At 42.7% G+C, this 72089-nt stretch overlaps 1 protein-coding gene across 1 annotated transcript; it reads right to left on the reverse strand.

The window, feature by feature from the left end:
• Positions 1-26236: 26236 nt before the first annotated feature.
• Positions 26237-54047, reverse strand: LOC132880605 (E3 ubiquitin-protein ligase TRIM16-like). The gene is made up of 6 exons (XM_060913796.1): positions 53369-54047; positions 33942-34037; positions 33566-33799; positions 31600-31771; positions 28810-28863; positions 26237-28702 (listed from the first exon to the last, which is right to left on the reverse strand). Exons 1-6 carry the CDS (start codon positions 53960-53962, stop codon positions 28173-28175), a joined length of 1680 nt encoding a protein of 559 aa, XP_060769779.1. The 5' UTR covers positions 53963-54047; the 3' UTR covers positions 26237-28172.
• Between the last annotated feature and the right edge of the window lie 18042 nt (positions 54048-72089).

Consider the following 72089-nt stretch of genomic DNA (forward strand, 5'->3'; position numbering starts at 1 on the left):
GAACTTTGTTGGAAATACACGTGCAAGTAATTACACAGAAATTGTTCAGAAACAATTGGAGCGCTACAAAGCACTTGGTTGCAACATGAGTATTAAACTACATTTTCTGCATTGCCATCTTGCCAGCTTTCTGGAAAATCTTGGTGCTGTTAGCGACGAGCAAGGTGAACGATTTCACCAAGATTTGAAGGTTATGGAAGAACGTTATCAGGGTAGATGGGATGTACATATGATGGCTGACTATTGTTGGAGCATCAAACGCAATAGTCCTCAAGTTGAACACTCCAGAAAGAGCTGTAAATTTTTACCTTAACTACTTGCACACAATTACAATTACAGTAACCATATCCTTTGTAAAAACATAAGTGTTAAATAAGCAGTGCAGTCATGCCTGTTTCTTTCATATTTCATTGTATGTCAATATTTGTAAATTTTTATGAAACAAGCACATATCTGTTAAGTACAGTATTTTTCATATTTTTTAAGAAAACGGGGCTCCTATAGTTCAAAACCTGACATGATAGAGAAAAACTGAGATCAGTTTTGGATTCCGCACCCAAAAATTAGTTAAAAACAGCTGTCAGACCTAACTCAACAAAAATTGTGTTCCCCAGTGTTACAATTGTTTCACTTGAACAGCTTTTTCCTCGTGACATCTTTAAACTGATCTTCATCCTTAAAGAGTGTTGCAGCTGTCAGGAAAGAAAACCATATTTTATTGATTTCGCATTGTTTATTGCGAAAATAAATCACAAAAGTGGATCTTTTTTTCAACATAATCTCCATTTCACTCAGTATGAGTGCTCCAGGCTTCACGAGTGCCAGAACCCTTCATGACCTGCTGTTTGTGGACACTAATCCACTTTGTGTTGGGTCACATCCCATCACCTCATCACAGATTAGTTTCCTGGAGCAGCATGCCTCATCCTCTTTTATTCCTTATATCATGATTTATCAAGAACATTATTCCTGGTCGATGAAGAATTCTTTCTCATGAACAGATTGTTGAGATGGAAATGAAGTTGGTAGGTGAATATGTTTGAGATCAGAGATCCTGAGTTGCCTTGATCAGTCATTAGATGTGTCTTTGAGAAGTAGGAGAACACTGGAGAACCAGGAGGAAACCCACACTGACACAGGTCATTTTACGTTTGGGTCATTTTAACATTGTTAACAGACTGAAATGAATCACCTGAAAGGCAGAAGAAAGAAATCTGCTAGTAGTGTTAACACAAGACTTGATCTAATCCCAGTCAGTGCAGGGATCAAACCCCATCCACCAAAAATATCATTAAAATCAAAGGGAAAGGCAGAGACGAGGTGAGATCATCAACAGGAGATCTATCCAGAATAAACACGGCTCACAACTGAGGAGATTTACGAACACACTGGAAGGGTTCACAGTAACTTCTTCTTTCTTGTGTTGAAAGGCAATCAGTGTCCTTATTGTTGCATTGCTGCCACCTTCTGGATCAATTCCTTGCACCATTATACAGTGTCTTGCAAAAGTATTCACCCCCTTGGTGTTTGTCCTGTTTTGTTGCATTACAATCTGGAATTAAAATAGATGTTTTGCAGGGTTAGCACCATTTGATTTACAAAACATGCTGACCACTTAAAAGGTGAAAATTGTTGTTTTATTGTGACACAAACAATAATTAAGATAAAAAAGACAGAAATCTGGAGTGTGCATAAGAATTCACCCCCAAAGTCAATACTTTGTAGAGACACCTTTTGCTGCAATTACAGCTGCAAGTCTCTTGGGGTATGTTTCTATTAGCTTAGCACATCTAGCTCCTGGGATTTTTGCCCATTCCTCAAGGCAAAACTGCTCACACTCCTTCAAGCTAGATGGGTTGCGTTGGTGTACAGCAATCTTCAAGTTATGCCACAGATTCTCAGTTGGATTGAGGTTTAGGCTTTGATGAGGCCATTCCAAGATATTTAAATGTTTCCCTTTAAACCACTCCAGTGTAGCTTTAGCAGTATGTTTACTGTAGGATCGTTGTCCTGCTGGAATGTGAACTTTTGTCTCAGTCTCAAACCTCTGGCTGACTTAAACAGGTTTTCCTCCAGAATTGCCCTGTATTTAGTGCCATCCATCTTTCCTTCAGTCCTGACCAGCTTTCCTGTCCCTGCAGACAAAAAAGATCCCCACAGCATGATGCTGCCACCACCATGCTTCACTGTAAGAATGGTGTTCTCAGGGTGATGGGTTTGCGCGACACATGGCGTTTCTCATGATGGCCAAAAAGATCAATTTTGGTCTCATCTGACCAGAGAATCTTCTTCCATGTGTTTGGGGAATCTACCACATGCTGTTGGGCAAACTCCAAACATGTTTTTTATTATTATTATTTTTTTTCTGTAAGTAATGGCTTTTTTTCCTGGCCACTCTTCCATGAAGCCCCGCCCACTCTATGAAGTGTACGGCTTAAAGTGGTCCTATGGACAGATATTCCCATCTCCCCTGTGGATCTTTGCAGCTCTTTCAGTGTTATCGTTGGTGTCTTTGTTGCATCTCTGATAAATGCCCTCCTTTCCCGGTCTGTGAGTTTTGTTGGGCGGGGCCTTCTCTTGTCAGGTTTGTAGTGGTGCCATATTCTTTCCATTTTGCTATAATGGATTTAATGGTGCGCCGTGAGATATTCAATATTTGGGATATTTTTTATAACCCAACCCTGATCTATACTGTACTTCTCCATAACTTTGTCTCTGACCTGTTTGGAGGCTCCTTGGTTTTCATGTTGTTTGTTTTGTCATGTTACAGAGTCAGGGTCCTTCCAGAACAGGTTGATTTATACAGACATCATGTGACAGATCATGTGACACTTTGATTGCACACAGGTGGCTCTTAATCAACTAATTATGTGACTTATGAAGTGAATTGGTTGGACCAGCTCTTATTTAGGGGTTTCACATGAAAGGGGTGAATACATATGCACACTCCAGATTTCTGTTTTTTTTTCATCTTAATTATTGCATATGTTACAATAAAACAACAATTTTCACCTTTAAAGTGGTAGGCATGTTGTGTAAATCAAATGGTGCTAACCCTCCAAACATCCATTTTAATTACAGCTTGTAATGCGACAAAACAGGACAAACACCAAGGGGGATGAATACTTTTGCAAGACACTGTCCAGCAGCTTGCGGACATCCTGACCTCAGTATTAAAAGCTTCTGTCTGAAAATGAGTTTAGCACAGAAACTTCATCACTGGGGGAAACTTTATTCTCCTGTGCTCTTATCTTTTATTCTGCAAAGCTTTGATTGTAATATTTGAATAAAAATCCCAAACTCACAGATAAACCTGGATTTATAAGGTTCTATCAAAAAAGTAAATTTTATTCAATGAAACACAACATGCATTTAATACAATTCAATACAACCTCTCTTTCTCTCGCTCTCTTTTCTCTCCAAGTCTTTATAATGGATCAGCACCAGAACATTAGTGCATCGATGTTAGCTGGACTTCCTGCATGTTTGCACCACCTTCATAACTGAAGCTTGATTGTGCCTTTTCTGAATCATTTAATGAAACAATTTCAGCTGTATGTAATTCGACTAAAAAGGAGCAAAAAACAAACAAACATGCCGAGCCATTTGGGAGCTGAACAAGTTGATTCTGACTGTAAATAGCTGTTCAGTCCACATTATGTAGAACATTTTGGAATCATTGTTAAATTCACTGCTTATTCATGCAGTGTGACATCTTCACGATACATGACAAGATCTGTTTTTTGTCTTGTTAACTTCAAGAGAGAGAAAAAAGCAGGCTGGTGAGGGAACAACTCACTTATAGCTGCTATAACGATAGTGACGACAGGCTCTAACTCGTTTCATGGACGTTCCACAACATTAAATGTAAATATAAATGGATAAAGAGTATGATGTGTCATTTTGTACACTGAAAAATACAACGGCAATTCCAAAAAAGTTGGGACGCTGTGTAAACTGGAAATAAAAAGAGAATGCGATAATTTGCAAATCATGGAAACCCGATATTTCATTGAAAATAGTACAAAGACAACATTTCAAATGTTGAAACTGAGAAATTTTATTATTTTTTGAAAAATATACACTCATTTTGAATTTGATGTCAGCAAAATGGTTCAAGAAAGTTCAAGAAAGGACAAGGGTGTGTTCACTACTGTGTTGCATCACCTCTACTTTTAACAATTCTCTGTTAACATTTGGGAACTGAGGGAGACCAATTGCTGTAGTTTTGAAAGAGAAATGTTGTCCCATTCTTGCCTGATATACACTTTCAGCTGCTCAAAAGCTTGCGGTCTCCTTTGTCATATTTTGTGCTTCATAATGCACCAAATGTTTTCAATGGGAGACAGGTCTGGACTGCAGCAGGCCAGTTTAGCACCCAGACTTTTTTACTACAGAGCCATGCAGTTTTAATATGCGCAGAAAGTGGTTTGGCGTTGTCTCGCTGAAAGAAGGAAGGCCTTCCCTGAAAAAGATTTTGTCTGGACGGCAGCATATTGCTCTGAAACATGTTTATAGCGGAGCTTTCGCACGGGCCGAAAATCTGGAAACCCATTGAGTTGATTTTTCATGGACACACAGGGATCCCAGCCATGTTCGTCCATCCCCGCCCCTCGCTATACTGATTGGCTGTTTGATTTTGGCTGTAACTAGAAGCGCGAGCACCTACATAACTTATTTTTGTCTCCAGATAATTTCATATTTATCAGGTTTTTCCATCGAGAACAACTCAAACAGCGCAACACAATAATCATTTTTAGTTGACTCAGTTGATATATATACAGTGGCATGCAAAAGTTTGGGCACCCTTGCTGAAAATGTCTGTTACTGTGAATAGTTAAGTGAGCAGAAGATGAACTGATCACCAAAAGGCATAAAGGTAAAGACGAGACATTTCTTTTCAGTGTTTTATGCAGGATTTGTGTATTATTTTTGTTTTGTACAATTGGAGAGTGAAAAAAGAAAAGGAATGCCATGCGAAAGTTTGGGCACCCCAATACATTTGAGTTCTCAGGTTACTTTTACCAAGGTTCCAGACCTTAATTAACTTATTGAGCTGTGGCTTGTTCAAATTCTTTGTTAGGAAAGGTCAGATGATGCATATTTCAAAGCTGTATAAATTCTCTGACTCCTCAAACTTGTCTCTAAAATCAACAGCCATGGGCTCCTCTAAGCAACTTCCTCACATTCTGAATAATAAAATAATTGATGCTCACAAAGCAGGAGAAGGCTACAAGAACATAGCAAAGTGTTTTCAGGTAGCTGTTTCCTCAGATTGTAATGTTATTAAGAAATGGCAGTTAACAGAAACAGTCAGCTACAGCATACTCAGGTGTACAGTGGTGTGATGGTTAGCACAGTCACCTCACAGCAAGAAGGTTCTGGGTTCGAACCCAGCGGCTGGCAAGGGCCTTTCTGTGTGGAGTTTGCATGTTCTCCCTGTGGGTTTCCTCTGGGTCCTCTGGTTTTTTCCCCACAGTTCAAAGACATGTGGTTAGGTTAATATGGGATGGCCTTGGCTGGGTGCCCTTGAGCGGGGCACCTAACTCCCGATTGCTCCCCGGGTGCTGTTAGCATGGCTGCCCACTGCTCTGGGTATGTGTGTGTTCATTGCTTCAGATGGGTTAAATGCAGAGAGGAAATTTCACAAGTGTGTGATGAATAAAGTTGTGCTTCCTTTGTTTACCAATTACTGTTAGTATCGAGTATCTGTATCCTACATCATATGAGTTTGCTTGTCTATCGTGAAGAGTAATGGAAATTATGTAACTACGTTGGATCTAAAATCCCTGAAAAAATTGTGGAAATCGATCAATCGAGTCCAAAGTTATGACTAATTATGTGATCCAAATTTATCATAAATTTGATATAATGATGTTGCACTTGCTATTTATTGATATTTTAAATGTAAAAAATGTTTAAATGAATTGAAAATATTAGTAAAATTCATGTTTTTTCTTTTATCACTTATTTATTTTTTCATGTTCATTGAGTAAATGTCACACAGTATTATATAAAAAAATTAAAAATGAAATCATGTGTCGAGCGTCATTTTGCATGATTATATATTTTCTGACAAAAACTACTCTTTCTAAAAGACTAAAGTGTAAGATATATCATCAAAATGTAGTTTATAAGCAAGCATATGATGTCTCTGTTGTGTGTGAATCAGTAGTTATCCGATTGTTTACAAATACTATGTCTTGTCACCAGGGGCCTCATGTACAAAGACCTGCGTGGATTTCCCACTAAATATGTGTGCACGTCAAAATCGGGAAATTTGCGTACGACCCAAAAAATCCGGATGTATCAATCAGTGTGTACGAAGGTTTCCACGCACTCTCCTGTTGTACATCCCAATCAACGTGGAATTCGGCGCACATGCACGAGCCCCATTCCCCGCCCCGTCTCCTCCCTCAATTATTCCACACTGAATATGTTAATTAGTATAAATAGACTTGCAGTAAGGCCCGCGTTAGGTAAAAGACATGGCGAAATCTTGAAAAAGAAATTTCACAGATTGCGAGGTGGAGGCGCTGATTTCAGAGGTAGAGGCAAGACACAAGATTTTGTTCGGAAGCCTCTCCTCCGGAATCAGCACCAAAACCAAACGTCTGAATTGGGAGCAAATAACTAATGTCATCAATCAAGTCGGGGCCAACAATCGATCCACAGCCGACATAAAAAAAAAAATGGTCGGACATCAAAGTAGATGTGAAAAGGAGGATGGCTGCGCAGCACAGGAGCGCAATGAAGACGGGTGGCGGGCCGGGGGTCGAGGCCCTCTCCCCTTTCGACCAGAGGGTGACCGCGGTCCTCGGTGACCATGCATTAGTCGGCGTGGTTCCGCCCGAAGAGGGGTACTCCGACTTGGCCCAGCAGAATCTCACAGGTGCTGTAATCATTTTCATACAGGGCGTCCCGAAAAATGTAGCCTATACTCTAAATCGCCATAAAGTATGTATGAACTGAAATCCCTGCCTTTAGCACAGTGTAATAGAATTCACATACATCACTTAATTGTTCTGTCACCTCCAATTAAAGTGATGTTCAAAGTGTATGCTATGAGACATGCAACGGTCACTGATTGTATGCCACTGAATGTGAATGTAGCCTATACCAAGATAACGGTATGATTCGCATCGTCCGCAGTGCCTGCGCCACAATGAGTGTCTATTTGAGTTACATGGGTTTTGAAAACAAAAAAACACCTTTAGAGCTCTAATGTGTACATTTTTTCGGGGACACCCTGTATTTGAGGAAATGTCTTCCTCTCTTAGTAGGCCCAATATTCCTAGCCACATGTAACCAGAAATAAAACATGTGCACATATTTTCCACAATAGGATTTTAATGACAAATGTATTCTAGCAGGGTGCCAGGGAACAACAGGAGGCCCCCAGTCCATCCCACCCGAGCAGGAAGAGGACCCCCAGCCGAGCGGATCCAGCGTCACTGTCACCTGCCCCCCTTCTCCACCGCCTGCCCCTGTCGCCGGGTCCACAGGCCGGGTGCTGACTTGCGTGGTCCTTGAGTCGCAGGGGGAAATTTTAAAGGGGATAGAGGCGATTAACGACAACCTCGAGGGAATCCGCGAGGAATTGAAGGAACTGAATAACACATTAAAAGAATATCTTAAAAAATGAATGGTGTCCCGTGTGTCCTTACCTTTTCACATTGTGGCTATTAAGCGCTGCCGGGTTTGTATGCCATGTCGCTGTGGCACCTCGTTGTGAGGCCCAGGGTCTGGGTCCTCCAGCAGGTCTCGCTCCATTATTGGCACACCGTGCCGCTGCTCCACATTGTGTAACACGCCACACACCGCAGTTGTGTCTGATTTGTACGCAGTTGGAAATTGTTTCATATATTGATCTTGGTAATTATGTGATAAGGCTACCCCATGCAACATCAACTAATAATATTTCAGTCTGACACCTCGCGGCAAATGCGCGAGGAAGATCTATTAAGCTAGCTGCAATGCATGGTCCTGCATGTGCATTCTTTAATTTAATTAATTAACCAATAGTCAATGGGAATAATATCGAAATGATATTGCTGGGGTTTCTCATTTCCCGTAATTACAATATGGAAGGGATGGTTGATGGATCTGTTGGCATTTACCCAACAGTCTCGCATTATGTGTCTCGACAATGTCATATGACTGACATACATTTCAATTCATGCATCCTGATGTTCCAATGCATTTTTGGATGCCTCTTATCGCCATGTCATGACTCTTGACCGAGTAGGCCTAAATGTAGTTGTGTTGCTCTGCCTCTAAGTGTCGCCAAGTACCAAGATGCACCAGAAATGTGCGTACGCCAGCCATGAGGTTTGCATAGAGTACCGCACTTTTCCATGCCAAGTCAATCTTTGTACATACGAATGTTTGCGCAGAAAGTGACGTACATAGCTTTTTTGTGCGTACGCAAGCTTTGTACATGAGGCCCCTGATCCTGAACCCATGTAATTTTGCCTAAAAAATCTGGAGTGTCTGTAGGCCTGGTACTAAATCATAGAATGGATGCCATGTTTGATAATTCTTGGTATGTTGCTATTTGTTGTTGGATACTTTTTTTCAAACATAAGCACTCAACATAAATTGGATTAATACATACAGTGATAAAACTTGAATACTTGCATGTAGTGTCCGTAGGCCCCTTGTAGTGTCCGTAGGCCCCAAGCATTCTTGTTCCTATTATTCAGTGATTTACCCATATTTCTCCCATAAAATTCACCAATTTTGTTACAAATAAGTAAAACAATTTTATATATGAGCAAATGATTATACAATGAAAGGACAGTAATGGTATGAGTGTCAATTTAATGAAAATTATTTAACATGAGAGCAAACAAAGAGGGGCGGCATGGTGGTGTAGTGGTTAGCGCTGTTGCCTCACAGCAAGAAGGTCTGGGTTTGAGCCCCGTGGCTGGCGAGGGCCTTTCTGTTTGGAGCTTGCATGTTCTCCCTGTGTCCGCGTGGGTTTCCTCCGGGTGCTCCGGTTTCCCCCACAGTCCAAAGACATGCAGGTTAGGTTAACTGGTGACTCTAAATTGACCGTAGGTGTGAGTGTGAATGGTTGTGTCTATGTGTCAGCCCTGTGATGATCTGGCGACTTGTCCAGGGTGTACCCCGCCTTTCACCCGTAGTCAGCTGGGATAGGCTCCAGCTTGCCTGCGACCCTGTAGAACAGGATAAAGCGGCTACAGATAATGAGATGAGATGAGCAAACAAAGAATAACTTTTAACATTTTGAGTCATATGATTAGCACTGTAGTGCTGCCTGTTTTTAGTCTACAATGCTAGTTGTCAAATCTCACATCAATTTAGATAAATAAATTTTTTTTATTATGAAATTAGTCAAAATCACATAATAATTCTTGTTTGTAGTGTCCGTAGGCCCCTTGTAGTGTCCGTAGGCCCAAAGCATTCTTGTTCCTATTATTCAGTGATTTACCCATATTTCTCATCTCATCTCATTATCTCTAGCCGCTTTATCCTTCTACAGGGTCGCAGGCAAGCTGGAGCCTATCCCAGCTGACTACGGGCGAAAGGCGGGGTACACCCTGGACAAGTCGCCAGGTCATCACAGGGCTGACACATAGACACAGACAACCAGGCACACTCTCATTCACACCTACGGTCAATTTAGAGTCACCAGTTAACCTAACCTGCATGTCTTTGGACTGTGGGGGAAACCGGAGCACCCGGAGGAAACCCACGCGGACACGGGGAGAACATGCAAACTCCACACAGAAAGGCCCTCGCCGGCCACGGGGCTCGAACCAAGGACCTTCTTGCTGTGAGGCGACAGCGCTAACCACTACACCACCGTGCCACCTACCCATATTTCTCCCATTAAATTTACAAATTTTGTTAAAAATAAGTAAACAAATCTTATATATGTGCAAATACAATGAAGGAACAGTAATGGTATGAGCATCAAATTAATGAAAATTATCGAACATGAAACCAAATAAAGAATAAATTTTAGCATTTTGAGTCATATGATTAGCACTGTAGTGCTGCCTGTTTTTAGTCTGCAATGCTAGTTGTCAAATCTCACATCAGTCAATATAAATTTTTTTTTTTTTTGTTCTAAAATCAGTAAAAATAACATAGGCTACTTGTAGTGTCCATAGGTCCAAAGCTTCACTGATCTTGTTCCCATTATTTAACATCAGTAGTAAACATACATTCTGTATTTACAATGGCAGTTGCCTTATCTTACATCCACCTACAAAATAAGTTATTTTTTTTAATCACTAAATAATTCCTGTATGAATGATGTATTTTGTGCACATATAGGGTATTATTATGTACAGAACTACAGCACTTCCTACAAGTCATGCCTTTACCTTTCAGCTTGATCCAGAAATGTGTCATTTAAAAAATGAATTTTAATTTAAATACTGAGTAATTTACTTACCGTAATACTAAATCATAGGCTGGGATTGGGCAAAAACACATTTTAAAATAATATTAATCAGGAAAGTAAGGAAATCAGCAAGCAAAACAATATCTCATCTCATTATCTCAAGCCGCTTTATCCTTCTACAGGGTCGCAGGCAAGCTGGAGCCTATCCCAGCTGACTACGGGCGAAAGGCGGGGTATACCCTGGACAAGTCGCCAGGTCATCACAGGGCTGACACATAGGCCGAATCCCATTTCACCCCTTGGACGTACCCCTTAGCCCTTCCCCTCCATTTTGCGCGTTCACGTGAAGGGGTAGGGGTGTCCCAATCCCAGTTAACGCGGAGGGGTAGGGGAAGGCGTAGGGCTTCTGTACCCCTCCAAACGGAGATTTTCCTGGAGCAGACTCCGAACGAAGGGGTTTGAGTGATTTCCCACAATGCCATGCGGATTTCAGCGAGATTTCATGCGGATTTCAGAAAGATGGCGGTTCCCGCGGCGAAAGATTGTCATAAATGTATTTTCTCCATTATTTACGTGTTTTAAGTTGTTATCCAGAGGAAACACGCCGCTTGATTCGCTTTCGAGCTGAGAATGAGCAGCGATTTCTGAAATCCAAGCTGCTGCTAAAAAGCTTTGGGAGTGAGTATTGTTTTCGGTTGCTTTACTGCGTACGTTTTGTTCTGTTATTCTCACTTTTATTGTTTACATGAGTGTTCTGACACCTCATTCTGTCGGATGTGGTGCACGAAGCGCCAAAGATCTCCCATTCAGTGGAGTTAGTTAACAAATCACACCCTGCCAGCAGAGATTTCTGTTCTGGCTCTGACTGTAGCGGCTGGTCGCAGCCAATGACGCGTCGCGTTTTGCTAACGTAAACGCTGACGGAGGTACGCGATGACGTATGCGATCGTTGAAGGGCTATCCCAATACGTAAGGGTTGAATTTCAAGCCCTATCCCTTGTAGCTCAGTTTCAAGGGGAAGGGCCAAGGGGAAGGCGGAGGGGAAGGCGGAGGGGTAGGGGTAGAAATTAGAATTGGGATTGGGCCATAGACAACCATTCACACTCACACCTACGGTCAATTTAGAGTCACCAGTTAACCTAACCTGCATGTCTTTGGACTGTGGGGGAAACCGGAGCACCCGGAGGAAACCCACGCGGACACGGGGAGAACATGCAAACTCCACACAGAAGGGCCCTCGCCGGCCCCGGGGCTCGAACCCAGGACCTTCTTGCTGTGAGGCGACAGCGCTAACCACTACACCACCGTGCCGCCGCAAAACAATATATTCATCATAATACATATACATTACAAAATAATTCTATGTTTATGTAATGAAGAGGAATTTTTCACTTTTATTAGCTTTGGTCAACAAAGGGTCATGGGGAAGTCATGGCCTAATGGTTAGAGAAACAGCTTTGGGACCAAAAGGTTGCTGGTTCGATTCCCCAGACTAGCAGGATTGACTTAAGTGCCCTTGAGCAAGGCACCTAACTCCCAACTGCTCCAGCAAGAGTGGTGGCGTACCTTGTGTCTGATTAGCCAAAGAAAAACTGATGATGTGATCATCAGTTCGGGCATTGAACCCGACCGACTGACTGTATATAAATAGGAAGATATTGTAATATACAGGTCTCGACCCAGGCTATCCTTGACTTGCAAGTGATGTCAAAGCAAAATAGAAACCCGGATGTCGGCCATGTTGGTGGCAGGGGCGCAGATATGTTTTTTGAACTGGGGGGGACAAAGCTGCCAGCAAACCAACCCCAACATGTGTTGTGCGAGGAATATACTCTGATGCCCTTAAAACTGCCTTCTGAGCACTGTATCTACAGGCTACCACCGAAAGAAGGAGGCTACCAGAAAGGCATCTCTACTCCGTACGATTTTACTTTCACTACGACATTACTTTGAACAGACTGTCAAAAAATTGCAAGGTGATATGATAAAGTAAGGCACAGTTTACTTACAGTCGTTGTTTTTTGAAAAAACTATGCAATCGTTTTCTGCCTTTTCGGTTTGGCACCCTTCATCATGCCATGTTGGGGTCCTGAACTAGGAGCTGTCCCCGATATGCCTGTCAAACTTGTTGTGGGTAACCATAGCAACCAAGCTCGAGCTCACAACCTGTGCAGTCTGCGCAGCTCAACCAACCGAATATCAGTCTTTGTTTTATTTTATGTGAGTTGTTGCAACTATGTATGTACTGCTGTGCACCTCAATAAACCGAATGGTAATTAGTAGGGCTGCACGATTATGGAAAAAAATGATAATCACGATTATCTTGATCAAAATTGTAATCACGATTATTAATCACGATTATTCTTGATGTTAGGGAAATCACTTACATTTTATTTCACTATATTCAAACAAACAATATGAACAGCTTTCAGTGCAGAATGAAATTTAAAAGAGAAATTTTGATTTCCAAATGACAAATAAATGAAATTTATCCAAGAAATTACCAAAGGATGAAGGAACTGAAAACTCAATTGCAACAATTACATAGCATTATACTGAGGCCTACAAGTTTTTAGCTAGAAAGACCAGCCTATCAACATGCTCTGGCTTTAAACATGAGCGAAGGCAGGTCACAACATTGCCTCCAGTGCTAAATAGTCTGTTGTTCCGACATAGTTAGCTTTTCTCTCTCACCTCAATCTGTTACCTGCTATCACCCCTTGAAGAAGATACCGCTGCACTGAAGCTCTGCGCACTTGGCTTGCTTGCTTATTTAGGCAGAGTAATGAAACCTTACATGTGTCGGTTCACCCCCTAATGGTTTGGTGGAGTACTGGTCAAAAAGTGCTTGATCAGATATGCAGCAGAGCTCGCATTTTAAATGGAAATAAATTGCGATTTTCATTTAATTTAATCGTGGCAGCCAAAATCACGATTTTCGATTAAATTCGATTAATTGTGCAGCCCTAGTAATTAGTCTTTTGATTTTTCCATGAGGTTTGCCTTATGCAAAGAAAGACAGCATAAACGTTTTTTTCCCCTCCCTTTAAGTGGGGGGGACCGAACGAGGTGAATTTAAATCTGGGTGGGACGAATCCTCCCCGTCCCCCCCTCTATCTGCGCCCGTGGTTGGTGGATATAAAGACAAATGCAGGGTCAGGCGACATTCCAAACAAAACATAGTCACACGTGCGCAACTCTCTTTGTTTTTCCACAGCTTTGAGCATTCTTTTAGCTCTGCCAGATCTTTGTGCTGGATATGGTTATGGTCACAACAGTACTTGTGACCGTGGCATGTTACAATTTTTTAGAATTCTGTCCGTGATTCGGAAAGAGGGCGATGAAACTCTGAGGTTTTGTACGGAGAGGAGACGAGCACGACTGAACAACATCAGCAGCACTGATCTAAGAGAGGCTAAAACCAAAACAGCTCGTGTTTGCAGTAATCACTTTATCTCAGTATAGATGAAAGTCTTCCGGATTTACCCAAAAATCCGGATATTTGACAAAACTCTTGAAAATCTCCAGTTTTCCGAATGGAGAAATTTATTTTTCGGATTTTTCGCATTCCTAGACGCGGCATAATACTTCGCATCGTCCTTGCATGGGCGCAGTCCTTAAATAGTCCAAACATAGTTCATTGATTAAAGACAGGTGTTCTTTGTTAACAGCGTGCGTGCCGTAAATCGTTAGGCGTGCACGCCGAAGGCGCACCTTCAGGTGCATGAGCTAAGGCGCGCAGGACTGACACCATTCTGCACAAGCGCAACACAATCGCACTACAAAGCATGGTCAAGCTGCCAGTGTAGCTGCAGTCTTTTTAGTTGTAAATTACGAGTATTTCCTCGTGTTAATAATTTGCCATGTCAAAACAAGCAAAACTTTCTTCCTTCTTTCAACGTGAAGAGAGGTAAGCAATTTATTATATATTTTTTTCCATCAAAGTTGCATTTTGTGGTTTCGAAGCTAAGTTTTAGTGCCGTTTCTAGAACACAACATCAAGAAAACGTGGAAGAAACAGCAATAATGGAAGAGCCGGTTTCTAAGCTGCCTAAAACTAGCAATGGTAATTTATTTTTTGTTACATAATGTACTCAGGCTGGAAGGCCTAAAAATCTTAAGGATATTCTGGCGCCTTCTAAACTCAAGTGTGGTGACACAGAAGGCAATAATCAAAGGCTTGAACAAGGTTGCTTTAGGTGTAGCAAAAAATGCAATTTATGTAATAACTTTTTCGCAGAGTCAATTTTTTTTGTCAGCTCTGTAACCGGAAGGAAATACAAAATTCATCAACATCTTTCTTGTACTTCCCGCAATACAATATATTTAGCAACTTGTCATAAATGTAATCTCCAATATGTTGGCTCTTGTACTACAGAGTTTAAAGTACATTTTCATAACCATAAATCTAGTATGAAAAACAAAAAAAAAAACATGCGAAGTAGCCAAACATTTTAATCAGTCTCCTCATAATCTGAATGATTTTGAATTCATTTGTATAGAAACAATAGTTAATGCTGCTCAAGATAGTTTAGACAACATCCTTCTAAATAGGGAAGTGTACTGGATGTCGCAATTGTTTACTTTAGCCCCTTATGGGTTAAATAAGCGATAATAATATAAATCTAAAAATCGCATTATTTTTAATAATATTTAATTATTACATTTTGTAATTAATAGTTTATTTTTGTCTTTTATTCTGAAGTGTAGAATTCACAATTTTGTATATAAGACCACGCCCATAGCACTATGTAGTTTTTTATGAAACTGTAGAAGGCCGAAACGTTTGTCGAGAATAAATTTTTAATAATGTTCAAAAGTTGGGTGTCAGAGTGAAATTTTTCTATTCTACATTATCTATATCTACACTGCTGGGATCCGTGGTATCCTCTGGATCCTTTTGGACAGACTGGTTGTTGGCTGACAAAGACTTTTTATTCTACTTATATATATATATATATATATATATATATATATATATATATATATATATATATATATATATATAAAATGTGTGTGTGTGCTATACTACTAATCTACTGGTTTCTGTGTTTGACTATTTCACTGACAGCACTTCCTCGAAGACTTCTTTATTCTTAAACAACAGAACCTGGATCAGGATTCCTCTGACAACAGATCTGAAGATGCACATGATGGTGATGACATTACAGTAAGTAATTTTAACAGGGCAATGATCTCACATCTGATTTTCGTGTCTTCGAACTTTAACTACTTTGCTTTCCTAGCTTTTTTTTTTTTTTATTAACCTAAGCCTTATATTTACCCTGTATACAACAATGCCACATCTTTATTTTTTTGTCAAGTCTTTATTTTGTGCAAATTTCCTAGTGCTTGTGTTTGTCAACTATTCATTGGACTTGCTGTATTTTCCCATTACAGAGCCTGCACGCAGACCCTGGTGATTATACCCCCAGATATCCTTCTTCCCCACTCTTGTTTGAGGATGAATCCAATGAACTACCACCACATTTGAGCCAAACAACAGAGTCATCAATCTTCAGTTTTGAGGACAGTGTTGATTCTGGTGTGTTTGAACCACTATGGCAGTCTTTTACTGACTCTGAATCCATTGGCAGTGGAGAAGAATTTCCCATGGAAGACAGCACTGATGAGTCAGTAAATGAAGAATCACATTTGGGAGTAGGCGGTAATGAAAGGTTTCCTCTAGTAAATGATGAGCCACTTTACACAGGCTCACAATTAACCAAAGCTCAGAGGTTTTTTTACTTATACTTTCATATGCTTTGAGACACTCGCTTACTGGTATGGCCCTGTCTGATCTTTTAGATTTGATTAATATCCACTGTCCCAAAAATGTTCTAACTTCAAAGCATCTGTTCTTAAAAGAGCTTAAACCAATACAAGGTCACCTAGAATGTCACATATACTGTCCCAACTGTGAATATTACATCGGCGACCAAGTCACTGAAGGGCAGTGTTCTGTATGTAAGTCTACATGGGATAGAAACAGCTCACTGAAGAATGGAAATTTCTTCCTATACTTACCCATCCAAACACAACTGGAACATCATCTTCAAAGAGAAGATCATCTTCAAAGGTCGCCTATGTTTGGTATGAATGATTTATATAAATGTTACGTTCTTTTAACAACACAAGAGGGCACAAGAAGACACTTTTTTCAGACATTTTTATGTGTGCATGTTGTCTTTAGTCAGGAAATGGCACATGTAATTCAGAAAATTATGATGACATATGCATGGGTGCAAGTTTTCTGGCATGTGCCGGAAGCTCCATTTTTTCGGTTCTGAAAAAGTAATTTTTCCAAATTGTCTAAATCCGTTAAGATTTTTTTTTTTGGGGGGGGGGTATAGGGGTGGCCCTCTCACTCTCATAGGGCCAATGATTTTCCGCAATCGCGGAAAACGGACGGAAATTACGGAATTCTTATAGTGAAACATTGCTCGCGTGTCAAAGTGTAACTGCCGCAGAACGCTTCTGCGTACCTGCCGCTAACGCCCAAGCAGACATGCCTTTCCGGTCAAGGCAGCTTTGTCGGTGATTGTGATTGGCTTGTGGCACACTTAGCCAGCCAATGAGCTACTTGTTTACAGATTCGCTCCCCGCGTCGCAACCAGAATGGCGACCGCGAAAAAAAACCCGAATGCTCTGGTGGCCAAGGATGCCATATGGTCAGTGGTGTAGTGGAGATTTTTAAAGTGGGGGTACGCGATTCGTGACGTCATCGATTTGATATCATGTCAGAAGCGGTAGCCTTTGTTTGGTCGCCTATGTTTGGTATGAATGATTTATATAAATGTTACGTTCTTTTAACAACACGAGGGCACAAGAAGACACTTTTTTCAGACATTTTTATGTGTGCAATTTTCATTCGTGTTTGTCAGTACAGCCCGACTGTTATGGCGAAAAGCCGCGGTTTATTTTGTCTCCAATAAATATGCCGAAATGGCTAAAGAGGAACAAATTCGCCTTCTCCTTCCGAATGCATCGTCGTAGACAGCACCACTCTGCTGCTGGAACTCAACATAAACCTTGCATAGGTTTAACATGGACTATCAGGCGTGAAGCCAAAATATTGGAAATTATGATACACAAACACCTTTGTTCATGTTCGATTCATGTTCATTTGAGCCGAGCTGCATTCGGAATTCGATATTTTTACTAGCCTACTTACTGCCGTGGCAACAGCTACAGCATGTGTCCAGAAGTTCAAAAAAAGTCACGTCACTCACTCACATCGCATACAAACCAGCAATGGGCTGAAATTTATTATAAAAGGCACCAATCGAATAAATCAAGCATTTAGTCTGGTGCGACTGAGGCACCTGCGGATACAAAATACATGACATGCAGCCATTGGGTTAAGCCCTACCATGCACTCCTTCTTAAAGACTTGAGTATTTCTTTAAATTTGTCATTTCACATTTTTGGATGTACAATAAAACACTAAACAGGAAGGCCACAAAGATTATGAATTTCAAATCCTATATATAATACAGTATGTGGTGAAATTATCCGCGTAAGGATGACCAGGCAGGCGATTATATCAGTTCTGTTGCCCTCTCGGTGCTGCTACCATGAACGCCCGGAAATCACACACACACACACCCTACTGTTATTATTAGGCTATTCAAAATCATAGGCCTATACTGAGCAAAAATCACATTAGAACTTCAAAGATCATAAAGCATTAAACCGACAGATGGCGGAGTCAACCGTTTACATAATTCTAATATCTTGGCTGCATTTAGAATGCATTCTACTTTGTGTTGCTACGTTTTACGTAACGTTCGATTGGGGGGGGGGGGCATTGATGATGAGCACAAAGGCACGTGTCACTTACTGTAGAGCGTATAAACTCAGGCCATTGAATGACAGTTTTTTTTTTTTTTTTTTTAATCTCACCTCGGGAGAAGTGGGTGGACGGCGTACCCCCACGTACCACGCCCACTACACCCCTGCATATGGTTGCCAGTGGCGAGTGTGGACGGTGAGCGCTCTTTTTCCATGTATAAACATCATCTAAATGACAGAAGATTCAGTCTCACGGAGACCAACACTAAACAACTTATGATGCTCTATCATAATGGCGATATTGAGCAGCGTTTCTAGGTACTCAGAGCGCTCAATGATTGATCTGCAAGGAATATTCAGGACTGTCATTACAATCAAAGTTAAACTATTCTAGTCTGTTTGAGAGTGTGTTCTGTTAGGAAACATTGTTTCATGAGTTTGTGGTGTACTAAAAAAGATGGATATAGAGTAATATTTTTAAACAGTCAGTTATGAGTATTGTCATTACAGGCTCAGTAAGTATTACTGAATATTAATTTATCCCTATTAATTTATCAGTACTCTCAATATTATATTGAGATATTATATATGCTATTATATTGCATATATTATATATGAGATGGGTTTTTAGTTAACAGTGATCCTAGTTTCTTGATTTATGTTATCAGTATGTCAAGTAAAATATTTTGAGTTGTCTCAATCTGTGATCCCACTTTAATTTTTTTTTATTAATGCAATTTATCAGCTTACTGCCAGTGTAATTGTTTTATTATATATTTTTATTCATGAATGACTTCATCATGCAAAGGACCATTTGTGTCTAGAGATGCAATACTTTGAAACCCAAGTAAAATTATGCCAGCCAGAATTACTAAATTGGAGCCAAACAGAACAATTTTGAACTGAAATTGTGAAACAGAATTGAAATGGAATTTTTCATTGTCCGAAACGGAAAAAGACAGATTTTGAAACGGAAAATCATTGGCTCTACTCTCAGTGGATTACCGGGTTACCGCAGTACAGTCTCTGCACGAGACAAATCTTTTCATCGCGTCTTCGCCACAAACCTCATTCAATTTATATGCTGCTCACCGACGAGCGGTCCTGACTAGCCCATTGTTTCACGGTGTTATACATGTGTGATATCATGTTTCACACACGTAGCATGTTGTTCGACCAAATCAACACAGCTATTCCAGCGTATATATTGTAAAAAAGGTATCATAGCAAAAGCATATTAAAATGGTTGTTTCAACATTTAAATTAGTAGTTGCTAGATGTTTTGAAATATCAAGCCTTGTACTTGAAATATTGTTATTTCAGATGAATTGATGAAATGTATTAAACATTTGATGTGAATATGCAAATCATATAACTATGAATATTATAAATGTTTGCATGAGATTGCATGAGAGACAACCATTTTAACTTGTAATTTACATTTTTTTTTCGAGCCCTAAGGGGGGCTCACCTCTCTTTGTAAACCCCCCCCCCCCCCCCCCCCCCCCCCCCCGCATGGCTGCGCCATGCACATCTGACCTTGTCAGACTTTTCAGGTTTTTGAAAATGTTATACTTGCACCCATGCATATGTTGTGGTAAAATGTATCATAATCTTAACAAAGATGGAGGCCCACTAGATAGTCCTCATGCATACTCCTTAACATTAAATTGTAATGGAGTTCCAGTATTCAAATCATCCCAGTATGGAATTTGGCCATTACAAGGGATGGTAAACGAGCTTCCTTATCATGTCTGTAAAGAGAATGTTTTACTTTTTGGCCTATGGTTTGGTACTAAAAAGCCAAATGTTAATACATTTTTAAAACCATTCACACAAGAGTGTCAGTCATTGTCAACTGTTGGCTTCAAGTTAGACAAAAACAACATTGTGAAGCATTGTAGAGCGATGACAGCTGTTATGATGTGTGATTCAATTGCCAGGCCCATTCTACAAAACATGACCCAATTTAATGGTCATTATGGGTGCAGCCTCTGTCTCCATCCTGGTGAACAAGTTCCAAAGGGAAATGGAACTGTTAGGGTTTATCCATACGAAGATGTTCCAAAAAGGGATCATGCTTCAACCCTAACTGATGCAAGGGAGGCTGTGCGTACCACACAATCTGTGAGGGGCATTAAAAGACCCACATGTCTTGTCAACATCCCGCACTTTGACATCATATCTGGAATGCCTCCTGACCATATGCATAATATACATCTTGGAATTGTTTGGCAAATGACAAGCATGTGGCTGGAGAGTGAATACCATGAGGACCCATACTATATTGGTAATCGTGTTCTTGAGCTTGACCAACAACTCTTGAGAATTAAACCACCTTGCAATATCACAAGAGTGCCCCACTCTTCTCAGCAAAGGAAGTTTTGGAAAGCTAGTGAATGGCAGAACTGGTTACTTTTTTTATTGCATCTTTGTGCTAAAGGGAATACTACCCCATGCATTTTACCAGCACTGGTTAATCCTTGTCACCTTCATGTTCTTGCTATGTAAGGACACTGTCACATCAGAGGGGTTAAAAAGATGTGAAAAACTAGTTGTTGAGTTTGTCAAACAGTTTGAAACACTGTATGGAAAGGAAAATGTGTCATTTAACGTACATTTATGTCTTCCTTTGCCGGACTTTGTGAGACATTGGGAACCTTTGTGAGCACATTCAGGATATATTTTTGAGTCTTTTAATGGGGAGATACTGAAGATGTTTCATGGCACCCAGTGTGTCCCCTTACAAATAATGAAACAATTGACATACTGTATATGTAGACAAGTGTTGCCTCTTTTGAAAAACAATGCACTGAGAAATGCTGTGCCTAGATGTATACAGCTGTATAACAATTTGACTGGTGAAAAAAAGCTGAAACAGTTTGAAAGAGTAGCAGATCAAGTTGTGACCCTTGGTTTACACTATGTACGAAAACTTACTAATGAAGAGATACTGGCTATGAGAGAGAAACTTTCAGTCACCACAGATACAGTTGTGAAAATATTCAGTAGAACTTTCGTCAAAGGAGAACTGTATTACCCAGAGCAGTTCACTAGAGTAATGAAAAGGAACAGCTTCACTGTTTTGTTGGATAATGGACACACTCACTGTGTATTATTACATTGTGGGAGAGAGACTTGATAACAGAAAATGTTTTGCTGTTGGAAGACAGTATGATAAATCACACAGTTCAGTGCTAAATTTAGAAAATGTAGTTGGCTTGAAAAGTGTGTCACAGGGCAGGAAACAGGTTTTTGATGTGATGAAATTCAACAGGAAATGTATGTTAGTTGATCTGCCACATTATGCCAACCTTTATGCATGTATACCTCCACGTTCCAGTGTGGAGGACTGAAATGTCATGTGGAGGAATAAAATGTTGAGGATGAAATGTCATGTCATTTTTTGCTGCTGTTAATGATAATTTAATTTATAATACTCTCTGTCATCTACATTTTATATGTCTAGGAGCCATGAATGTGTTTTTCTGTTGGTTAAGGTTAAGGGTTGTTTTGGTGTTGTTTATTTTGAGTATTATTTAGTTTGTTATTATTTTAGTAGCGGGTCACGTGATTATGGGCGGGGTCTAGCACTTATGTTCACCTGTTGCTTTTCCTTTGTTTCAGGGAGAGAGAGGGGGTGAGCGTGGGTTGCCGTACTTTTTGTTGACCGCCATTTTCGCAATTTTTTCGTTTATCACTCTGATTACTTTGGTTTAGCTTGTACACTTTATTATGAGTTAACCTTTTTTGTTTTGCTAATAAACACTTTGATCTTTGATTAAAAATCTCAGTGAGTTTTTTGTTAGCGCGTCTGACATCCAGGCCCATTCTTAGCCTCTCAGCGACTCTTTAGACTGAAGTCGCTACAATATGAATCAATACATAGCCATATATGGTCCATCCATATATGGCTATATAATGTAAAATGTAATGAATGTCATGCGAAATGTGATTTGGACTATTGTTGATCAAGCTCTCTGTAAACCTATGCATGAGCTTGCTTAACTTATAAAAATACATTGATTCAATAAACATACATGCAATAATGTAAGGCAGTTTTTGTTTGCACAGCAATGTATTTTACAATATATGAATCAATATATAGCAACAGGTTGTTCATCCATATATTGCTATATATTTTCAAATATATGAGCAAGTTTCTCATATATTGAAACATATTTTCTAATGTATTGCAATATAAATTCTAGTATATTGCAATATACTTTCATTTCGTAAGGGATAATTGCCAGAGACATTATAGATGCTTTCCAATTTTAACAAGAGAGAACCAATATTTTTCATGATTTCACCTGAAGTATCCCTTTCACAACCCAACTCTAAGGTGGTATCTATGTCCACGTGACCATGTGATTCCAACACAGGAGAGTCAATTTCATTCTCAGTAGCAACGGGATGCTTTGCGATCACATCAGTCTTTAAGTCTTTCCATGAATGGGACTTGTGTTTTCTACTTCTGTGTGTTGCATAAGTCCCATATATGTTTGTCTTGAATTCACATCCATTAAAAGCACATTCAATGGTTTCATGTCTTTTCAAGTGGGAATTAATATGCTGAAAACAGTCTTTTGTACTAGGATAAAATGAGTCACAAATTTTACATCTGAAAGATTGCACACCTTCACACTCTTCAGTTTCCTGTGAACTGTGGGATCTAGACAAGTGTGTACGCAGGCCACCCCATGTCTTAAAGGAGCAAGGACAGCTTAAATGAAGACAGGGTACTGAATAGCCACAACCAAAGGTACCGTGCTTGACTCGATAATGCTTGAGAAGCTCCCCTTTTGAAGAATCCTCAAATGTGCAGAGCTTGTATTGCCATCCCATAAACTGCCACCTTAAAAAAGATGATAAACAGTGTTACAATACAGAGCAAAAAGACTGATTCAATACCATTTCCATTCATGTACATACTTTTTGGCTAATATGTTTTATCATACAGATCTATTCAAATGACACCCGATTTCATTTACACATTGATGTAAATTATATCTACCACTATAGTTAATGGAAAATCTACACTAAAAAAAAAGTATAAAATTATTCAAAGTTTCAATCCTCCTCTGAGGTTATACACATAGTTAACACTAGACTGTCGGCTTAGTGAGAGAACTCTTAATTGGTTTAATCTTTTTTTTTTTATAATCCAACATATTTAAAGTATCCTGTAGCTCCAGTTCCTTATTGTGTCCAGCGTTCTCTCTCTTAACCCCTCCTATGAACTTAGACACTGCTCCAATACATATGAGCACTCTATGAACCTTAGGTGGGTTACACAAGAGGTTGCAAAGAAATGAACATTCAGTTCAAGGAGGATTTTTCAAAGGAAGATCAGGAGGCCCGCACCAAGTTGTAGTCCAAGGTGCAAGAAGCCAGACGAAATGGGAAAAAGCCTTCTTAAAGGTCCCATGGCATGGTGGTTTGTTGATGCTTTAAACGGGCTCGTGGAGGTTTCCGGATGTTATATCCGCAGCCTTTCTCGAAATGAACCCTCGGCACGTAGATATAGCCTCCTGGGAGAAAGCCCCATTTCAGCGCTTTTCCCAGTGCGTCGTTTTGCTAATGAGAAGCAGGAGGCGGGGAAGGGTAGAGGGTGGGGGCGGGTCTTATCATTAATATTCATGACATGTAAACGTGTTACCTCTGATTGGCTAACAGCACTGTGACGCTACCTCCAGTGGGTCAGAACAAGCGGATGTGGGTGTCTTACTATGGCGAGAGAGAAGGAACAAACCGCGAAGGGAAAAATACCGCGCGCTGACGTCATTAAGGTGCGACGCGAGGAAATAAAATAAATTCAACAAATGTTTGGGTTTTTACTGAACAAACAAACAAATAAAATGAACGAGTGACTTAAAAAAAAGAATGTGGGTGTCTTTGTAAAAACTGTTTTGATTGGCTATTATAACAGAGCATGCTGCATGCTTTTTGGTTTTGTAGTGCAGAGTACCTGGCTAACTGCAGGAAGCGGTTAGCTGCACAGCTAATGTAGCCATTGCAAGGCTAACGTGGCACCAATTTTAAAACACGGCAAAACATAAGCTCATAAGTTACAGTCAATTTCCAGACTAAACTCAGTTTAACAGAGCATGCTGCATGCTTTTTGGTTTTGTAACGCAGAGTACCTGGCTAACTGCAGGAAGCGGTTAGCTGCACAGCTAATGTAGCCATTGCAAGGCTAACGTGGCACCGATTTTAAAACACGGCAAAACGACTTAACAGTTATACACTTACTTGTTCGCTGTTTGTGGCTGATGCAGCAGGGATGCTTGGTACGGACCCAGGCTTCAGTGACAGTTGATGTGCAAAACCTGCCCTGTGCTGTCCCAAGTTGTGGAAACATTCATCAGGAAAATGCTTCAGACAAACATACACCGTCTTAGGTAGACTCGACGGCGTATTATTGGAGTAAATAAAATTAAGCCACTGTGTCTTCAGGGGCTCTCCCGTCGGCAGGAAAAACAGACTCCTTTCTGTGTTGTCACATCCATGTACAGTGCAACTTCCATGTTTGGTGGCAACTTTTGAGCTGGGCGGGCAATCCATACAGTGGGTGGGAATCCAGAGGGGGGGTGTGGGGATCATCTCCCTTGCTGACGTAGGCAAGGGAAGAGTTTATCAACGTGCCGTTTTGACGCACCATTCTCAAATGTTGGGCATAGTTTGGTTTACACATTATGAAATTTCTAGCCACTGGGGTGACTTAAGAAGGTCAGAGGAACTCATTTTAACGTTAAAAAACCTCAGAAAGTGAAAATTTCATGCCATGGGACCTTTAAGAGAAGGTGATGCACTTATTGATGGACAAAGAGTTGATCCCTAATTGCTGCTTCCAGAAAGTAAATACTCAGGCACTTTGGTAAAGTATACAATTGCTTCTATTCATAAAAGGAAAAAAAAATCTCAGGCACATTGGTAAAAAAATATGGATGTTTACAGCAAGCAAACACTCAGGTACTTTGTAAAGTCTGATATAAGTCTGTGTTTTATCAGATGAGAGTTAAACTGATTTAACTGTTCAAGAAGTGGGTTTAAACATAAATCTCAATTTTCAAAATAGTGGTGGTTTTTTTTGTGATAGGATGTTAATAAGGACAACATGTTCATTCCTGCATATTAAAACAAAGTTCAGTGCATATTGAAACAATTATGATTTCTTTTGTATCATTGAATGTTCGGGGGTTGAACCCTGATTCATGGTTAGGTCAAATACCTCACAGGAATCCACAACCTGTTTACAGCCACATTATACTGAATTTGTGAACAACAATAAATCTAATTGATTTTTGGAGGTCATCAAACCCAACTTGTATTCAATATACACGGTTTAATGCTGCAGGAAATCGTCAGTGTTCGAGACTAGATTACTGGCTTATCTCTTGTGAGCTGTATAATGATATTTTAGATTGTGAAATTTCAGCCTCTCCGCTCACAGACCATTGTACGATTAGTCTAAACTTATTCACATCTAAGCAACATAAGATCCTTCCTAATATCTGGAAATTTAATCACGACTTATTACAGAACGGTGAATTTTGTGATCAGGTGAAGTCTCTTATTTTGTAGGTTGAAGAGTTAGACATGTCTGATAGGAGTAAATGGGAATGGTTTAAGTTTAAGGTCAAACAAATAGCAATTGGCATGGGTAAAAAACTTTCACGTAAAAGGAGACAAGAACAAAAGGATCTGATTGATAAAATTAATACATTAGTAAATAACACACAACTATCCTTTGAAAACATTTCAGAATTACAGTCACTGCAGTCTCAACTAGACAAAATGTACACAATAAATGGAGCTTCCACTCGATCAAGAGCTGGATGGATTGAACAGGGTGAAAAAAGTTCATCGTATTTCTTTGGACTTGAAAAACAAAGACAAACTAAGGAAAAAAATGAGTAAGCTTATGACCAATGATAATATAATAGAAGATCAGAAATGAGTACAGGATTGAATTTGTCTCTTTTATTGTAACTTAAATTTAATAAATCAGAATGTGACGTCTTATTTTATCCCATCAATGATGACATCAAAAAACTGGATGAAGAAGACAAACATACACTTGATGAGCAATGAACTATAACAGAAATTGAAATTGCATTAAAACAAATGAAAAATGGTAAATCACCAGGAATCGATGGCTTAACATATGAATTTTTAAAATACTTTTGGGTGGATATTAAAAAAAAATATTATATCGAGCAATTTTAGAATGGACTAACAAAGGATGTTTATCCCCAACTATGAAGACAGGCTTAATAACCTTGCTACCAAAACCCCAAAAAGACTTCTTGTTGCTAGACAATTGGAGACCTATAACCTGACTATGCAATGATTATAAATTACTTGCCTTAGTATCTGCTAATCGTCTAAAGCGTGGACTTGTAAAACTTGTCGACGAATATCAATCAGCCTTCATGAAGGGAAGATAGATTCAAAACCACGTCCGACTGATTCTGGATATGATTGATTACCAATCAATTATTCAATCAGATAGTCTCGTTTTATTTCTAGACTTTTTCAAAGCATTTGACACTGTGGAGCATGATTTTATGTTGATAAAACTCAAAAATCTTGGATTTGGAGAAGGGTTCTGCAAGGTTATTAAAATGTTTCACAATGATATTTATAGTTATATCTCCCTTAACCCTGGAATGACACCAAAATTGAAGATTTTATGCGGAATCAGACAAGGCTGCCCAATTTCACCAAAATTATTTATTTTATGTCCACAAATACTCACGTACTTAACCTTGTGGAATAATAGAACCATTACTATTAATAGGGAGATTTTATTTCAACAAGAATAGAACGATAAAGTTTTAGATATTACTGATCTAATGGATGAAAATGGACATTTAATGCAATTTAATTAATTTGTAGAAAAGTTTCATTTAAAATGTGTCTATAGAGAAGTTAATCAAATTTGTAGAGCTTTTTCACCTCCCTTAAGATTCACAATAAAAAAATACCCTTGATTATTCAAAGGTGTCGGTCAAACTGCCTGAATTGAAAATCGGTGAAGTGGAAATTGGTGAAAGAAAAAGTAATAACAAAATAATTGGAAATGTTTTAAAATGGAAGCTATTCCCTGATTTCAAAAAAACAAAAAACAAAAGTAAGAATAACTGACGATGGAGGAATGCTAACATATACACACTGTAGTTATCTTAGATGGCCAATTTCACCCACAGTGAAAGAAATTCAGTTTAAAATACTGAACAATATTTATCCAGCTGCTGAAACTCTCAGGAAAAGGTTGAATTTGCTTCTGTCTGAAAATGAGTTCAGCACAGAAACTCCATCACTGGGGGAAACTTTATTCTCCTGTGCTCTTATCTTTTATTCTGCAAAGCTTTGATTGTAATATTTGAATAAAAATCCCAAACTCACAGATAAACCTGGATTTATAAGGTTCTAACTGTGGGCCAATCATCATCCAGGCTGAATATGGGATGAACACGACATCGGCAGCCTGAACCGATCATGTACTGGATGTTCTAATGGAGTTTAAATATTGTTCAATGTTTTACAATCAAATCTCAGGGTTTAGAAACAACTTCAGATTTGAAAAAGTGAATGTGGATTTTACATCTTAAACACAAGCAGAAAAATCAAATTCATTCCAAAAGTGATATTTTATTTTTATATAGTGTGACCTGAACAGGTTTAAAATGTTGTTCTGTTCTGGCTTTATTATTGTTTATTAGTTATTTAATGAGATGCTGCTTAATATGAAACAAACAGAACTTTATAATGCGAAGGTCATGAGGTCATTTTCTTTTTAAATTTGACGAGTTTCTTGTCTGACAGTTAATTTTTAACATTTCCTTTTTAATTATTTTAAATTGTTCATCTGTTTTAATTTAAATATTAAAATGAGTGTTTTTGTGCAGCTGGATTGTGCTCTAGTGAAACAGATGACTGAGCAACAACGTGGCAACGTGCAGGAATTTTACAGAAAACACTACACACTTTTCTATTCTGGATCAAACAATCTCACTGTAGAATCCAAGGAGAGCCCAAACCCAGCGTATAGAGGCTGAGTGAATGTGGTGTGGACTCTGTGGAGGAGCTTCATCGTGTCAGAGACGCTGTAGAAGGACAGAGTTCCTGCACTGTGATCCACATACACTCCTATTCTGGAGGGTGATGGAACTCTGAGATCAGTCTCAATGTTGTTGTGATAGAAAGAGAGAGTAGAAGAAGAACACCGCAGTCTCCATGACTGATTGTTGAATCCAAACCTACAATCTTTACCCCGTCCTTTCCTGCTGATGCCTTTATATGAGACTGATATGGACACAACACCAGCACTGCTCCACTCCACCTCCCAGTAACAGCGTCCACACACACTCTCCTTACACAACACCTGCCACCAGGAATCAAATCTCTCTGGATGATCAGAGTAACGCTGCTCTCTCCCACTGCCTCTCACCGTTCTGTTCTTCTCAGACAGAATGAGGTAACGATGTGCCGTGTTGGGATCCAGAGTCAGATAGCAGAAATCTAAAATAAAAGAGAAAAACAAACTGAACAATGTGAACATGTTGGGTTTAATTCACACAATATATTTATGTGAAGTGTGTGTGTGTGTGTGTGTGTGTTAGATGTACATTTCAGAAACTCTTCTCTGCTCTGTGGTTCTGAAATGATCTGAACTGCTGCAGCTGTGGAGAGAAAAATGGAAACATGAGTTTGTGTAAAAGATGGAAAGAGTTTAAAGTGATCCAGTCAGTTTATTCATTTTAAATCAGTGTTTTAGTTCAAAGTGTCGGGTGAATAAAGTGTCTGCAGAAAAGAAAGCAGGAGCATCGCTAAGAAATAACATTAATAAAATAATAGTAACATTATTTTACTGGGGGATTTTAATATCCACTTTGACCACTCGGATAACTTGCTTACTAAAGATTTTAAGGCAATGTTAGATTGTTTTGATATGGCCCAATATATTGACTTTCCTACGTATTCAAAGGGCCACACTCTTGATTTAATCTGTTGTACTGGCATTGCCCCATTTAGTATCAGTACAGCTGACCTACCCATCTCTGACCATAAGCCTGTCTTATTCAATGCTAACCTACCACTCAGTAAGTTAAAATCACATCATGTCTTTTCGCAACATCAGACATGTAGAGGAGGATCTTATTAATTTAATTGCCTCAAGCACAAGCCCTGTCTCTGCTTTTCTACCTTCAAACCTCATGGACTATTATAACAGCTGCCTATCCTCTGCTCAACACTCTGCCCCTTGGTATACACCGGAGCTACAGCAGCTCAAGGCAGCAGGACATCGCCTGGAGAGGCTTAGTGCAAAAACTGGACTTACTATTCATAAACAAATGTATTCTGATCATATACTTCACTACAAAAATTTGCTATCAATAGCGAAAAACTCCTACCTTACTAATGCCATCAGCTCTGGTGAAGGGAATACTAGGAAACTTTTCTCCACTGTGAAAAATCTACTGAAACCACTAGTATCCAGCCTTCACAACAACCTCCCTAATGACCACTGCTCTGCTTTCCTGAAATTCTTTGATTCTAAAATCACCAACATCCATGAACAGCTGGCCACTGCAAATGTCATCCAGCCTGAACTGCTGGCAGCAAGTGCCACAAAACTAACCTCACCTAGTGCCTTATGTGACTTCAGTCTTCCAACTGAGGACTACATCTCTGAGCTCATTACTATATCAAACTCTTCAACCTGTCTTTTGGATCCCATCCCTGCCTCTCTAGTTAAAGCATGCTTACCAGCTTTAATAACCCTGATAACCTCCATTATAAAATCCTCTCTGACAACTGGCACAGTCCCATCGTCACTAAAAGTTGCCATAATCAGACCAACACTGAAAAAATCTGGACTGGACTGTAATGACCTCAACAACTATCATCCTATATCTAATCTGCCATTCATTTCCAAAATACTTGAGAAAGCAGTTGCATCTCAACTTCTGACATACCTCCAATATCAAAATCTTTTTGAACAATTCCAATCTGGTTTTTGCCCTCAACACAGTACTGAAACAGCGCTTGTTAAGATCACAAATGATCATCTTCGTACAGCTGATGCTGTTCTGTTGTCCATCCTCATCCATCTGGACCTCAGTGCCACTTTCGACACAATATCCCATCAACTTTTGTTAGAGCGGCTAATGAGCATAGGAGTCTGTGGCACTGCCTATAAGTGGTTTAAGAGCTACTTATCTGACAGAACCTATTTTGTCCAGATCCAGGACCAGCGATCTGAAAGCTCCATCCTCCATCATGGAGTTCCACAGGGATCAGTACTGGGGCCACTCCTGTTCATTGTCTACCTCCTTCCCCTTGGTAACATTTTCAGGCACTATGGAATACAGTTTCACTCATACACTGATGACACCCAGCTTTATGTGTCCACTAGGCCCACTGCCAGCATCCCACCCAGTGCCCTCACTGCCTGTCTCCATGACATACAGGCATGGATGACAAGAAATTACCTAAAACTCAATAGTAGTAAAACTGAGCTTCTACTCATTGGAACCACAACAACACTTCAAAAAAAGCAATATTAAATCACCCTCTGTAGGTGAGGACATTATACCAGTCTCTAAACAGGTAAAGAGCCTTGGAGTTATCCTGGACAGCACCCTCTCATTCTCCAACCACATCAATAATGTCTGTCGAACTGCGTTCTTCCATCTCAGGAACATTTCCAGACTGCGTCCTGTACTTATCCAGCACTCTGCTGAAGTGCTTGTTAACACCCTGGTAATGTCCCGCATAGACTACTGCAATGCAATTTTGACAGGCATTCCAAACAAACTCACCCATCATCTACAGCTCATCCAAAACTCTGCGGCACGCATTATTACCTGTTCAAAGTCCTTCCACCATGTTTCACCCCTGCTGATCCAACTACACTGGCTTCCAATATCCCAACGTATTGACTTTGAAATCCTGCTAATCACTTTCAAAGCCTTCCATAATCTTGCCCCTCCATATATTAAAGAACTCCTATAGACCTACACACCTTCTCGTCCACAACGATCATCTAATACGGGATTATTGGCTGAACCAAACGTCAGACTCACTACAATGGGAGAAAGGGCTTTCTCATATGCCGCTCCTAAACTATGGAATTCCCTTCCCTCACATATCCGTACCCTGGACTCTATTTCACAATTCAAAAGTGCACTTAAAACTCACCTTTTTAAATTAGCAGATGGGCTCTAAGCCACCCACTTGCTGTTATGATTTTGATGTTTTTATCGTTCATTTTTCTTTTTAACATTGACTTTTTATCTGTAAGGTGACCTTGGGTGCTTTGAAAGGCGCCGTGAAACAAATTAGATGTATTATTATTATTATTATTATTACATAACACATCACTGTGTTTCTCCAGCAGGAACAGCTCCTCTTACCATGTGGAGGGATTTTGTTGAATTCCTCCTCACAGAATTCCTCGAGTCTCTTTTTCAGATCTGAGAGAGAATTCTTCACGCCATCAAATGACAGATGTTGATGGACAGTGACGCTGGATGTGTGAAAATCGTGTCTGCGAAATTGAGGAGACCGACGTCCAGAAGCTAAAACCTACAGAAAGCAAATGAAATATAAAACCCACTTGTGATGTCAGATGTAGGTATCATGCCGCCATTTTGTCTCTAAGAACTACAACTCCTAGTCCTCTTCTGCGTGACCTACGTCACGCATGGGTGGGATCATCTACGTCAGTCCGCCATGCGCGCTTAAATCCAGGCGGAAGCTCTGCTCTTTGTCTCTCGCGTCCGGTTTCCGAGGAGTCTAGATGCATAAAGAGATGCTCTCAAACCCGAAAACACTTCTTTCTTGCAAGATTCACCATCCAGCACATTCTGTGCCTAACCACTGGCCAAGGTAAAAGTCCAGAATAGCGCGATCTTTAAACTCAACCTGAGTTACAACCGGTTTATTCGTATTAGAAGTGACGTCACGACTGCAGCCCAGGCAGTTAAAAGTTAAGAAGCGATTGAATCCTTTTTAACTCAAAAGCGCTGTGCATCTTATTCTGATCAGAGACTTTTCCTCACGAACGCTGAGGTTCGGACCAAGAATCCTCTGCTTTCCACGGGAACCACCCAAGTGCTCCGCTGGACCCGAAAGTTCTCTACGCCTCCATCACGAGCGGCTCACGTGCTCCCACGGCGAGGCCCGAGACTACACCGGCGAATATTTCTTCATATCTTGCTAAAGGCAGGATTAAGTAAGATTTTGGCATTTGGGCATAATTAAGATAGTCTTAGGAATTTAGCTTTATTGAAATAGTGTGAATTTAAACCCAGGTTTATCTGTTACACTGTTAAACACACAGCGTGTTGAATTGTTCTGTTTTTGTTTTAATCTCAATTGTTTTTAATAGATAGGCTGTGCATGCTTTCCTTTACTACTAACATATTTAGTTGTCTTATTATACATCTTGACCGCATTAAGATTTCAGGGGATTCAGTACTGTTATAAGCTAGTGAAATTGGCCTATGGTTGATTTCTTTTAGCACACATTAGCTACGGCAAATTCCTTTGTCTTTAGCAACACGTGCTCAGTAGGCCTCACCAGGCCTAACAAACACACTTTAGCTAGGCCATAGGGCCTTTCACAAACACACACTAGCAACACAAGGCTAATCTAGGCCTCCACCACGTGTAGTTAGCTACACGAGGCTAAACACATGGTCAAGTCCTTCCCACACACACACACAAGCACACATTAGCAACAGAGCTAATCCTTTGTTCTATTTAGATAACATTCCTTTGTTTTAGCTAGCAACAAGCTAGGCCATACACACACAAACACACACCATATCATATTTGTATATATTGATTTATTATTTTTATCTTTGTATAATAAATTCATTTATTATCAAAACTGTGTTTATTTGTGTGAACAATATCTGAAGTCCCCAATCTCCCAAAGAATTCAAAAAGGTGCATATAAGTTATGTAATATGGTAAGTGATCGTAATAATTTGGAAATATACCATAATCTAGCTGTTTGGTAATTTATCCAGGATGAATGGTATGATTCACTAAATGATTCATTGAACGATTCACTATATGATTCACTAAATGATTCATTGAACGATTCACTAAATGATTCACTTCAAATGAGACTGATTCTATGGTATGATTCAATTCAAATGAGTCAAAGTAAACGATTCAATGGGATTGATTCATTTTAATTATTAACCTTCAAATTTAATGAGACTGATTTAATGAGATTGATCACTTAATTTCAATAATTGACTGATTGCACCCACATCAGACAAGGACATTTATTGTTCCCTTAATGAGAGGTGTTTTAGAGAGTGTGTGAGGAACAGCTGGCTCTGTAGATCAGACAGTGAGTGTTACCTGGAGGAAATGGATGTGATCGTGTGTGTGTGAAAGCTGCTCCAGCTCAGTGACTCTCCTCTGAAGATCAGCAATCTCCTGCTCCAGTTGCTCCAGGAGTCGTTCAGCTCGACTCAGTTCAGCCTTCTCCTGACCTCTGATCAGCTCCGTCACCTCCCAGCGCTTTTTCTCCATGGAGCTGATCAGCTCAGTAAAGATCCTCTCACTGTCCTCCACTGCTGTCTGTGCACTGAGCTGTTCGGGGACACACACACACACACACACACACAAGATGTAAAGCTCATCTATCATTCCCTCTCTTACTGGGACTGTAAATGACTCGTTGTCCATGTTGTGTGTGTTTCTAGGAGCAGCTCTGTCTCTGCTCACTGCTCACCTTTATAGTGTTCACAGCCTGTTTCAGCTCCTGCACCTTCTTCTGCTTCTCCTGGATTCTCTGCTGGGATTTCATCTGCTCCTCCTTTAACTCACTCTGAGGACAAATAAAATACATTCAGCTTTTTATACAGTACGAGCGAACTGGTTCCATATTAATGTCAGTTCAAAGTACATTCATGTTTTGCTCTGAAGGTTATGTCCTCTGTGTGTGTGTGTGTGTGTGTGTGTGTGTGTGAGAGAGAGAGAGAGAGAAATGTTCACTAACTGATCTGGGCTGGGTTTCCCGAAAGCCTCTTAAAAGGTCATAGGCAAGGGTCGGAGGTGAAACGTAGAATATCAACTTTATTGTCTAGAAGAACGACCCAAAAAGCAAATTCAATCTTCCTAGTGTCTAATTTGGACCCTAAAATTGAATAAAACGGTTAAAATATACTGTTTTGCCCAACTTCCGAAGGTTTGTTTACATCTCACTTATGCGCACTTTCACTGCCAGGGGACCGTCGTCGTGATGTCATTTAAGTCAAACGGACCGGGAGCAGCTCTGTGTTTACTTGCAAACCGAGCACACGTGTACGGACTTTGGTCGTGAGAGGTTGTGTAAAATGTCTGAAAACGATGGCGATTTTGAAGTAGGAACTCTCCAAATTGAATATCGAGAGGTGAAACCATATATGTATGAACCTATGACCGTTGCGAAGCAATCGGTGAATGTGGCTCACTGGTTTGACCGTGCAGCCTCGGAATCAGACAGCGACTCGGCCGACTCTGATCGCGGTGACCCTGGACCTCAACAAGATTTGCGCCCAAACGATTTATACTGGTAGTTATGATAAATTCCTACTTTTGTCGTAATACTAAATAAGAGCCCTTTTGAAGAATAATTAAACTGCCCTCCCTAGTGGATATAGGGAATGATTACTGGACAGTGCACTGGTAGGCCACATTAGCCTGCCATCTGCAGCATTATACTATTTATAGCTGACTCTAAGCGAGGAAATATCCCTTTGTCTCATTTCCACAATGATTGTACAGGATCCCTCAGGATTCTTGACTTGTTAATTGCAAGCAAAAGTAAAAATGTTTATCTCCAATCTTCTCCTTTTTGCTTGAGCGTTGCTGGTCCATTTCTTCTTTGACTGCTTGATTTTGTTTCACGCGCACAATCCACTCTCTCCGCCTCGTCTCCTCTTCCAGAAAAAAAGAACCCTCTGGCTTCACACACATGATCCACTCTCTCCATCTTGTCTCCTCTTTTGGAAAAAGCCAACCCACTCGCTCCACCTCATCTCCTTTTTTGGAAAAAGCCAACCCTTTCGCTCTGCCTCTTCTCCTCTTTCAGAAAAAGCCAACCCTCTCACTCCGCCTCTTTTCCTTTTTAGGAAAAAGCCAATCCTCTCGCTCCGCCTCTTCTCCTCTCTTGGTAAAAGGTAAAAACTTCTTCCTGAAATGGTCCCGTTAAAACAGTTCACTGCACAACAATAAGGCATGGGTTTTTTTCTTTGGAAATTCCTGAACGCACGTCTGCACTCAAGCTGAACGGCAATGTACGTAAGTAACCGGAAGTGGACTCAACTCAAGCGGTTTGTTTGGCTTAAATGACGTCACGCGCCAAGTGGCCATGAAAATAGCCGAACAGAAATTCGCCGCAATCCACACGAACTTATTTTAATTATTACTTATTAACAATACTTCTTGGGACCAGAAGAAAATTACAGAGGGTTTTTTTTAACATATAAAGCTTCAAATGTGCATAATGACCTCTTAAGATCCATCATCAAGCTAACATGGTTTTCCCGAACAACATCGTAGCACAAGTCGTCCTTTAGTTTGCTCGGAATTTACGAGAGACCTGGAGCACTCGTTCAAAACAAAGAGTGACTCGCTTGCTGCCGAATCCACAGAATGCGCATGCGGCTCTGAGGGACTCTCACAGTCAGTGGGGGAAACTCGTGTTGAATCTGCTGGTGATGTTCAATTAGTTTTCTTGTACATTGCAAGTACATCGAGTTAATTATCAGAGGTGGACAGTAACAAAGCACATTTACTTGAGTTCTAGATTAGATTAGATTAAACTTTATTGATCCCTTTGGGAGGGTTCCCTCAGGGAAATTAAGATTCCAGCAGCATCATTACAGGATAAATAGAGAATAGAAAATCGAGAAAAAAAACCTTCTAGATAAATTAAATTAAATTAAGTATTTACATATACAAATATAAAAAGAGGGGCGGCACGGTGGTGTAGTGGTTAGCGCTGTCGCCTCACAGCAAGAAGGTCCGGGTTCAAGCCCCATGGCCAACGAGGGTCTTTCTGTGTGGAGTTTGCATGTTATCCCCGTGTCCGCGTGGGTTTCCTCCGGGTGCTCCGGTTTCCCCCACAGTCCAAAGACATGCAGGTTAGGTTAACTGGTGACTCTAAATTGACCGTAGGTGTGAGTGTGAATGGTTGTCTGTGTCTATGTGTCAGCCCTGTGATGACCCGGCGACTTGTCCAGGGTGTACCCCGCCTTTCGCCCGTAGTCAGCTGGGATAGGCTCCAGCTTGCCTGCGACCCTGTAGAACAGGATAAAGCGGCTAGAGATAATGAGATGAGATGAGAATATAAAAAGAATAAGATATGGGGAAGGGGACCAGCAGGAGAGGTATTGCACATTATATTGCACATTGTCCAGTATTGCTTATTGTTAGGCTAGGCTACTGCTCCTTCCTGTCCTCTGTCCTCCTGTTACCCCTCCTCCCCCCCAGAGAGGAGTTGTACAGTCTGATGGCGTGAGGGACAAAGGAGTTTTTAAGTCTGTTCGTCCTGCACTTGGGAAGGAGTATACTGTCACTGAACAGGCTCCTCTGGTTGCTGATGACAGTGTGCAGAGGGTGACTGGCATTGTCCATGATGCTCAGTAGTTTGTCCATAGTCCTCTTCTCTGCCACCATCACCAGAGTCTCCAGCTTCATGCCGACCACAGAGCCGTCCCGCCTGATCAGTTTGTCCAGCCTGGATGTGTCCTTCTTGGATGTGCTGCCCCCCAGTACACCACAATGTAAAACAGGACACTGGCGACCACAGTGTGGATAGAACATCCACAGGCATTTCCTGCAGATGTTAAAGGACCACAGCCTCCTAAGGAAGTATAGCCTGCTCTGTCCCTTCCTGTATAAGTGATTGGTGTTGCAAGTCCAGTCCAGCCACAGCCCGAGGTACTTGTAGGAAGACACAGCCTCCACCTCGACTCCCTCGATCAGAACTGGTTGTGACCTTGGTCAGATTCAGATTCAGAATATTTATTGTCATTGTCACAAAAAGAACAACGAAATTTCATTGGAGCATCCATACAGCAGAGTTGATAAAGTGCAAAACCCATAAATAAATACATACCCCCCTAAGTAAACCAGTGTAAACATTTGACCCAGAATTACCTCAGTACAACAAAAAACAGCATAGCAGATAGCAGCATAAGTTCTTAAACTTATAAAGTGCAGAGCAGGGACATTCAGACAGATACCTGAGTATTATGATATTGTATAAACAGTGCAAAAACCAGATCAGTGCCATTATAATGTTATAACGTTATTGTCTGGGGGCAGGGGAGAGAGAGTAGTGACAACTGCAACAATGCAAACCAGTTTAATGATATTAATTGGTGGATGTGTTTGTGGATGTGGCAGAGTTCAGTAGCCTCACAGCTTGTGGATACAGGCTATTGGCCAGTCTGGATGTTCTGGCCTGTATGGACCTATATCTTCTCCCTGAGGGCAGCAGGTGGAAGAGGTGATGAGCAGGGTGGTGCTGATCCCACAGGATGTTGCGCACTCTTCTCAGACAGCGAGTGGAGTAGATGGTGCTGATCTCTCGGAGAGTCGTTCCAATGATTCTCCCGGCAGCTTTCACCACCCGCTGAAGTGCCTGCTGGTCGGCCTTAGTGCAGCTGGAGAACCACACTAGAAGTCCATGTGTCAGCACACTACTGATGGCACAGTTATAAAAGTTCACCATCAGAGGTCTGGGGATATTAACGCTCCTCAGCTTCCTCAGGTGATAGAGCCGCTGTTGTGCTTTTCCCATGGCTGTGGAAATATGAGTGCCCCAGGACAAGTCCTCAGTCACTGTTACCCCCAGGAACTTGAAACTCCTCACCCTCTCTACCACATCGTTGCCTATGGAGAGAGGTAGGTGGTCAATGTGTCCTTTCCTGCGAAAGTCCACGACTATATCCTTGGTCTTCTTGGTGTTTAAGGCCAAGTTATTGTCGTGGCGTCCAGGTGTTGTACCTCTCTCCTGTAGTTTGTCTCATCGTTGTTTGTAATAAGTCCGAGAACCGTGGTGTTGTCAGCGAACTTGACAATGAGATTGGACGAGGAGGAGGCAGAGCAGTCATGTGTAAACAGAGTGTAGAGCAAAGGGCTCAGCACACACCCTTGAGGGGCCCCGGTGTTAATGACAAGGGTGGAGGTTCTTGCCCACTCTGACACTCTGTGTGCGATTTATTAGAAAGTCCACAATCCAATTGCACAGGGTGGTGTTGAGTCCTAGCTGGTGGAGTTTGGACCGGAGTTTGAATGGCCGGATGGTATTAGAAGCCGAACTATAGTCCACAAAGAGGAGCCGTGCATAGGTGTTCTTATGCTCCAGGTGCTCCAGCAGTGTGTGCAGCACTGTGGCAATGGCGTCTTCAGTTGACCGGTTCTCTCTGTAGGCAAATTGGTGTGGATCCAGTATTGGTGGTAAGGCGGCTTTGATGTGTTTAATGACCAGTCTCTCCAGGCATTTGGTGGGAATGGAGGTGAGTGCCACAGGTCTGTAGTCGTTAAGACATGTGACATTGGATTGTTTTGGGATGGGAACAATGATGGCTGCTTTGAAACAGACTGGAACCAGAGAACAGGACAGCAAGGTGTTGAAGATGGGGGTGAAGACGTCCGCCAGCTCTGCAGCACAGTCTTTAAGCACCCGGCCCAGCACTCCATCTGGTCCGGCCGCCTTCCTGGTGTTAATGCTGCAGAACACACATCTCACCTCATGCGTGCTCAGGACTGGAGCAGGGTCGGTTGAGGGGAGGGGGGGCAGGACAGGATCATTGTTGTCCCTGTCAAAACGGGCGTAAAAGAGGTTTAAATACTCAGCCAAGGTGGGACTGTCAGCTGAGGGTGGTGGAGTTTTCCTCTTATAGTCCGTGATGGCCCTGATGCCATCCCAGACCTGCCTTGGGTTTGTGGTGGTGTCAAACCTGGCCTCAATATGCCTCCTGTAATGGTGTTTGGCAGTATTGATGCCTCTCTTCAGGTTGGCCCTGGCAGCACTGTACGCCTCCTGGTCCCCAGAGTGAAACGCAGAATCTCTAGCTCGGATAAGCTGTTTTACTCAATGTGTCATCCATGGTGGTGTATTAGGGAACACACGGAATTGCCTCCAGCAGGTGACATTGTCCACACAGAAGCAGATGTAATCTAAAACAGTGGAGGTGTAATTGTCCAGTGAAACACGATTGTCAGTGTCCTGGTCTTTGAATACATCCCAGTCTGTGTGGTGGAAACAATCCTGGAGCATAGGAACTGCATCCACCGGCCATGTTCTCACAGTTTTGGTTGTGATCCCAGCGATCTTGATCTTAGGTGTATACCGTGGGTGTAGCAGAAGAGAGAGGTGGTCTGACAGACCCAGGTGGGGGTAGGCCTGGGCCTTGTATGCGTCTGCTACATTAGTATACACCTGGTCCAAAATTCTATCTCCTCTAGTAGCACACTTCACATAACAGTGGAATTTGTGAAGCACTGATTTTAAATCCGCGTGATTAAAGTCCCCAGCTGCAATAAAAACACTGTCCGGATGTGCTACTAGGCTGTTGTTGATGCTGCCGCTCACTTGTGCTAACGTTAGCTTAGCATTAGCGTCTGGTGGAATGTAAATGGCACAGATGTAAACAACAGCGAATTCCTGTGGGAGATAGAATGGACAGCACTTTAACAGCAACAGTTCTGCCTCTGGACTACACAGCTTATCCACCACAGTGACGTTTGTGCACCAGGAGTTGTTGATATAAATGCACAGTCCCCCGCCGGTCTTCTTACCAGAGTCTGCGGTCCTGTCGGCTCGGTAGGCGGTGCGGCCTGCTAGCTCGATAGCCGCATCTGGGATGGAGCTGTCCAGCCAGGTCTCGGAAAAGATCAAACACGAACAGTGGTTTAAAGTCCTTCGTGTAGCCATCTGCAGTCGTATCTCATCCAGTTTATGACGGATTGAACGAGCGTTAGAGAGAAAGATGGTCAGGAGTGGTGATTTGAAGGGGCTAGCCTTTAGCCTAGCCCAGGCGCCCCCCCGCTTGCCTCTCTTCTGCCTCTGCTCACAGCGCCTCCTCCTCTGGCCTGCTGCTGCGGGTGTCCCCGGGAGTGGTTTAACAATCTCCGGGGGGATCAGATACTCCACGGACAGCTGATATTCTCCGCTCAGTTGTAAAAGTTTGTTTCTGCTGTACTGAAACATGCAAAGACTGTGTAAAATGATACACAACACCACCAACAAAGTGTAAAAGTAGTAGGAGCTCTGAGCTGTTGCATCTGTGCGCGCCGCCATTTTTGGACCTCCCAAAGTCAATGACCAGCTCTTTGGTCTTCGAGGTGTTGAGCTGCAGATGGTTCCTGTTGCACCACACAGCAAAGTCCCTCACCAGGCTCCTATACTCCTCCTCTCTGTCATCACTGATACACCCAACGATGGCTGTATCATCGGCAAACTTCTGAATGTGACACAGCTCCGAGTTGTAGCAGAAGTCCGCGGTGTACAGAGTGAAGAGAAGAGGGGCCAGCACTGTGCCCTGGGGTGCTCCGGTGCTGCTAATCACAGTGTCAGACATGATGTCCTTCAGCCTGACGTACTGCGGCCTGTCGGTGAGGTAGCTGGAGATCCAGGTGACCAGGCAGGGGTTCACTTGCATCCTGTTCAGTTTGTCCTGAAGCAAAAGGGGCTGAATGGTGTTGAAGGCACTTGAGAAGTCCAAGAAGTGGATCCTCACTGTGCCATTTCCCTTATCCAGATGCAAGTGGGCTCGGTGTAGCAGGTAGAGGATGGTGTCTTCCACACCAACACCTGCCCGGTATGCAAACTGCAGACAGTCCTGGGCATGTTGTACCTGGGGTCTGAGGAGGCTGAGGAAGAGCCGCTCCAATGTCTTCATCAGATGTGAAGTGAGTGACACCGGTTGGAAGTCGTTCAGCTCGCTGGGCCGATTCTTTTTGGGAACTGGAATGATGCATGATGTCTTCCAGAGGGTGGGCACTCTCCCCAGCTGCAGGCTGAGGTTGAAGATGCATTGGAGTGGTTCACTCAGTTCAGCAGCACAGGTCTTCAGTAATCGGGGACACACCTTGTCTGGGCCTGCTGCTTTCCTGTGGTGAAGCTTCCTCAGTTGAACTCTGACCAGTAATGCATGGAGGAGTCGGTGTTGAGGTGGGGGAGGAGGGGGCTGCTGCAATGACTGGGGGGAGGTGTGTTGAGGGAAGAAGTGTACTTAAGTACACTTTTTGAGTATCTTTACTTTACTTGAGTATTTTTTTTTGGAAACTTATGACTTTAACGTCACTACATTTGAAATACAAATATCATACTTTTTACTCCACTACATTTTGATCAAGGTCCTCGTTACTCATTACTATGAAGTGGTTTTGAAAGTGGATGTTTTTCTTTTCTAAAACATGATTGTTTTTTTCACAGGTGACACTGAGACAATCTATCAGTAATCACTAGGGTCACGTCATGTCCATAGACTGGATAAAGTCAAGATCAATGATTTCTCTGCAGCATTATTTAACACAATCAGTTGATGGCAGAATGGAAGGAGGCAGTTCTTCTGGGGAATGCACACACCCAAGGTTCTATAGACCCTTCCCACGTGACATCACGACAAACGCGGCCGCCATTTTGGACATGAACTACCAGTAGTCTACCACAGCCAACAACAAGGAACGACGGCGAAGCATCGAAAGGAATATAGCCATCAAAGAAAGTTTTTACTTTCAGCAAGACTTCCATCATGCCATTATATTGTTGTGCAACTGGATGTAGTAACCATCAACACACAAGGCAAGATTTATCATTTTATCGGATCCCGACAGATGCTGACCGACGGAGAAGATGGATGGTCTCTAAAATATTGGCAAAATGATGTTTATTGACATAGCAATTGTGTGTAACGGGAAGCATTGGCATATCCGAAGTGTTCTGTTTACATCAAAGATAAAATAAACCGATATGACAACGACTGCTGCTGCCAGGTTGGGGACACAAATTAGTAGAAAGGAAGTGTGCCAACAGACTTCCTTTGTGGTCGATTCTGCTTTAAGGTAAGATGCATTTAATTATTCGTCTGCTGTGGGTTTGGAATCGGTAGCCTGACCGATTCGTTCATGTTTGTGATGCCATTTGTTTGTTGACGCGTGTTGAAATGGAAGATTGGTTGTTGACATGGTTTCCAGTGATGCTTTGGTGCTGCTGTGGATCAGATGTGTTGAGTAGCCTGACTGTTTTTTTTTCTTGCGTGTGGTATCATTGTTGACGCGAGGTTGTTTTTTGAACATGCCAATGCGAACACGATTTCCCCTGATGAGTTATGACTTCAGATGCGATGCGTGTGTGGAGGTGTGGAGTCCGCGTGATATGTGCATAAGATAGGCTTCTCATGTGTTTGGAGATCCGCACTCTGAGACAAGCGCAAGCACCCCCCCCAGGGAAAAAAAGGGACCCCCCAAAAATAGCGGCATAGTTCGAACACTGGGTTGGAGAAAGTAATGGCAAATAGTGAGTGCACAAACCATAGAAGGTAAACTGTACACAGCACCAGGGCAGTGTGATGGTATGTCTACTTTTAGATTGTGTTAGCTTATCAATGAACACACTCGTCACTCGACGAGTTTCACGTCTTTACGACGGATACTTAAATGTGTGTTAGGTATTATTGTTGCAGTCAAAGCAGTTATTGTAGCAGCTAGATGAGCGAGAACCGAAAGGGTCTGTGCCATAAACTGTTATTTCTTCATGTCCAAAATGGCGGTCGCGTTTACGAAGGTCACGTGAGTGAAAAGGGTCTATAGCTAGAACCCATGTTTCAGTTTTCTGAAAGGAATAAAGAGTAGTTTAATTTTAAATGTTTGCTTTGTTTGCCTAAAACAGAGCACATCACAGCCTACAAAAACTCCCCATCTGACCTGCAGAAGCATATTGAGGGATATAAACGTTTTATTCCAAGAGAAAGCTTGCAGTGAAGTTGTCTGTGCTTTAGAGCTAGCGATAACGTTGCAATAGCCATGCAGTCTGATTAGTCAAATGACTTTCTTTGGATTTGCCCGCCAAGTTGCCATAGCCTTGTCCATAGCTAATGTTTACATATAGCTAGTTAACTTGGACACTGTTAGTTAGCATGTAAAAATGGAGTTACGCTAACATGAATAACGTTAACTTATCTGAAGTCCTTTCAGAAATGTTTTAGCATAATCTTGCCAAATAAACAGAATGTAGAAATCTTTCTTTACTCATAATGTTATCTAGAAAGAAAGAAAGCACAACTTTATTCATCACACACTTGTGAAATTCCTCTCTGTATTTAACCCATCTGCAGTGGTGAACACACACATGCACACACACACGTGAGCAATGAGCACACACACATACCCAGAGCAGTGGGCAGCCATGCTAACAGCGCCCGGGGAGCATTTAGGAGTTCGGTACCTCACTCAAGGGCACCTCAGCCCAAGGCCATCCCATATTAACCTAACCGCATGTCTTTGGACTGTGGGGGAAACCGGAGCACCTGGAGGAAACCCACACTTGGTCAGTGTATGCTGTGTTTAAATGTGCTATACAAATTAAACTTACTTACTTACGCGGACACGGGCAGAACATGCAAACTCCACACAGAAAGGCCCCCCCCGGCCGCTGGGCTCGAACCCAGAACCTTCTTGCTGTGAAGCGACCGTGTTAACCACTTACACCACCGTGCCGCCCCCAATATGATTTCAAGTCTGAAAAGAGTTTGCTAGCATGTCAGGTGGAGGTTCACTGTAGGGTGACCACCTGTCCCGCATAGCGCGTGCGCGTACAGCATTTGAAGCCGAATTTATGCGTCCCGCAAATTCAGAACGTGTCCCGCATAATCAATGCTTGCTGAGGGGGATGTCGCTCTCCCCGGGCCACCCAGGCAGCCAAACGAATATTACTTGACATTTCAGCACACCACCGTCGCCACTATAGACTGTAGAACAAAACCACACACACACCCCTCACAACTGACTGGTTGTTGTCAACTTTTTGTTGTTGCCATGACACCGCACTCACGTGCACAGACAGTGATGAGGGACGCAGGTGCAACGCATGCATTGCTTTCATATTAAAAAATGGAGAAAGGTACCGGGGAGATGGCAGGTGAGGCACCGCCACCTCCAGTTAAAAAGAGAAGGTGTATGTACAGGAAAGAGTGGGAAAATGAATATTTGTGGCTGAAAGGGGTTGAGGGGGATACCGAGAGGGCTTTTTGTGACCTTTGCAAAACATCTTTCTCAATCGGACATGGCGGGGAATACGATGTGAAATGACACAGGCTCGCGGAGACTCACAAGAAACGTGTGCAACAGAAAGAAACATCTAAATCTATGGATGCTTTCCTCCCACCTAAAAACGACTCTCTAGCTGACAAAGTGACTGCGGCAGAGGTGACGAGTGTGTATCACACTGTCCAACACACAATATCATATCGGGCAGGACTTTTTTTTTCTACTGTTTCTGTGGTGCTGAGCCACTACAATTCCTGTTAATCCACTGAAAACTAAATGGAGACTTGTCACTATTCCTGCTGTACTGATGCACTGCAAAGCCTCAGACGCAATATTATATTATGATTGATTTAAAGTGAATAAATTATCTCATCTCATTATCTCTAGCCGCTTTATCCTTCTACAGGGTCGCAGGCAAGCTGGACCCTATCCCAGCTGACTACGGGAGAAAGGTGGGGTACACCCTGGACAAGTCACCAGGTCATCACAGGGCTGACACATAGACACAGACAACCATTCACACCTACGGTCAATTTAGAGTCACCAGTTAACCTAACCTGCATGTCTTTGGACTGTGGGGGGAAACCGGAGCACCCGGAGGAAACCGACGCGGACACGGGGAGAACATGCAAACTCCACACAGAAAGGCCCTCGCCAGCCCCGGGGCTTGAACCCAGGACCTTCTTGCTGTGAGGCGACAGCGCTAACCACTACACCGCCGTGCCGCCATGAATAAATTGTAATGGAAAATAAATAAAATTGAGTCGCTTCAGTAAATCATAAGTGGAAGTGTGTCTGTCAAGTCATAATTGAATGGTCAAAATATTATGAATGTTTATTTAAGAAAAAAACACATTTGGTGGCCTGTTCATGACCATACATCACCAATAACAGCAGATTAGGGTATTATTGATATACCATGTAAGGTAGTATGTGCTAGAAATGGGTAAACCACTATCTGTGAGTCTTCCAGCAGCCGGCGCGGTGCAGTGGGGGCGGCGTCCCACATTGTCCCTCAAAAACATACCCCTTGTCCCCCCTTGGGCTTATGAGCAGGTGGTCACCCTACTTCACTGACATGATTCCCAGGCAGATTCATATGTGCATGAATACATACACTTACACATGCTCACACGTGAGACCTGTGAGATGGACAGTATTGTACTAGCCAGTCACAACAAATTGCTGGAATTTTTTGTTTTGATATCAGATGATGGTCTTGCACCTTTTATTTTTTAATTTTTGTCTTGCTTAAAGCAGTGTTGCTGTTGGGCCGTTATTAAGCTCGAGGTGTGGATTTGGGTTTTAATCAGGTTGGATTGTCCTTTTTATTTTCTGAGCAGGCTGTATTTACAGCTGTTCCACTGTCTTCCTGATTAACACACACATATATGTGTGCACACACTGCCAGAGCTGTGTCAGAACACTACCATGCTGCTTTGTGGGGGTGGGGAAGAGGGTTACAATAAAAAAAAATGAAAATGACAATAGCTCTTTTTCAGTTCAGTTGTGTTTCATTTTGTAACATTCTACCAGGTGTTTATTCGACAAGTTTGTGGCAGCGGGGGTGTGGCCAAGCAGCAGTCTGTGAATGGAGGGTGGGGTCGGGGAAGGTAAGTGGCAAAGTCATTCCACCTGCTGTCAATTAATGTGTGTGTGTGTGTGTGTGTGTGTGTGTGTGTTACAGGGACAGAGCATAAAAGGAGAGGGAGAGCAGAGAAAAGGGGCTCCCTCCCGGCCACAACACATGTGAGTGAGTTAGTGAGTGAAAGCCGAAAAGCTAAAAATAAGTGAAATAAAAGAGTTTGTGTGTGAGACCATCAACTCTCGCCTGCCGTGCTTCTGTGCTCCACCCACATCAGGAACTGCTACAGTGGTGCCGAAACCTGGGACGCACAGAAGGGAACCACCCCATGGACTCCTCCCCATTCAAAGAGCTCATCCTTGCCCTCACTCCTGCCCAGCAGAACCAGCATCAAGCGCTGATTGCCCGCCAAAAGGAACAAGAGCAACACTTCGAAGCCTTGATGCTGGCCCAGCAGGAAGATCGCCAGGCGTTCCGGCACCTGCTCACGTCAGCAGGGGCATCAACCATCACCGCAGCCAGCACCCTCACTAAGATGGGCCTGCAGGACAATCCAGAAGCGTTCCTCGCCCTCTTCGAGCAAGCAGCTGAGGTGTGGGGGTGGCCGCTGGAGCAGTGTACCTCCTCCCGCTCCTGACTGGTGAGGTGCAGCTTGCAGTGCAGCAGCTCCCTGCTGACAGCCGACTGGTGTATGCTGACCTGAGGAAAGCCATACTGCAGCAGGTCGGCCGCTCCCTGGAACAACATTGCCAACGCTTCCAGATGCTGGTATTAGAGGAGGTCAGCCAGCCGTTTGCATTTGGCCAGCAACTCCGGGACACCTGCCTGTGGTGGCTGAGAGCGGAAGCCTGCAACGCCGATGAGATCATCGATCTGGTGGCACTGGAACAGTTTATCTCTCAACTTCCGGAAAGAACGGTGGAATGGGTCCAGTGTCATTGCCCGGTGTCGCTGGAGTGAGCCATTGAGCTGGCAGAGGACCATCTGGAGGCGGCTCCGACAGCAGGCAGACAAGGCATCTCCCCTCGCTTCTTTTTTCTCTCTTTCCCCCCCATCTCTCGTTCCCCTCCTCACCCCGTTCCCCTGCCGCGGAGGCGGCAGCCGACTCCTCCCCAGCCAGCCCGTCGCACCCGTGGTGTCCTCCCATCTTCCTCTTCCGTCACTGTGTTGTCGCCTCCTCAGGTGAGTGACACCCATAACGCCAGTGCAGAGGGAAAGCCTGGGTTGGTGTGCTGGCGCAGCGGGGAGTCGGAGCATCTCCAGAGTCGGAGCTCCGCAAGGAAGGTGGGAGCTGTGATCCGGATCCCGATGAGCCAGAAACTGCCCCTGATCAGGCTGGAATGTATCACATACCAGTAAGTGTTCAAGGGGATCTGTGGTTGGTAGAAGAGAGCAACTGGACTTGCTTGAAGATTCTTGAAAACGTTTCACCTCTCATCCGAAAGGCTTCCTCAGTTCTGTCTGACTAATAGGGAGTATCAAGTATTTATCCTCTCATGGATCATCATCGAATCCGAATCAGAATTCTGATGGCTGCATTGTAGGTGGCTGATAAAAGATGTCTTAAACACCCACCTCTGTTCAGTGATGGTCATTCCAGGTTGACAAAAATGAACGATCCTCTCTGGCTAAGATGTCTGCCAGTTTTCTGGAAGTCCTCTCATACTCCTGCACCAGTTCATTTTTGTCAACCTGGAACGACCATCACTGAACAGAGGTGGGTGTCTAAGACATCTTTTATCAGCCACCTACAATGCAGCCATCAGAATTCTGATTCAGATTCTATGATGATCCATGAGAGGATAAATACTTGATACTCCCTATTAGTCAGACAGAACTGAGGAAGCCTTTCGGATGAGAGGTGAAACGTTGTCAAGAATCTTCAAGCAAGTCCAGTTGCTCTCTTCTACCAACCACAGATTACTATGCAGCTGGATGACTGAGAATCTTCACAGACATGTTCAAGGGGATACATATCATGCTTTGGTGGATTCTGGTTGTAATCAGACCTCAATTCACCAACGCCTGGTGCAAGGTGAGGCATTGGGGAAAGCACAAGCGGTGAAAGTGTTGTTTGCATGGGGATGTTCACAATTATCCCTTAGTGTCCATCTGTATTTTATTCCAGGGCCAAATGCATAGAGTAAAGGCGGCGGTTAGTCCTCGTCTCACCCACTCGTTGATTTTGGGTACTATTTGGCCAGGGTTTAAAAAGCTGATGGAATATTTAACATGTAGTGGGTCCTGCACTAGTAGGTCATGGGAAGATCCCGGTGTGGCATTGACTGGAGAAGCTGTCACAGAGCCGTCTATGTCAGCACTGCATCAGCGTGAGGAGCAGCCTGCTCCTCCTCCCTCTCTCAGGGATTCCCTTGGGGATTTCCCATTAGAGCAGTCGTGAGACAAGACTCTGTGGCATGCGTTTGACCAAGTGAGAGTAATCGATGGTCAAACTCTTCAGCCAAGCATGGCACCGACCTTCCCTTATTTTGCTAGAATGAAAAGCTAGATTGTACCGAGTGACGCAGGACACTCAAACTAGTGAACGAATAACCCAATTGTTAATCCCAAAGAGCTGCAGGGAACTGGTATTCCGTGCAGCTCACTTTAATCCCATGGCTGGACACTTGGGGCAAGATAAAACACTAGCCCGAATAATGGCCCAGTTCTTTTGGCCAGGGATTCGCAGGGATGTCCATCGGTGGTGTGCGGCATGCCGTGAATGCCAATTGGTAAATCCCACGGCCACTCCAAAAGCGCCGTTGTGCCCTCTTCCTCTAATCGAAACCCCATTTGAGCGAATTGGGATGGATCTCGTCCGGCTATTAGATTGGTCAGCATGAGGGTATCGCTTTATTTTAGTTCTGGTGGACTATGCAACGCGATATCTAGAAGCAGTGCCTCTCCGCAATAGCTCAGCATGCAGTCCTGCAGAAGTGCTCTTCTGTATTATCTCCCAGGTCAGGATTCCGAAAGAAATCCTGACAGACCAAGGCACTACATTTATGTCACACACACTGCGCGAACTGTATGGGTTACTGGGTATTAAGTCTAATACTTTGCGGTTAAAATCAACCATAAACTTGGCATTGGAGCTGCCCCTCTGACCCAGCCAGCCCTGAGTGCCTGACGTTACAATGGTAACCAGTTTTAAGGCCGAGGCCTTTTACAGCTACAGACCAAAATCATATAAATAAACATACCATTACTGACTTGCTCAACTAAGACTGATTTGACTTCAATGGTTGTGGGTTGACTCTCATTAAAACAGGATAGGTGTTATAACTTTTGCAACATACATGGACATGCATGCATTTTCACTGATAAAATGTAAAAGGCGAATTAAATAATCAGATTAACTAAGAATCACATTCTGAATCAAATTAAATAATCTTATACCGGTAACTTAAACACACAATACAAGTTACATGTATTAATTTAAATGCAGGTAAACATGTTTTTTTTTTTATCCAAATGAGAGTCGGCGCTTACACGTCTATGTTCTCACTTATTGAAGGCTGATCTTGTGGCCGATTGTTTCAAAACAATCTGACTTTCAGTTGTTCGTTCAGTTCGCCATTCATTCGCTTCTTCCACGTAAGGGCAAGATGGAAGCACTATCCAGTTTAGAAATCAGACAGCTACTAAACTCATTCTCTCCATATGGAGTACTCCGCCATTACTGCTTGGCTCAGGCAATTACTAAAACCTGGGATGGAACGGGACGTCACCTGTTTTAGCAACAACCGTGGGGAGGTCACTGCCTGAGCGATATGTCCCGTCCCGTCCCATTCCATCCTGGGTTTTAGTAACAACCCTCGGCTCACACTCCAGGAGGACTAGTGCAACTGAACTCACTTAAAAAATAAATAAATGAATAAATAAATAAATAAATAAATACTTTCCTTTTCTTGTTTTCTTTTTCTTTAATTCTTGATACTGCACCCTGTTTCAATGCGGGCTTATAGCCAACTTCTCACAAAATGCGGCCAAATCTTTGCAGTTGGAACATTCTTGGGCCATGAATGCAACATAAATCCACCTTCTGTCATGTTACTGGCGGGTGCAGCAACACATCTACATGGCATGGTGATAAATTAGCTCAAAATTGAGGATTGAAGTTGGAGTCAGCTCTGTGTTTTAGTATAGCGGAAATGGCGATGAGACCGATAGACTTCCTGCTGTGATGTTACGGACATCAAGGTCATTCACTCAGACCGCTACCGATATCAATCAATTTAATCATAAAAATTACTATATTAGATTTATTGTTAACGCTTAAAACTATTCCTTTGCCATTCTTGAGGTCTCAAGGCATTTATAAATGAAAGTGAGGCCATGGCTCTGCGTATATGCTTTAAGAAATAAAGTTGGGTACTTTGTCCACCTCCATCCATTATCTGTAGCCGCTTATCCTGTCCTACAGGGTCACTGACAAGCTGGAGCCTATCCCAGCTGACTATGGGTGAGAGGCGGGGTTCACCCTGGACAAGTTATCGCAGGGCTGACACAGAGACAAACAACCATTCACACCTACGGTCAATTTAGAGCCATCAATTATCCTAACCTGCATGTCTCTGGACTGTGGGGGAAACTGGAGCACCTGGAGGAAACCCACACAGACACGGGGATTACATGCAAACTCCACACAGAAAAGCCCTCACCGGCCACTGGGCTCGAACCCAGAACCTTCTTGCTGTGAGGCGACAGTGCTAACCACTACACCACCATGCCGCCCCTTGTCCACGTCTGCTAATTATAAAATAAATATACACAAAACACGATGAATATATTTCAGTATGTTATGGAATTATGTATGGATATCAAAATGTCACATTTATATCACTATATTTTAATCAAATTTAGCTCCATTAGGTGAGTGATTAACTAATTTAGTGTTATAAATGAGACACATTTCTGCACCTCTAATGTTTTGTGTGTGTGTGTGTGTGTGTGAGAGAGAGAGAGGTTTAGATCTGTGTGTAGTGTGTACCTAAGGAGGTTGAATTGACCTCCTTATACAACCCCGATTCCAAAAAAGTTGGGACAAAGTACAAATTGTAAATAAAAACGGAATGCAATGATATGGAAGTTTCAAAATTCCATATTTTATTCAGAATAGAACATAGATGACATATCAAATGTTTAAACTGAGAAAATGTATCATTTAAAGAGAAAAATTAGGTGATTTTAAATTTCATGACAAAAACACATCTCAAAGTTGGGACAAGGCCATGTTTACCACTGTGAGACATCCCCTTTTCTCTTTACAACAGTCTGTAAACGTCTGGGGACTGAGGAGACAAGTTGCTCAAGTTTAGGGATAGGAATGTTAACCCATTCTTGTCTAATGTAGGATTCTAGTTGCTCAACTGTCTTAGGTCGTTTTTGTTGTATCTTCTGTTTTATGATGCGCCAAATGTTTTCTATGGGTGAAAGATCTGGACTGCAGGCTGGCCAGTTCAGTACCCGGACCCTTCTTCTACACAGCCATGATGCTGTAATTGACGCAGTATGTGGTTTGGCATTGTCATGTTGGAAAATGCAAGGTCTTCCCTGAAAGAGACGTCATCTGGATGGGAGCATATGTTGCTCTAGAACCTGGATATACCTTTCAGCATTGATGGTATCTTTCCAGATGTGTAAGCTGCCCATGCCACACGCACTAATGCAACCCCATACCATCAGAGATGCAGGCTTCTGAACTGAGCGCTGATAACAACTTGGGTCGTCCTTCTCCTCTTTAGTCCGAATGACACGGCGTCCCTGATTTCCATAAAGAACTTCAAATTTTGATTTGTCTGACCACAGAACAGTTTTCCACTTTGCCACAGTCCATTTTAAATGAGCCTTGGCCCAGAGAAGACGTCTGCGCTTCTGGATCACGTTTAGATACGGCTTCTTCTTTGAACTATAGAATTTTAGCTGGCAACGTCGGATGGCACGGTGAATTGTGTTCACAGATAATGTTCTCTGGAAATATTCCTGAGGCCATTTTGTGATTTCCAATACAGAAGCATGCCTGTATGTGATGCAGTGCCGTCTAAGGGTCCGAAGATCACGGGCACCCACTATGGTTTTCCGGCCTTGACCCTTATGCACAGAGATTCTTCCAGATTCTCTGAATCTTTTGATGATATTATGCACTGTAGATGATTATATGTTCAAACTCTTTGCAATTTTACACTGTCAAACTCCTTTTTGATATTGCTCCACTATTTGTCGGCGCAGAATTAGGGGGATTGGTGATCCTCTTCCCATCTTTACTTCTGAGAGCCGCTGCCACTCCAAGATGCTCTTTTTATACCCAGTCATGTTAATGACGGGGCGGCACGGTGGTGTAGTGGTTAGCGCTGTTGCCTCACAGCAAGAAGGTCCTGGGTTCGAGCCCTGGGGCCGACGAGGGCCTTTCTGTGTGGAGTTTGCATGTTCTCCCCGTGTCCGCGTGGGTTTCCTCCGGGTGCTCCGGTTTCCCCCACAGTCCAAAGACATGCAGGTTAGGTTAACTGGTGACTCTAAATTGACCGTAGGTGTGAATGTGGGTGTGAATGGTTGTCTGTGTCTATGTGTCAGCCCTGTGATGACCTGGCGACTTGTCCAGGGTGTACCCCGCCTTTCGCCCGTAGTCAGCTGGGATAGGCTCCAGCTTGCCTGCGACCCTGTAGAAGGATAAAGCGGCTAGAGATAATGAGATGAGATGAGACACTTGGAATTTTAAAAAAATGCCAAAAACAGAAAATAGTTTCAGTAATTAATTACCATATTATATATGCAAGGCTTCCAGATGATACTATTTATTATCTTATTTTAAACACTTTATATTTCATTAGATTTTGGTTAAAAACGAGCACCATGTGACCTTATCGACTGGATTTAGCAACTACTAATGCCTTCAGCAACGGCAGTATGATTGCCTTTAGCAGCTACTAATGCCTATATCGGGGACACAAACTGCAAAGACGCTCTTCGTCCTGTTGCTCTTTAGACTCCTTCTTACGAGTGAGTTCAGGAAAACCACACACAGAGACAACGTTCATTCCTTAAGAGAGTCTCTCAACTCTCTCTTTAGGTTTTAAAGGGCAACGTTATCAGGAAACCCACCCCAAACCAGATTACGATCATCACTGAAGATAAATTTAACACTCTGTTCACCAGAACACAGACAATTTTAATCAGCTTTTACAGAATCCTTCTGATTGATACACACATTGAAATTAAAGTTCAAATCATATCACTGACTAAAGCACCTGTTTCTAGATGGGAAACTATAATTAAGATGATTTAATTCTGGAAAGATTTCTAGTTCTCACCTGTTTCTCAGCTCTTTCTGCTGCGGCTGTGATGGTGTCGTGACCTTTGTGACGATCCATCGTACACAAATAACAGATGTAGGTTTGATCAGTACGACAGTAGATCTCAATCAGCTTGTTATGTTCAGAGCAGATCTTCTCTTGGAGTTTTGCTGAGGCTTCAATTAATGTGTGTTTTTTCAAAGCAGGAACTTCAAGATGAGGTTTCAAATGAATTTCACAAAATGAAGCCAAACACATCAGACAGGACTTGACGGCTTTGTGTTTTCTCCTGGTGCAGAAATCACACTCCACATCTCCAGGTCCAGCGTAACAGTGAGCAGGAGAAGCAGCTTGGACTTCAGTCTTCTTCTTCAGTTTCTCCACCACTTCATCCAGCATGTTGTTTCTGCGTAGAACAGGCCTTGTAGCGAAAGTGTCTCTGCACTGAGGACAGCTGTAGACGCCCTTCTGATCCTCCTGATCCCAGCAGCCATTAATACACACCTTACAGAAACTGTGACCACAGGAGATAGTCACCGGATCCTTCAGGAGATCCAGACATACTGGACACATGAACTGGTCCTGAGCTACTGAAATACTGGCCTCAGCCATTTTCCTGAAATCACACCAAAAGAGAGAGAGAGAGAGAGAAAGAGAACAGTTTGTTTTCTCTGAAATGACGAGTCACTTCCTGTTTGTGTGTGTGAAAGAGCAATAGAGGAAGAGGGGGAGCACAAACACAGAGGTATTAACCATTTCATCTCCCTTCAGTGCAGAAATATAACCCGTGTAGCCACACTGATTAGGATTAATTTCATGACATTTTATGAAAGTTGATTCAGTGGACTCAACTAAAATGTCCAAAATAAAAGTAAAAAAAAAAATCATCATTCAGAAAAATCTGGAAGTCCAACTCTCTTCATCTAAAGGGTTTGAACACAAACACAATCCGTCTCTTTTGTTTTCTCCACCACAACACACACTTCTGACCTTCACTAAATCACACATTCCCTCCTCTTTCTTGTCGAATTCAGGAAGAAACTTTCTGTCCATGAAATGCAGAAGAGAACGTCGCGATATTAATGAATCAGCAGCCAGAAAGATCAAGGTTTAGATGATAAAAAGATGATGTTTTATTGATCATTTAAACAAGTTACAGGAAACTTTTCCTTTTTTATCTGTATATTTTGGTGTATAATTGTGTACAACTGTGTCCAATACGGTTGGCAGAGACATGTTTATCGCTGCCAATCATCTGCTTTGGTTCATTATCCTTCTGAAAAATCCACTTCTGTTGGTTGAATAATTTCTCTGCAGATTTCTGAAAGTTCATGACGCCATTATTGAACACAAGCTCACCAACAGCGCTGTAGGAGAAACAGCCCCAGCCTCCTCCGTGCTTTATCGTACCTTAGTGCAGTTTGATTGGAATTCTTCTCCTGGCTTTCTCCACACAAACACTCGACCACCACATCCATCCAAGTTCAGTTTGGATTCATCTGAAAAGAAGCTGCTTCTCCAGAAGCTGCTGTGTTTCTGTGTGTTCTTTTGCAGATGTCACCTTTATTTTCTTCTTCTTGAGGCTGATGAATGGTTTCTGCTGCGTTACTCTTCCTCTGTCCCCATGCTCCATGGTCCTGATTTGAATCGTATCTCATCTAGTTGTAATAGCTAATTCTCATCGAGATCAAGACTTGCTGCTGTTTCTCGGCTGTTTTTCTTGATTTTAATCACAATTTTGCTGCCCAAATCAGCTGGTGGTATTTCTGGGGCTGCCTGTACATTGTCTGTTTTCATTCACAAATCCTTCTTCTTTTATCAAGTTTTGCTGATCAGGTGACTGGAGCGGCTTCTTTCTGCAGCCATTTTTGACGAAAGAGTGGCCTTTATTCATTTAAAGTGGATGTGTATGTAGTCAATTCCCTTCAGGTTCATACACATGTCTCGAGCAGAGTAACCACATGGTGGAGCATCACATTAACTTTGGATTCACTGGAACGACCAGAATAATATTAAGAGACCAAATACTTTTAAAAAAAGATGTAACCATGACCAGTGTATCCACAACCCCTAATCAGAAAACATTGGGACAGTAAAGTGTTTACCACTTTATAATTTTGCTGTTCGAGGACAGACTGGGCCTTTCCTGGATACTGATTTTTACTGAATCATGACTACAATCACCTTTTGACATCTAGCCCAAGAGCATTAGCTCAAAATTGAGTCCAACCCGGAACAAATTAGTAACAAGCTGAATTTTTCAGAATATGTTCAGAATACCCTTAGGAATAACATACTAAAAGTCCCTGGGAATCCACCTTGTGCTCTCTGAGAAATTCAAGATGGTGTCCAAAATGGCCGCCGATTGGAGGTTTTTCAATATCTCAGGGATAAAACATAATATAAATGCAATTAAAATGTTAAATTATATGTTCTCTCATACAAGCAATGCAAATTCACCATTGTCACACTGTTAAAATTAAAAGTAACCAAGATTACAAGGTCATTAATGTGGAAATTACATGGAATTTGATGGTTGACATGATTGACAGATTAGCTTAGTAGGCTACCTACATACATGAACATACAGTAATGTAAGACAACAATTAGACATCAATTTCCTTAATATTTAGTGCATCTTTAAGCTTTGATAAAATATTAAAGGGAAATTAAATTTGAGAACTCTATCTTCTAAAACTACAATGGCAAGCTGTTTCAGTACACTTCTTCAACATTCCGGCGACTTTCATGACAAAAAGGTCTGCCTCAATAAAAGCTCTTGCTTAAAAACAATGAGTAGACTTAAACACTTCTCAGTGCCTCAGTTGTAATGCTTGGACCTTTGGTGTACCATCAATGAAGTAGGGAATTTATTCAAGCTTGTTTAAGGGTGGAAAAAAATTAATCTTTGAGTTTCTAGCGCCAGTCTTTATTACTAGCAATGCCAGTGTGTTCGGACGAAAAATGACTAAACTCAGCATGACCTTTTAAAAATGACTGAACTCAGCATGACCTTTTAACATGCCATTTTTCATTTTACACCACCAATTTACTTTAATTAATATTAATGAAAATAAGTGCTCTAACCGGGCGGCACGGTGGTGTAGTGGTTAGCGCTGTCGCCTCACAGCAAGAAGGTCCTGGGTTCGAGCCCTGGGGCCGGCGAGGGCCTTTCTGTGTGGAGTTTGCATGTTCTCCCCGTGTCCGTGTGGGCTTCCTCCGGGTGCTCTGGTTTCCCCCACAGTCCAAAGACATGCAGGTTAGGTTAACTGGTGACTCTAAATTGACCGTAGGTGTGAGTGTGAATGGTTGTCTGTGTCTATGTGTCAGCCCTGTGATGACCTGGCGACTTGTCCAGGGTGTACCCCGCCTTTCGCCCGTAGTCAGCTGGGATAGGCTCCAGCTTGCCTGCGACCCTGTAGAAGGATAAAGCGGCTAGAGATAATGAGATGAGAGAAGTGCTCCAACCCCTAGTAATTGTGTTTGTTGTTTTGTGAACAGAATAGGATGATACGGAGTGAACGAGTAACCAATGGATCCACACTCTATAATCAGTAGTGTACATTAAATAGCACATGTATAGATTTACAATTATAAGTCTGTTATTATTAGTCCTAAACATTAAGAACTGAAGCCATTTCAAAAACATATGAGATATCTTCATGATACCATAACGATTATTTTGTCATAACAGTCATTGTTATTTCTTCTTGGATGTGAATTTATGGGCCAGGGCGTTTCAAGATTGATACTTGATTCAAGGATCGGACTGGATGAAACCTACACACATTCATAGTACTGTGCACATTCATAAATGTGAACTGGTGAAGTGCCAAAAATATGACAATCTAACCAGACATGGCAAGCGAACACATTATACACAAATATACTATTATAATAATGTGTACATTGTTATTATATAATGTTAATACACAATGTAATTAATACACACATGTTGGAATTTACTCTCCTACCCTACAAAACATATATTCTGACCTTTTAATTGCATTAATATTTTGTTTTGGGCCTGAGATATGGGCAGATCTCCATTTGGCGGCCATTGTGGACGCCATCTTGAATTTCTCAGAGAGCACAAATGGGATTTCCGGGGACTTTTAGTATGTTATTCCTAAAGGTATTCTGAACATATTCTGAAATTTTCAGCTTGTTACTAATTTGTTCCGGGTATAACCCTATTACTCCTGGGCTAATCCCCTGTTTCAAATCACATTATTATTGAATTGTTTTACCTCATTATTAGCCCTAAACTGGCCCTGTCCCAAAGTGAGATTCGAAGGGTTTCAGGTCATTTATTTTCTTTTCCCATTTTGTCCTTTCTTTCTGTCCATGAAGTGTATGCGGTTAAATCACATTTTAAAATCAGAATTCCAGATAGAATTCTATAATATGCAAATACAATCGAGTCGTTATTTGGAGTCTCAGTTTTACAGAGTAGCACCACATCACTGAAACACACACACAGCCTTGAAACATCAATTCTGTATCTTCACTAAAAGACACACAAGAAGATTTACAGCAGGACCGTGTCTTACTACAAGCACTAAAAACTACCACATTGTGTTCATTAAGGATGGAAATAAAGCAGAAATATTTCACTGTCGTCTGCACCTCAGTATCATTTGTTCTGCTGAAATATTTTCCTCATTCTGTCAGTTTGGAATTTAGTGAGGAGTGAAAATGAATCGAAATAAATGACTCTTTATTACCACAAGAGGAGTTAAAACCTGATTTCATTTATTTTGCATTGTTTATTGCTAATAGAAGTCCCACTTTCTCATGAACAGATTGTTGAGATGGATGGAGGAGGGGGGAAGATGGCCGACTGAGCGCTAGCATGTTTGCAGGCTCTGATAAAAGATAGTTTCAAACCGTCCTAGAACAGCTATCTTTGGAAAACAAAAGGAGGGAAAAAAAACTCCCAACTACTCAGAAAACCCACTAAACCCTACGATAGTTTGGCTTCTTGAGTCAGACCACCAAACTGCTGTCTGCCTTTCCCAAGAGTGAGATGTTAATGCTAATAGTGTGGCTAATGCTACAGGGCTAACAGACCATGATTACAGCCTGACGGCCTACAGGAGGCATGTGATCAAGAAGAGATTGAGGCGATGGAGGAAGAAAACACAAAAAGCCTTAATGATCGCACCCCAATACCCAGCCCAAATCCCAAAAAAGTGAAAGCAAAGACCAAAGACAAATGCGAACAGGCAGTTGAGATCACTAACAAAACCATCTTCAATGCAATTCAAGCCCTGATTAGGAGGTTTGATGAGCAAGATGACAGGATTAAAACTTTTGAAAGTTGGACAGAAGTCAAAAAACAAGCAGTAAGAGAAAATAAGGAAGAAATAAACTAAATGAAGGAAGAAATAATGTTGCTGAAAAAGAAAAATGCCTCACTGAAACAGATGTGTTCAGATCAAGCCAGATATAAGAGAAGGTGGAATCTCAGATTGATTGGTCTTCTTGACAAAGACCAAGAGATCACTAGAGAGACTGTGATTGACATCCTTACCCGGGTCATCCCGTGGTCAGTGGATAAACTTCACCAATCAGTGGATACAGTGCAGTGCTTGGGAAAGAGGAATGACGCAGATACCAACAAAATACCTCGACCTGTAATCATCCAGTTTGCCATGCCAACTGTTCAGGATGAAATCTGGAAGAAATCAAGAGAGGCAAGTGTAACCCAGTATAGAATTGGGCTCTATATATTGAACCAGATCACCTCCTGACCCCAAGGAGTTGAGTGAGATCACCTTTCATGTGAAGAGGGCCCCCCCCATCTCTACATTCATCATTTGGATACAGCAGTGTGGTCGGACTGTTAAAGCCCCACAACGACATCCGATTTGACTGTTTTTCTTTTGACATGCCCAAGAACACTCTGGACTGAAATTGACTTGAGACTACCTTATATGACTAAAGCTCACTGAACTGACCACAAACAAAGGGACAAAGTTAAACTGCACTGTGTTGGATGGTGGGTTATGTGCACAGTGCGACACCTTGTGGTGTTGCCATGGTATGGCATAACGTATAAGGCTGTACACTGCGATTGCGCGGCATTCAATAAAGTGTGATCTGAAACATGGTGTCAGAAGCGGTGTAGCTGTGTCAATTGGACACACAGTCTGAGAACATGGCATACAACAATATGATTCCAGCCCTGGGGGGCATGCAGATGTCCGGAGACCTGGCAAAGAACTGGGAGATTTTCCGGGCAGAGTTCGAGGACTATGTGTTAGCCGCTGGCCTGAACGAGAAACCAGAAGAAGTGCAGGCGGCCTCGCTAAGGAGGCTAATGGGTAACGAGTGCCGACATATTTACATGCACAACGTGATGTTGACCGCGGCGCAGAAGAAGGACCCTAATGCCATCCTCGATGCTTTGGGTGAGTACTTCAAGCCAGCGACAAATGTGACTTATGAAAGATATAAATTCGGATGCTGCAAACAGGAGACTGACGAACCGATAGACCATTTCCTGACGAGGCTGCGTGAAGCAGCTACGTCCTGTGAATATCGTGGGCTGAAGGATGAGATGATCAGGGACAGGCTCATGCTTGGGGTAACAAGTGAGAACACCCGAAGGCGCTTGCTGCGTGAACGAGAGCTAACGCTACCCACAGCGGTTGAAATATGCCGTCTGGCAGAACTTACTGAGAGGCGCATGAAAATTATGGAGAGCCCACCAGCGCAGGCAGACAGCGTGAACGCAACAGAAAAGCATGTGAGCCGCCAAAGTACGGAAAAGCGAGGGCGGGAGTTACATATGGCTTGCAGATACTGTGGAAACAGACACAAGCGTGGCAGAGAGCAGTGCCCAGCCTATGGTAAGACATGTCGAGTGTGTGGCGTCCCAAACCACTTAGCTAAAGTATGCCAAGCTAGCAGCAGAAGGAAAGACGTCAATGCGCTAGAAGACGCAGGGCAGGAGGACACCAACACAGACAATATGTTCCTAGCATGGGCGATTGCTCTAAGACAACGAGGGAGGCTCAGCCTCCTCTAAAAATGCCCTTATAACTTTAATGTGTGCGTTAGTTTTTCCCCCTCGTGACAGCGCGATGCAGCGCAGCCTCAGTGGACTTCAATGGCATTTGGGAGCTCTGCGCTTTTCAATCTCAAAATGCAAGACGGTTATTGGACAAATACTGCGAAAACGCCCGCCCACAGAGTCTCACGGACTCCCAGCCTCAGTGGACTTCAACGGCATTTGGGAGCTATGCACTTTTCAATCTCAAAATGCAAGATGATTATTGGACAAATACTGCGAAAATGCCCGCCTACGGACTCCCAGTCTCACATGGGAGGGACATGGCAAAGCTTTCCGCGAGGAGACTGGTGATTGGTGAAAGCGGCCGGATATTTTCTTTGATTGACAGCTCGTTTCAACTATAGACAGGCAGCGGTGAATTTCAGTTCAGTCGCATGCGGAATCGGAAGTGCTATGGTGTAATCTAAGATATCAGCTTACATTTCGATTTAATTCATTACATACGGTTTCTACCAGCTTTTTTAGTTTGTATATATTATCATTGTAAATAAAGTGTAAATATGGTGTTGTCAAGTTTGCTATCTTAGTTCTAGAAATTTCGTTTATTTGAGTGACTGAACTTGAACTTGAGGGGGCTAGTCAGCTAGCAAGAAAGCTGCGCACGGATGCCAAGCATTGCTGATTTAATTTTGGCGAAGCCATTTGCCAGTCTTCCTTTCGAGGAAAAAATTAAAATTAAAGAGCAGGGTAGACCAACGCCTCAAATTGACTTGGTGAAAAAGGTAGGGAATAATACTCGTTCCTTTCAGCTCTCCTGGTACGAGAAAGTGAATTGGCTAACAGCAAGTGACCCACATCAACAACAGTAAATAGGCTACTTTAGTAATATGTCATGGATGGACCAAAAATATAGAATCTATTTAAAATGTTTATGCTGAGTATATTATATTGGAATATATATTTTTCTGGATATGAATTAAACACAGCTACAATTTGGAAAACATTTTTAAACAAAAACACAGCCGAGAACATTTTACACTACAGACCTGGATTAAAAGTGAAGGGTTATCAAAATTGTCAATAAAACATTTCTCAGTCAAAATAAGTAAAATATAGGGAAAGTGTCATTGAATGAAATGTGTGGCACCCAGCTCTACTGCTGAGGTTCCTGACAAAGAGCTGCTTTCAATAATGATCAATTTTTAAACAACATGCCACAATTTTAAAATATAAAATGTTAAAATATACCCCCCAACACCACCATCATGTATATTGGACAGTAGGCTAATGGGCCAAAAGAACCTGTTATTTCACAGTTTGTGACGCTGCCAACAATCAGCCAGATCAGAGGCAAGAGTATAGGCAAAATTGATGTGTTTTTTCTTTTAAAATCTGGAAATGTCGTAACTGACCAGCCTCCCCTGTTTGAAAGACTACCAGCCGCCACTGGTTCCTAGCCACGGAATGTCTCAGCAACATGCAATCAAAGGGGCTCAAATGGTTTGTGCATCTGCGTCTGAACAAGAAAAGACAAGTATGTCAGTTAGATACAGGTGCAACTTGCAATGTAATGAGTCGCCAAATCAAAGAGAAGCTGTCTCCTGGAACAGTGCTCCATCCTAGCACGACTAAATTAAAACTTTATTCCGGGGAAACAATGCACTCACAGGGGAAGTTTCACACAGATTGCGTCATTAGAGGAGTAAAGCACAGCCTGGTCTTTGAGATAGTGGAAGCACAGCAGGAGCCTCTCCTCTCCGGGGCCACATGCCAGCGCCTAGGCCTCATGACTTTCACTATCCCTGAGGAGTTACACAAAGTAGAGGTAGACCAGTGCATGCCCCTCACTAGAGAGCAGCTACTTGCCACCTATGCTGACGTCTTCACAGACCCCATCGAGTCGGTCCCAGGGGAAATAGACTTCGAGCTGGATCCGAATATAACTCCAGTACAATGTGCACCTCGTAATGTTCCGGTAGCCTTGAGGGAGAGAGATAAGGATGAGCTGGACAGGCACATCAGGGCAGGCAATATCGCCCCAGTGAGCGAGCCCACAGCATGGATAAGTAACATGGTGACTGTCGCAAAACCAGGGAAAATAAGGCTATGCATTGACCCTAAGCCCCTTAATCGAGCATTACTGAGATCTCACTATCACATGCCAACGTTGGAGGATGTGCTGTACAAGCTGCCCAAGGCTCGCCTCTTCACCCTAGTGGATGCTCGCGATGCTTTTCTCCAGTGCAAGCTCAACGATGAAAGCAGCCGTCTGACGAACTTCTGGACGCCTTGGGGCCGCATGAGGTGGCTCAAACTCCCATTCGGTGTCTCGGTAGCACCAGAAATATACCAACGCAAACATCACGAACTGCTAGCAGGCCTGGCTGGCATTGAACCGATAGCCGATGACATCCTGGTGGTCGGGTGTGGCGACACGGATGCTGATGCGGAACGTGATCATGACAAAAACCTGCGTGCTCTCATGGAGCGATGCAGAGCTGTGAGATTGCGACTGAGCCAGCGGAAACTGCAGTTCAAACTTCAAGCCGTCCACTTCCATGGGCACATACTGTCCTCAGAAGGACTGAAGATCGACCCAGAGAAAACACTGGCTGTATTGGAGATGCCAACTCCAACAGATGCAAAAGCGGTACAACGCTTAATTGGGTTTGTGACATACCTTGCAAAGTTCCTGCCAAAGCTCTCAGAGGTCTGTGAGCCTCTCCGCCGACTCCTGGACAAGGACACAGAATGGCATTGGCTGGCCAAACACGAGGATGCAGTGCGAGAAATAAAGCGACTGGTCTCCAACACGCCTGTTCTCCGATATTTCGACGTCACAAAGCCTGTAACCATCCAAAGTGATGCAAGCATGATGGGGCTGGGATGCTGCTTGCTGCAGGGGGGGCAGCCGGTGGCTTTTGCCTCGAGAGCCCTGACACAAACAGAGCAAAACTACGCTCAAATTGAGAAAGAATGCTTGAGTATAGTCTTCGCATGCCAGAGATTCCACCAATATCTATATAGTAGAGACACAGTCACAGCAGAAACAGACCACAAGCCACTGATCACAATCTTCAAGAAGCCCCTCCTGAGTGCACCTAAACGCCTTCAAGGAATGCTAATGCAGCTTCAATGCTACAACCTTGATGTGGTATACAAGCCCGGTCCTGAAATGTATGTCAGTGACACCTTAAGCCGAGCTGTGCTACCTCTCCATTGTCCGGACACCCCACATGTGCGACATGCAGTGTTTGCCACCCAGGCAGAGTACACACAGTTGGACCAAGCCCAGCACCTGAATGTCACTTCTTTCAGATTCCATCAAATAGCACAGCACACCGGCACGGATGATGTACTCCAAGAGCTGAAGACGGTGATCCTGAACGGTTGGCCTGACTTCAAGGAGGACACCCCACCGACAGTGCGTGACTATTGGGCCTTCAGGGATGAACTGAATGTGCAAAACGGTGTGATATACAGAGGACAGTGCATTGTCATCCCAAAGGCCCTGAGAGCAGAACTCCTCAAGAGCATACACGCAAGCCACATAGGTGGCGAGGCATGTTATAGATGGGCCAGAGATACCCTCTTCTGGCCAAGCATGAGAGCCGAAATCAAAGACTTTGTGGCCAACTGTTCAGTATGCAATGAATATGCAAGGAACCAGCAGAAGGAACCCATGATGTCCTATGAGATACCCACTCGTCCCTGGGAAACGGTGAGCATGGACATCTACTCATATGCGGGCAAAGAATTCCTGATCATGGTAGACCACTACTCTGACTTTTGGGAAATTGACCAGCTGCCAGACCTCTCAGCCAACACACTCATTGCGTGCTGCAGAGCACAGTTTGCGAGATATGGACAGCCTGACAAAGTCATCACGGATAATGGTCCACAGTTCGCCTGTGAGCAATTCAGGAAGTTTGCAACAAGCTGGGGCTTCACCCATGTCACGTCCTCCCCCCATCACCCAAAGTCAAACGGCAAGGCCGAGTCAGCTGTGAAGATAGTGAAATCACTCTGCAAGCAGGTGAAAGCAGATGGGACGGATGCGTGGATGGCCATTCTCCACTGGCGCAACACACCCACAGATGGGATGGACAGCAGCCCGGCACAGCGCCTAATGTCACGGAGGCTCAAAAGCTCACTACCAGTGGCAGCCAGTCTGCTGCAACCACATGTGGTAGCTGGAGTGACTGAAAAGCTGCGGTGGAAACGGCGGATGGCAAAATCAACCTATGACAGATCCGCCAGGGACCTCCCAGAGCTGGTCGTGGGAGAACGGATCAGAATGAAACCTCTACCTGGTGACCGCACTGGAAAGTGGCCGCTGGGTCACTGTGTCCAGAAAGTCGCTCCCCGCTCATTTGTAGTGGATGTTGATGGCACACTCTACAGACGCAACTGAGTGGATCTTCGAATGGCAGAGCGCTCCGGAGCAGCACGGCCGATCATTGGGCTCGAGGAGAATAGCCTGGAACAGGGGCACAGGGACGCGACGCCAGCCTCTGCCGGGACTGGGCATGGGCCGTGCCAGGAAGGGACAAAAGGGTCCGAGGATGTACACCCCCCAAGCAGTCCGGCACCTCACACCTCGGCTGCCCCATGGCCTGGACAGTGCCAGACACCAGGGGAGCATAGCGGCACACCGGGCCTTGCCGTCACCACATGCAGCGGCCGTCTCTCACGGCCACCTCAGAGGCTGAACTGGTGACGCTCTCTTCTAGAGCTGGCATGCACTGACACCTCACATGACCTGGGGCTCAACTAGGGTGTAGGCGGATCGCTGCCCTTAATAACACACACACACACACACACACACACACACACACACACACACACACACACACACAGACAGACCCCCCCCCCAAAAAAAAAAATAGTTTGTGAACAGACATTTGAATGTGAGTTGTTGTTTTGCTGATTTATGTTAACACAGAATAGACCTGACTTGTTTTGACAAATTTGATACATACCAGAATAAGGAGATAGTATGTCAAAAAAAAAAGGACTTTTGTTATTACACTGATGGGTAGTCAGGCATGTTAAAATGTGAGAGTACTAGTTGTTCATAAGTTAGAGTTCATAATTTATAAGTTATATTACGGTAATGTTGGCACAGCCTACAAATGTTCTTGTAAAGCTAAGTGTTGAAAGCTAGTTAATGAGTTGATGAAACCTCAATCTAAAGAAAGGGAGATGTTGGATGGTGGGTTATGTGCACAGTGCGACACCTTGTGGTGTTGCCATGGTATGGCATAACGTATAAGGCTGTACACTGCGATTGCGCGGCATTCAATAAAGTGTGATCTGAAACACACTGAACCAAAGGAAACCTGAACTTTATTGCATGCAAAGAGACATTTTCTTCTACTCTAAGTGAATTGCGTTCAAACTCAAACTGTTTTTGTTCAAACTGTGAAACACTTAAAGCATTAATTGTAAGAAGGAAAGAAAAACAGGAATAAAAACAAAGAAAATCACCAGTGACAGAAATGTTTTAATTGATCATTACAAAAATGTACTTACTGATGTTGGTTTGGGAGATGTGGGTTGAGGAGGTGATGGTAGAGCAACACTGGCCTCATATTTGCTTTCACCTTCATAGCTTGAGCTCTCTGTGACCTTATCCAAAATGAGGGTCTTCACAGCCGCTAAGAGTGATGGAATTTCTGGAAAATAAGGCCCACTGAATTAACCACAACAGGACTCCAAACAAGTTGTAAATACATAACATGTAAAAGAAAATATAAATGTAAACAAAATACACCTCCGCTCATTTTTTGGTGTCTCAAAGTGTAACAAAATGTGTTGGTGAGGGGTTCTGAAGGCATTACAGGGTATCTGCCACACGAATTTTGCCTCAGTGGGGCGTTGAGGCAAACCCCGCGCCAGTGTTTAGCCCTAGGGCCTAGGCTAAAGTTTTTTCCTATAGGAAACCCTATACTACATCTGTAATTTTCCCTAAAATGTAGACACAGTTATATCTTTAAGAATTACACCAAAAATGAGGAGACTGTGATTTATTCAATCTAAAAGAATCCCTATTTTAATCTAAAAGAGATAGTTGCCTTTAACTGCCAGGTTGCGCAGCCTGGTGTTCTCCTTATGTAAAGACTTATCTTGGGTCTCAAGATCTTTACTGGCTGCAGAAGATCCTACACTCTGCAGGTCTCACAGTCTTTTATTCTCTTCCCTGAGGGCCCTAATCTCCTCCTCAAGTGCCTCTGAAGCAGTCTCCACTGGGCTGAGGTTAGGTTCTTCTTGGGAAAGAACCTCTAATTCAGACTGTCTTGCAGCTATGAGTCTGTAGTTTTTCTGTTGGGTAAAAATTATCAAATCAAATATGTATTAAACAATACACACAAGAGTTAGGTAAATAAAACCAAAAAATGATTAAAATTAATCATTAAGTTAATCTCATCTCATTATCTGTAGCCGCTTTATCCTTCTACAGGCAAGCTGGAGCCTATCCCAGCTGACTATGGGCGAAAGGCGGGGTACACCCTGGACAAGTCGCCAGGTCATCACAGGGCTGACACATAGACACAGACAACCATTCACACCTATGGTCAATTTAGAGTCACCAGTTAACCTAACCTGCATGTCTTTGGACTGTGGGGGAAACCGGAGCACCCGGAGGAAACCCACGCGGACAACATGCAAACTCCACACAGAAAGGCCCTCGCCGGCCCCAGGGCTCGAACCCAGGACCTTCTTGCTGTGAGGCGACAGCGCTAACCACTACACCACCATGCTGCCTCATTAAGTTAATCATAAAGTTTAATGTTTCATGGCTAGAATCTGTTTAAATTCATAGCTGTAGTACTCTAGTTCCTTTTTTTTTTTAAGTTGCCAGGAACTTTCTTGTACAACCCAGCAGGGCTAACATATACAAACAGACAACCATTCACACCTATGGGCTATTTAGAGTCACCAATTAACCTAACCTGCATGTCTTTGGCCTGTGGGAGGAGGCTGGAGTACCCGGAGAGAATAGCAAACCCCACACAGAAAGGCCCCAGCCAGCCGGCAGGTTCGAACCCAGAACCCTCTGTGAAGTGACAGTGCTAACCATTGCACCACTGTGCCGCTAGTCCCAAAACAACTACAATCCCGATTCCAAAAAAGTTGGGACAAAGTACAAATTGTAAATAAAAACGGAATGCAATAATTTACAAATCTCAAAAACTGATATTGTATTCACAATAGAACATATGGCCCTTTTCCACTACCCTTTTTCAGCTCGCTTCAGCTCACTTCAGCCCGACACGGCTCGCGTTTCAACTACCAAGAAACAGCACGACTCAGCTCGCTTCAGCCCTGCTTAGCCCCTAAAACTCGCACGGTTTTGGAGTGGGGCTGAAGCGAGCCAAACCGTGCCGAGTGAGCCTGGGGGCGTGAGCAGACACTGCCCTGTGCACTGATTGGTGAGGAGGAGTGTCCTCACATGCCCACACACACCCCGCGAGCACGCTGGGATATGTAAACACCATAAACCCGGAAGAAGAATAATTACGAATTACGAGAATTATGAAGCCTTATGCGCCTCGCCTCATCTATACGCCCTTGCCAGTATCTGTTGGCGTTGTCGGTGACAACAAGCCACAGCACCAAGACCAGCAACACTAACGACTCCATGTCCTCCATGTTTATTGTTTACTATTCGGGTCGTGAGACTACCGCTTAAAAGCTCACTGATGTCACTGTTTGCGCTGCTTAACGACATCACGTGACGTTCACCCACTTTCGCTAACTCCACCCAATGTGTCCACCCACTTCCAGCCAGCACGGTTCAGCGCGGCTGTAGTCGAAATGCAACTCCAACAGCCCCACTCAGCTCGACTCAGCATGGCACGGCTCAGCCCGACTCAGCCGCGTTTGTAGTGGAAAAGCGGCAATAGACAACATATCAAATGTCGAAAGTGAGACATTTTGATATTTCATGCCAAATATTGGCTCATTTGAAATTTCATGACAGCAACACATCTCAAAAAAGTTGGGACAGGGGCAATAAGAGGCTGGAAAAGTTAAAGGTACAAAAAAGGAACAGCTGGAGGACCAAATTGCAACTCATTAGGTCAATTGGCAATAGGTCATTAACATGACTGGGTATAAAAAGAGCATCTTGGAGTGGCAGCGGCTCTCAGAAGTAAAGATGAGAAGAGGATCACGAATCCCCCTAATTCTGCGCCGACAAATAGTGGAGCAATATCAAAAAGGAGTTCGACAGTGTAAAATTGCAAAGAGTTTGAACATATCATCATCAACAGTGCATAATATCATCAAAAGATTCAGAGAATCTGGAAGAATCTCTGTGCGTAAGGGTCAAGGCCGGAAAACCATACTGGGTACCCGTGATCTTCGGGTCCTTAGACAGCACTTCATCACATACAGGCACGCTTCTGTATTGGAAATCACAAAATGGGCTCAGGAATATTTCCAGAGAACATTATCTGTGAACACAATTCACCGTGCCATCCGACGTTGCCAGCTAAAACTCTATAGTTCAAAGAAGAAGCCGTATCTAAACATGACCCAGAAGCGCAGACATCTTCTCTGGGCCAAGGCTCATTTAAAATGGACTGTGGCAAAGTGGAAAACTGTTCTGTGGCCAGATGAATCAAAATTTGAAGTTCTTTATGGAAATCAGGGACGCCGTGTCATTCGGACTAAAGAGGAGAAGGACGACCCAAGTTGTTATCAGCGCTCAGTTCAGAAGCCTGCATCTCTGATGGTATGGGGTTGCATTAGTGCGTGTGGCATGGGCAGCTTACACATCTGGAAAGACACCATCAATGCTGAAAGGTATATCCAGGTTCTAGAGCAATTATGCTCCCATTCAGACGACGTCTCTTTCAGGGACGGCCTTGCATTTTCCAACATGACAATGCCAAACCACATACTGCATCAATTACAGCATCATGGCTGTGTAGAAGAAGGGTCTGGGTACTGAACTGGCCAGCCTGCAGTCCAGATCTTTCACCCATAGAAAACATTTGGCGCATCATAAAATGGAAGATACTACAAAAAAGACCTAAGACAGTTGAGCAACTAGAATCCTACATTAGACAAGACTGGGTTAACATTCCTATCCCTAAACTTGAGCAACTTGTCTCCTCAGTCCCCAGACGTTTACAGACTGTTGTAAAGAGAAAAGGGGATGTCTCACAGTGGTAAACATGGCCTTGTCCCAACTTTTTTGAGATGTGTTTTTGTCATGAAATTTAAAATCACCTAATTTTTCTCTTTAAATGATACATTTTCTCAGTTTAAACATTTGATATGTCATCTATGTTCTATTCTGAATAAAATATGGAATTTGGAAACTTCCACATCATTGCATTCCGTTTTTATTTACAATTTGTACTTTGTCCCAACTTTTTTGGAATCGGGGTTGTACAATAAATATTTTCTATTTTCCATTATTTGTGTTAGTCTGGCTCACAACCCAACTACAAAACTGACAGAAATGTAAAAATATATTCTCAAAATAGCTGTCATGAAAAGACCCCTATTGCCTTTTTTTGCAACTGGTTCTACAGTTTCCTCCTGTGTGTCAAGGAAAAGTTTGTTGGGTACCCTCTTTCTCTTCTTGCTTTTTGGTAGGTCCTTGCAAGAGTTTCTGCTCAGCAGTCTTAAGTGTAGACTCCTTTTCTGTTGGTAAAAAAATAGTAGCAAGACAGAATTTGATGCCTAGAAACAAAACTATGTGGCTTACGTTACATCAAATATTGTATTTTACTGTCCACTTTTGTGTTCTTTTTACAGTTTTTGTATTGTTTTCCCCTGCTTTTTTATAATAAGTTTAGTTTGTTCATTTTAACATGTTAAATTTTGCTGCCATGCACAGCTGCTAAACTGTCCAGTGTTGGCTGACAATGTTGACTGTGACAGTATTCTTATTAACCCAAATCTAGGCTGACGTTCTTCAATTTGCGACTTTTTAAATATGTTTAATTAGTGTTTCACTGCTAATTAAAAATTCAAATTAAGCGGGACTCATGTGACTAATGGCCGTTAGCTAGCTAATGTTAGCGGCCACTAGCTAGCACTTAATTTGAATTTTTAGCTAGCTAGTCACTGTCCTGGAGCTAATAGCCTACAGCAAATGTTACTTGGCCAATAATGCAAAAACCTCAACAGGATAATTGCTATCATGATTAATGTTACATGACTAACAAAGTAAAACAAAAATAAAAAATTAAGCACTGTACTTGCCTGCCAACTGCACATTGTGGGCTGGTTCGACCAGCCACCCATTAGTAGGCCTCTTGCCACCCATGCTGCGGCACTCAACAAGATACTCCTTTTGAGTGTTTTCAGGATCGAAGTCTACGATCTAATGTATGGGGACTATACTCAACGCATCTTTATCTTTCCCCTTTGACCAGCAAATGAGCGCAAACTTCATTTTTTTAATTTTCTCCTCTCACCGCTGAGGGGCAGACTCTGAGTGGCGTTGGCTTCTCGTTCGCGCCTATTCTGCCATCCCATCAACCATTGCAGTTCAATGTGTCCATGGTAACAACTAGCTCCACCAATCAGAGATGTTGCTTTTACACCGTAGGATTCTGAGTAGTGTTGCGAATAAAATCTGTTTTTTTTTAGGTTCTGTTGGTTAATTTAAAACAGTGTTTTTGTTTCTGTATCATTGCTTTACAATGTGCTCACTTTAAAACGAAACGTCTATTGAGAAAATGGACGGGATATTTACCTCTGGTAACCGAGTGGGCTGTCACTGTAGCGCTCTTTTTTTAATGCAGTCGAGGGTTCCGCTCCAGAAGAAGAGAAGCATGGATGGAAGGAGAAGAAACACTGCCCCTAGTTCAGGATATGAGATTCCATCAAGAACAAGGAGATACTGGAAAAGGAGGTTTGTGTTTTACTGCATCCTAGCCTAGTTAAGTTACATTATTAAACAATTGTTCTGTATTTACTATTGTAGTTTTGTGGTTCATGTGGGTTTTTACAAGCTTGCGGCTTAGCTAAACGTAGCTAGCATGCTGTAGCACACTGACTCGCAAACTTCTATTTAAACAAGTTATTAGAAATGTTAGATAAAGCAAGCTTTGGTAGTTTTCAACAACAGACAGTGCCGGTTTTTGCTATGAGCGATGGGGCAATCTGTTTAAGGGCGCACAGCACACACAAAAAAAGAGATGATAATCAGTATCGCTGCTCATTTCCACGTCAAGTTTTGCAGGGCGGTGCATTCACCTCTGGATCCCAGGCCACACACCACTGCTTTCAAATAATTTTTATTTCCTTCATAAAGTTTATATAGACTTATTGTGTCACATACATGTGTAGCACTTCCTGATGTGGGTGGAGCACAGAAGCACGGCAGGCGAGAGTTGATATTACCCAAACCACTTTATTTAGCTCTTCAGCTTTCTTTCTTTCTTTCTCACTCACTCACTCACACATGCGTTGTGGTCAGGGAGAGAGCTCCCTTTCTCTGCTCTCTCTCTCTCCTTTTATGCTCCATCCCTGTAACAAACAAACACACAAAATTGACAGCAGGTGGAATGACTTAGCCACTTACCTTCCCCGACCTCGCCCTCCATTCACAGACTGCTGCTTGGCCACACCCCTGCTGCCACATACCCCCACTGCCCGACTCAGGCTGGGGAGCCATCTGGCCTGAAGTTGACCCCCCCCGACGGGACAGGAAGTCCGCCACCACTATCTGTGCCCCCAGTCTGTGGA

The sequence above is a fragment of the Neoarius graeffei genome, chromosome 2, assembly GCF_027579695.1.
Source record: "Neoarius graeffei isolate fNeoGra1 chromosome 2, fNeoGra1.pri, whole genome shotgun sequence".
Taxonomy (NCBI): Eukaryota; Metazoa; Chordata; class Actinopteri; order Siluriformes; family Ariidae; genus Neoarius; species Neoarius graeffei.

What these genes read in the sequence shown, in the direction of transcription:
- LOC132880605 (XM_060913796.1), bottom strand. Translation starts at nt 53,962, where the DNA reads ATGGCTGAGGCCAGTATTTCAGTAGCTCAGGACCAGTTCATGTGTCCA. An exon ending in CAGAAAGAGCTGAGAAACAG is followed by an intron (nt 34,038 to 53,368) that starts GTGAGAACTAGA and finishes ATTTGTCCTCAG; the next exon opens with AGTGAGTTAAAGGAGGAGCA. An exon ending in CAACAAAATCCCTCCACATG is followed by an intron (nt 28,864 to 31,599) that starts GTAAGAGGAGCT and finishes TTCTCTCCACAG; the next exon opens with CTGCAGCAGTTCAGATCATT.